Source organism: Gymnodraco acuticeps, unplaced genomic scaffold (genome assembly GCF_902827175.1).
Source record: "Gymnodraco acuticeps unplaced genomic scaffold, fGymAcu1.1, whole genome shotgun sequence".
Taxonomy (NCBI): domain Eukaryota; kingdom Metazoa; phylum Chordata; class Actinopteri; order Perciformes; family Bathydraconidae; genus Gymnodraco; species Gymnodraco acuticeps.
The window spans coordinates 332171-404259 of record NW_022990300.1 but is presented as its reverse complement, the minus strand read 5'-3'; the positions used below and the strand labels follow the sequence as shown (position 1 = coordinate 404259).

Genomic DNA, 72089 nt, shown 5'->3' with positions numbered 1-72089 from the left:
TTCTCCATACATATGGTGGACTTCCTTCTTTGTTCTCCTGCAGTCAACTCCTTGGTTTTAGAGGTTTTAAGGACTAGGTGTGTCCTAATGCCACTCAGATTATTCCCTTGACTAGATAGATTATTCTCAAGTCACTCTCCATCTTCTATAGTGCAACCACTATCCTGCTACAAGATCCTCCTGAGATGTAGAAGCAGGCTCTTTTCAGCGTACTCAAAGAAAGGTTCCACCGAGATTTGAACTCGATCACTGGATTCAAAGTCCAGAGTGCCTAACCATTACACCATGGAACCACATGAAATGTGCACGCTGTATTTCAAATAAATTGTATCTGTACACAGAGACTCACACACAAAACTAACTCATCTCTCTGCCGCTTCACCTTCAACTGCAAAACTGCCACCAGTATGCGCCAAGGTCATAGTTGGTTGAAACAACAAGAACAATATCCTTTGAAATGAGTAGAGAGGCAATTTTGTGCTCAACAGACCACACCTCTCCTATACCTGGCCCAAGATGTGTTGTTTTGGCTCCTCGAGTTACTCAAAGGGCTCTTCCAAAATCTCGACATTTTCCCCAGCCAGGGTCAGTAGACGAGTGAATGTTGAAGCTTTGCAAGACAACTGTTGTTTGATGATTACCTTCCGCATCAATACACAGGCTGAACAATTTAAGCTTGTATGCATACCTCCATAGCTCAGTTGGAAGATTGGAGGACTGTTGGTTGTTAATCGCAGCAACGTTTGCATCGGCTACACTTTAGCACTTGTGATTACGGGTGCATCGTCCTATGTAAATATGGCCTTGTGAACAGGGTTAAAATGGAAAGAGAGAATCTGCTGATCCAAAGCATTTACAATTAGGAGAGGATGGTTTAGATCCATCGACCTCTGGGTTATGGGCCCAGCACGCTTCCCGCTGCGCCACTCTACTGGATGTTTAGCACTCCAAGGCTGGCCAAAATACTGTACTCATTGTCGGCAGTTTTCTATTTTCAACCTTGACAAAGGCAGCGCATACCAGATCCAATCGTTCTTCTTTACCTTTTGCAATAGAGGCCCTTCAAAAAAATAAAATTCCAGGTGGTTTTCCTTTTATGTTCATTGTGTCTGAGGCACTGACTGTCTGTTGAGTAAGCATGTACCTAATCAAAGCAAGATTCCACCGAGATTTGAACTCGGATCGCTGGATTCAGATTCCAAAGTGCTAACCATTACACCATGGAACCACACACAATGTCCGCACAATCTATCGTTTTATGTGGGAGTTGTTTTGAATTAAACGGCCGTGAAATTCAGTAAGTAAAGAGAGTTCCCTGACCGGGAATCGAACCCGGGCCGCGGTGGTGAGAGCGCCGAATCCTAGCACTAGACCACCAGGGAATGCTGTATCTGTATGTGAAGCTTGTGAAACGGAATGCATGGAATGTATGACAGCTGGCAGCTGGAGAGTAGTGCAAACCAACACACTCTCACTCCCTAAGCGTCCAGGAGCGACGTTTGGTCAGTGTCCGTGGCGTCCAGTTGTGACGCTCCTAGGCTCCTTCAGCGTAATAAAGGGACTTAAATAGCTTTCAACTGATTGCAATGTATTCCCATCTGCGGCGGGATTTGACGCTCATGGAAGCACGGCATTCGTTTGTGTCGACTGCCCTTAAAGGCAATGTGAGCGTCCATTCCCATTGGATAACGGAGAATTGTACACCCGGAAGTTAGTATTCCTCTTACTGTCGATTGATTTTACAGTGATATCTGCACTACTCATTGACTAAAAAACACCAGATTATCCTTGTTAATTACACAACATTGATTGGTTTAAATTGTGTGCAATGCTTTTGTATTTTTCCCCTTCGATTCGGAGAAACAAATGTTTTTTCTGAGTAAAGGATGGCAGAAGACACTACACTACCCAGAATCCCCAGCTATCATTTGGACTACACCATGTGCTCTGTTTGACAAACCCGTGATAGTCCTTAAGCTCTGTGATTGGAGAGTGTGCTCCGAGGGTTACGCCGATTCTCGAACAGCACTTGAAATGGGATGGAACCATGCACGGCAGACTGTCCAAAACTGGATTTGAACGGGTCCACCGCGTCCCCCCCCTCCCCCACCCCATCCCCAGAACTACACATGCTGGCTATTCTGTTTCGCAACATGTTCTCTATCTATGGCACGTCTCTACTGGGAGTTGTAGTTTTAAAGCATGTTATTGAATTTCATTATTTTTATTATTAGATATTAATAGGATCCCTATAAAGTATATTCATTACTCGTTATTCTCTACTAATAGTTCATTAAAGACTGTATATAATGACTATTTTTCACATCCCTTTCAAGATTTTCTAAGGTTTATTGACATATCATATAGGCCTACACAACTATGGTGTAGTTCTGCATTGAATGAAAAACTTGGGTCGCAGGTTCCTCAATAGTGCATTACAAGACATCTATCAATATTTGTACATACCTCCAGCAATGTTAACTATGTTGAAGCACTTATTTTAACTGATATTATACATAATGTATTATACTCAGGGCTGCACATAACTGGTGCGCAGGTGCGCATGCGCACCTCCGCCAAAAAAAGAGCACCGGGTCATTTGAAACAAAGCGCATTTGCGTACCAACATTGAGAGAGGGAGAGAGGGAGAGAGAGAATGGAGAAGAGAAAAGAGAAAATAGAGGAGAGAGGAGAGATGAGAGAGAGAAGAGAGAGAGAGAAGAGAGAGAAAGAAAGATATTTGCGAGTTGCATATGAACCATGATATGAACTCAGGGCCGGCCCGTAGCACTAGCTAGATGTTCGCCTAGGGCGCCAGATCAGGGGAGTCGCTACGCTGGCAGTTCTGGGAGGGAAAAAAACATTTTGACCGTTGGGGCTCATCCTAATTTTCGGCCTTGATGTAACAATATTCATAATTAAGTAAATGTATCACCCTTTTCACCCCGGTTACACGTTTCATTTGCCCTGTACGATGGACGCTGTAAGTGATGAAAATGGGGGATGTTGGCTTATCTGGCGCCCGCAGCTCACAGCCAAAATGCGAGGGAGAGAGGGAGGGTGCACCGGTACCAGCGCTGTTGTTATTAGAATCTGGTGCTAGCTGCTCTAACGGATATAAGAAGAAGATGTTTCTACAATAATGTGGACGGAGAGTCCTCTCCAGTCAGACTGAGAGGCTGATACTACAGCTCAGTGAGGTAAGGACTCTTAGTCTAAGTTCAAACGGTTTGGTCACAATTTATGTAAACACATATTTCCAAGGCACTCCTTTATAATTATTGGGATAAACAGGTTTCAAATCATTCCAATGTATAAGACAGTAACCAAAAATATCCTTTAAAACTGGAGAGATAAAAAAAAAATGCATAAATAAATAAATGTTAAGGTAAAATAAGATATGAATGAACAACACAAATAAAATAAGTTACATTCATTTGTTATTGGCTATAGGTTATTGGTTATGTTCACATACTTATTTGATTACATCCACTTGTCTAAGATGACAACAGAGACTTTCGACCCAAACCCAGCTGTTGACTTGCAAGCATCTAATCGCAGACTCAACCAGAGAGAAAGAAGTAGGCCTACATCATCAGCTACCATGTCTGACAGAGAGGAAGACAGTGAGGAGAACAGTCAGGAGGGTAGTGATGACAGCTTGTAGGATTACTGGTCGTGCTAATGTTGTCTTGTGTTCACCTCTGCATGTGTGTTCTGTGTTCACCTCTGCATGTGTGTTCAGTGCCGTGTGTCTGGCAAATAAAGTCAAGACCCCCTCAAAAGTTACGGTTTATTTCATTTTAAGGATGAGCACCAAGCAACATCTCCAGGTGCTCCTTTGAGAACCAGGGCAAAAAAGTTATGTGCACCCCTGATTATACTCTTATAAGATGTATGTAGATATTTCATCTCCGGCCTTGTCAGGTATTGAACAATCAATAAATAAAGAACACAGAATTGTTAAATATAAAACACAGAATTTGTGTGATTATACTAAATGATTTACAAATAAACACCACTGCATATTTACAACTGTTACACATGCTGATGTAACGCAAATGTTCCAACTTGGGATCAATAAAGTATATCTTATTTTAAGCTGATCGATGGCTACTGCCATATTTGCTAAATTTGCCTCTGAACCTTGACAAGTGCATGTTTCAGGCTTATCAATTAATGTAATGTAATGTTATCAATTAACAACAGGGGTCACAAACATAAGACCAGCTGTTAAATAAAGCTCTTCTGACCTTAGCTGGCATGTGTGTATATATATTAATGCTGCCCATTATGGGCACAAGCAATTTTCACCCATTTATTAATTATATGTTTTAAATTTGAGTGTTTCCTATCCCCTAAACCTCCAGGGATGTACACAGTTTAATACTGGCAACTTCTTATTATGGGAAATACGAAAACGTCTTTTAACCACTAGGTGTCCCTTTATATCAGCTGTGCACCTTTATGGTGTAAATACAGCCTATCTACCAATTGGATCAAATATAAAAGTCAGCCGAATTAGTGTTGATACTGCAAGGAGACGTATTGTGTGAAAATAAATGTAAGATGTTGTTTAATGGCTGATATATTTATGATCCACGTCACGTTTTCAGTTCCTCATGTTTGTCTATAAGTCTTCTCATCAGGGCTCTATAAATACAGAACTACGGCATATATGTAATATTTAATGCAGCCGAACCGTGTATTACAATGCCGTTATGTGATGACTTTCAAAGAGAAAAGCAAGCACACTCGGAATAAAGTATTATTTTATTTTTTTTAAAGTTTTCGGTCTGTTTCCGGTATTTGTTAATGACGATGTGCTGTGAGATGTGAGACTGAAATTGCACAGGAGAAAATAACGTAGGCTATCTTTAGATGCGGATTTTGTTAAACTAATATGTTTGCGCTGTGGACCAACACTATACATTGACGGGGAAGGGGCTAGCAATAAAGATAACACCATTAAACAGTTACACAACATAACAGAAATAATATCGATAGCAGCGTCCCGAGCAACCACCTTGGTAACAATGAAAACGTCGCAATTTCCTGAAGTAATCTTCGTAATAACTAGCAAACTAAAGATCCTGTACATCCACTGCACACATAATCTGAAATAACAACTCATATTTCTCGCATCAAATGACATCAAAACGCATTTCAATGGCCAAACTAACTTTAAAATTGGCATTTTCCACCGAGAATAAAACGAAGTTCGGCCATGTTTTCTTTTTCTGCAGGGAGAAATTTGAAGATCACGTGACATAGACGCCAGCCATTGGAATGAATAGTGAAAAAAACGGGGTTTGTCAAACAGAGCACATGGTGTAGTCCAAACGATAGCTGGGGATTCTGGGTAGTGTAGTGTCTTCTGCCATCCTTTACTCCGAAAAAATATTTTTTTCTCCGACTCGAAGGGGAAAAATACAAAAGCATTGCACACAATTTAAACCAATCAATGTTGCCCATAACCCAGAGGTCGATGGATCGAAACCATCCTCTGCTAATTGTAAATGCTTTGGATCAGCAGATTCTCTCTTTCCATTTTAACCCTGTTCACAAGGCCATATTTACATAGGACGATGCACCCGTAATCACAAGTGCTAAAGTGTAGCCGATGCAAACGTCGCTGCGATTAACAACCTACAGTCCTCCAATCTTCCAACTGAGCTATGGAGGTGTGCAGACAAGCTTAAATAGTTCAGCCTGTGTATTGATGCGGAAGGTAATCATCAAACAACAGTTGTCTTGCAAAGCTTCAACATTCACTCGTCTACTGACCCTGGCTGGGGAAAATGTCAAGATTTGGGAAGAGCCCTTGAGTAACTCGAGGAGCCAAAACAACACATCTTGGGCCGCAGCCAGGTATAGGAGAGGTGTGGTCTGTTGAGCACAAAATTGCCTCTCTGCTCATTTCAAAGGATATTGTTCTGTTTGTTTCAACCAACTATGACCTTGGTGCATACTGGTGCAGTTTGCAGTTGAAGGTGAAGCAGCAGAGAGATGAGTTAGTTTCGTGTGTGAGTCTCTGTGTAAAGATACAATTTCTTTGAATACAGCGTGCACATTTCATGTGGTTCCATGGTGTAATGGTTAGCACTCTGGACTTTGAATCCAGTGATCCGAGTTCAAATCTCGGTGGAACCTTTCTTTGAGTACGCTGAAAAGAGCCTGCTTCTACATCTCAGGAGGATCTTGTAGCAGGATAGTGGTTGCACTATAGAAGATGGAGAGTGACTTGAGAATAAGTCTATCTAGTCAAGGGAATAATCTGAGTGGCGTGAGGACAACAACCTGGTCCTTAAAACCTCTAAAACCAAGGAGTTGACTGCAGGAGAACAAAGAAAGAAGTCCACCATATGTATGGAGAAATGGAAGGCTTGGAGAACTTCAAGTTTCTTGAAGTCAATATGTCAAAACATCTTACAAGGATCTCAAACACATCACACCGGGTTAAAAAGGCCCAGCAAAGACTCTACTTCCCCGAGAAACTAAAACAAGCCAGGCTCCCAGAGAAACTTTGTGAAGAAACAAGGGGATGAGTGGTAACTTGCTCACTCTGCACTTTACCTCCACACTACATTACTGTTAAGAGGTAGATATTGAACTCTACTGGAGCTGTTTGCACTACTCTCCAGCTGCCAGCTGTCATACATTCCATGCATTCCGTTTCACAAGCTTCACATACAGATACAGCATTCCCTGGTGGTCTAGTGGCTAGGATTTGGCGCTCTCACCGCCGCGGCCCGGGTTCGATTCCCGGTCAGGGAACACTCTTTATTTACTGAATTTCACGGCCGTTTCATTCAAAACAACTCCCACATAAAACGATAGATTGTGTGGACATTGTGTGTGGTTCCATGGTATAATGGTTAGCACTTTGGACTCTGAATCCAGCGATCAGAGTTCAAATCTCGGTGGAACCTTGCTTTGATTAGGTACATGCTTACTCAACAGACTATCGTCAGTGCCTCAGACACAATGAACGTAAAAGGAAAACCACCTGGAATTTTATTTTTTAAGGCCCTCTATTGCAAAAGGTAAAGAAGAACGATTGGATCTGGTATGCGCTGCCTTTGTCAAGGTTGAAAATTGAAACGGCCGAGAATGAGTACAGTACATTTTTGCCAGCCTTGGAGTGCTAAACATCCAGCAGAGTGGCGCAGCGGAAGCGTGCTGGTCCCATAACCCAGAGGTCGATGGATCGAAACCATCCTCTGCTAATTGTAAATGCTTTGGATCAGCAGATTCTCTCTTTCCATTTTAACCCTGTTCACAAGGCCATATTTACATAGGACGATGCACCCGTAATCACAAGGCAACATTTCAAGGCAACAGGCTGCACAAGATTTTTAAGTTTTGAGGCCAACTAACATTTGTAAGTTTCTGTTTTCAATCGAGTCAACTAATGATATGTTGTCGAGATAACTCATTCAAATGTTATACAACTTCAAGTTTGGAGTTCTGCATACTAAACATTTTAAATATTTAAATATTAAATATTTAAATATTATATTTAAATACCCAGCTAGCGGGCAACGTTCTCACAACTTTGGCTAACGTTACCTATTGGTTCTAATAAGGTTTTAAAGAAAGGATCTAAGGATGTGTTTTGAACGTTGTTGGGTAACACATTAAAGATGTTCTTTATAAAACATTCCCTCAATGTTACATGATAACAAATGAAGAACATTCTCCAAGAAACATTGTGAAAATGTTTTCAGGGTGTTATTCTTTTTTTATAAAACGTTCCTGTTATGGCAAATATTAACACGGCCATGGTCAACGTCAGATTTATTTCTGGAGCGCTTTAAAAAACAAACTTGTTGCATTTGTTTGAAAAGGATGTTTTAAATAAAATCTGATGTCACCATCGACCAAAACGTTTTAAGAATAGTGGGGCATAATGTTCTAACAATTGTATCAAAAACATTTTAAGAAGGTGTTATGGAAATCTAAAAACCCCAATACTGTAGAGTACAAGTCAGAAAACAAATAAATGGTGAATCAGACACAGTTGTCTTTCTGGTGATGTTTATTCGAGGCCTCAAACAAACATCAGATACAATAAAATATAGACACAGGTCTCACAGAGTATAGGATAGTCTGCGCGAGTGTGCGCAGTTTAATATAATAGCAAAGCAATATAAAGGGAGAGTAAAAAGGTGGGGAGGAGAAGAAATCTTCACACGGTCACATTGTTATTAGACACCTGGCCTTGAGCTGTAGAAGTTCTCGTGTGACTTTGTATGAGTCAACTCAGTAGCCAAAACAGCTCTGTGGCCTTGAAGTAGAGAAGATAGAGGAAAACAGCAAAGTAACCAAATGAGAAGCATTTGGTTACTTTGAACATATAAGGATATAATAAAATGTCCACTACATTCCCCACTTTTGATCATACTTGATCAATAAAAACAAATGACAGGATAGACTGATATAACACATCAATGAATACACTCCATCGCTGGTTTAAGTAAACACATCACAAATATATCATAGAAAACTGGCTGTTTTTGTGGAGGACAGACTCCAATATAATGTAAGCAGAAGAGGAGAGTACACTCGATTCACATGATTATATTGATTATATTGTAGTGTCGGAATCAGACTCTTCTGATAAGAGCTGGTCTATCTCACTGTGGCGCAAAGGATTGTCTTGTAATGGAATAGCAGTATACTGAACGAAAGCTGAGGATACCATGCTGGAAACGCACTTCTTCAGTATTGGGATAATCAAACAGACATATAATATGACACAGGTCAAGAGCAAATTGGTGCTGCATGAGCATATTCTAGAGGCTATTATGAATGGGGCATGACCTGGAATCCTTGCGTTGTCTCGTAAGTGAGGTTCTCTAGCCGAACGTGTAAGGTATCTATGTTATGGGCATTGTTTACTGTACCCCACCATGGAAACAAGCCACCAAAGAATTTAGCTCCAGTGGACGTCAGCTCTCTTTTTACCTTGTGGTGGTCGGGGTGTTGGAACTCTGGGTAATGATGTGTCGTGTACATTAAGGACATGAGGACTGTGACTGCTGGATTCAAATCCACTAGAGTGCATGTACCTATCCAAAGGGGAGCCAGAACTTGATAGAGCAGGTAATGCTACGTTAGAAAGGATTCTTCCAGGGGCACCGAATATGCAATACGAGATATTGTAAACACCGTAACTGCACTGTGCTATCTTCCCCATCCCTTAGAGTAATGTTACCAATCCCTGTCTTGACCAGCCCCTCTGCCCGTGTGTTCGCCCTGCTCTCCCCATGTACTTCTTAGATATCTCGATTTTGGCTGACATGCTGTGTGCTGACCATGGATACATAAAATATAGGACTAGTCCTAACACAACTATCATGTCAAGTATGCAGAGGAACCATTTTGTGATTGTCCAGGCTCTCCGGTAGTATCAACATTGCTCACGGTTGCGTTGTCGTTTTCCCAGGCGAGCCGTCATCACGAGGTGGGAATGCTTCATGGGGTGTGTGTGTGTATTCCTTCGGTCGATTTTGTGACACGGACAGTCAGACTCCGCACACCGGTAACACAAACGAGGAACCAGAGAGCATATGGAACTGCTCAGCTGGCACTCGCTTGTGACACCTTGTGTGTAGTGTGTTTTGGTGTATGTAGTGCAAGTGTGGTGCAAGTTGGTGATTAGGACACATCACTTGTTGTCATCTACTTCTGTTGGTGATTAGGACACATCACTTGTTGTCTTCTACTTCTGTTGGTGATTAGGACACATCACTTGTTGTCATCTACTTCTGTTGGTGATTAGGACACATCACTTGTTGTCATCTACTTTTGTTGGTGACTAGGACACATCACTTGTTGTCTTCTACTTCTGTTGGTGATTAGGACACATCACTTGTTGTCTTCTACTTCTGTCGTTTCTCCTTTCCTGTGACTACGACCTTGCAGTGGCTGGCGTGGACCCACGTAGCTCTCTCTCGGCGACCTTGACCGCTGTCTGGTTGACCAGACGCAGGTAGGGGCCAACGATTGGATTTCCAGCTCTTTCTCCGGAAATCCTTGACCAGCACGAAGTCGCCGGGTTGGAGATGGTTAAGAGGACCAGTGGCAGTCGCTAAAGTGGATGACAGGTTAACATACAACATAGCAACATAGCATCCTCACACAAAGTTGTGGAGGGAAGAGGACATCCTGGAGCCTTGAGTCCAATCTGTGGAGGAGCCCCAAAAAGGATTTCAAATGGCTGAGTTGGCTCCATGTTCGTTCACACATCCGCATGTACATCAGCACAATGGGCAGAGCTTGTGTCCATAACAGACCTGTCTCTGCACAGCATTTTGCTAGTTTGTTTTTGATTGTGCCGTTCCCTCTTTAGTAAAATGTGAACCGTTGTTCTAATTTAAGATGTTCTCTGATGGGCTAAACTCAATGAAATCCAGAATTAGGTGCTCAAATGAATTTTGCATAATGCAACTTAGGCATGCTTCACCCCCCTTGTGAACCACTCCTGATTTATAGCCTCTAACATCCCCCCTTTTTACACATTGTCCAACCCATGTGTCAAAAACAGTCCCAGCAGCCTTCCACCGAGCCTTCTCAACTGGTGTAGCTAGCTGCTGAAGTGACGACATGTTGTCAGTGAAGGAGGAGACAGGGATTCTAACAAATGAGTGTAAGGTGCGTGAGGTGCGAGAGGAATCAGACTCTTCCTTTGCGGCTGAATCAGCAGATAAATTAGCAGACCCAATTTCTTAGGGAAACTGGGTTTGTACTGCTTGCAGAAATTGTCTACACTTCCAAATAGCCACAAAATCGTGCACTACCCCAAAAACATAGCGTGAGTCAGTGTAAATAGTCACGGTTTTGCCTTCTGCAAACGTGCAGGCTTCAGTTAGTGCGATGAGCTCTGCTGCTTGTGCTGAGACATGGGATTGGTCCGGAACGGAGTACAGCAGAATCTGAAACAACAGGAAAACACCCCACCCGATTAGTGCCCCCTTGGTCGCGAGAGGCAGACCCATCAACATACAAAATGAGGTCAGCCTTGGTCAGAGGAACGTCTTTTAAGTCCGGTCTAGGTGTGCACACAGTCGTGTTCGTCACCTTCAGGCAAAGGTCAATAAGAGGTTTCTTACACCTTTTCCAAAGTCAAATTCAAACACTTTTCAAGCATCTTACAGCTGTTGTAAATTACATATTTATATGCACATACTCAAGTGAGTATTTCCCTACCTCACATTAACTCAGATGTTCTTTATGCTATAAACAACCAAATGTGTGTTTCGTGATAGCATTCTACACGAGGATGAAAAATTGAAGAAAAGAAAACTAAGTTTAATATTAATATCAAAATCAGTGATCTGTACATATAAAAACCCAATTCAAGCGACCTTTCACCTCCACTTAATTAAATGCACTGGTTGCAAGATAAAAAATGTGAGTTAATTGATTTTAGATAAACAGTTTAAGTTGCAACTTAATTGTGTCATTTGAACTCTGATTTCTGCGTTAATTGACTTCACCCTAAATTCAAGTTGAGGTATTGTAATGCAATTGGCTTGATAACTTCATTGTTCTACACCTTGAGTTAAGGTCTTGTCATTCAAATACAACTTGAAATTCAAACTCTCCTGATTGAAACATCATGTGTTGAAATAAACAACTGCAGTTCAAAAATAAAAAGTGAATTGCCTAATATTTTTGTTGTGGAATCAATTAATTTCTTTCTTTAAAGGCAAAAACATGAATAAGCTAAAAGGAAAACCCGATTGAATACAATATTATTTGGAGCAACTTAATTTACAAATGGCTGTCCACTTAAAAACATCTGTTCATGTTCAACATGTGGTAATTAAGTATACACAACTTAAGATTACATTTAAATCATACGGTAAACCAAGTTGGAACGTTTGGAGTAATCAACTTAAAAACTTGTGTTTATGCTATCAATTATTAAGTAAGTGGTAATTGAAAACACCTGATTGTAGAGGAAACGCCTTTTCCCCTAACTCAAATAACTTTGTTGCTTTAACAAAATGTCATTAGAAGTTGTCTTAACTCAATAACCATCGATGCAACCTATTGCCTTGATTTTCTTTGTTAAGCCAAGCATTTGTTTTTAGAGTGTCCGTAGACTGGGTTTGTAGACTGGGCCTCCCATATAACCTGGCTGAGCTGATATAAAAACAATCAGCCAAATAACTTCTCAAAACATAATTGATTACTATTTTTTAAGTACTTTTAGGTTGGCAGTAAACATAAGTCAGAGGTACCTGGTGTACTTTTCCTTCACTACATGTATTTAATACCTTTAGTTACTTTACAGATCTGGATGAATGATGTGAAATCTAATCAAGTGTTGAATCAGACTTTAGTTCCACCTGGAGTAAATCCACCAGCTACCCTGCAGTATACAAAGTCATTCAAACTAGCTGCACCTTCACCAGCTTTGAGAACACTTTCATGATCAATCATTATAAAACATATCATATATATTATTCTGAAATGGACCAATCTACACAACGACTACTTTTACTGTCGCTACTTTCACTATATTTTGATGAGAATACTTTTCTACTTTCACTTGAGGAACATTTTGAATGCAGGACTTTTACTGTAACAGAGTATTCCTACACTCTGGTACTTCTACTTTTATTCAAGTACAAGATCTGAGTACTTCTACTTTTACTCAAGTACAAGATCTGAGTACTTTAGTCTGAATTTCTAGCTACAAAATCACGCAGCGCTGCATACAAAATAACCTCACAATGGTAACAAGTGGAAAATAATATTTACAAATGTGTACAATGATTTGTAGGTAATTTTGACTACTCAAAACACCTGACTTATACAAAGGAAGACTGTGTTCATTCTACAATTACATGGGATTAAAGTAACATGTAGTTTTACTTGTATACTATTTCCATTTTGTATAAAAGACCGTTTGTTTTCATCTGTTTTAGAATAAACAAAGTATTGGCTTCAGAATACCAAACTTGTTTCGGCAAATTCAGATGATAAATACAACTTTGAAACTTGTAACGGCATAATTACAAGCAGAGAACGGAGTAATGTAACATCACAACAAGCATAACAACAGCCGTGTGTTATGAACACTGCTGTGGGTGCGCAAATCATGAGGTCATCAAACTGGCCTTGTATGAGAGCGATGCCTTTAGAAACTTGGAGAGAGACCAACCTTGTACACAATGCCTGGTTGTACACAGTAGCCTTGACACAAACGTGTGAATCTGTAAGGTTTACCCTTATATTCAAATGTGAACAAAATTGACTGTCTTTGTGTACAGGAACACTGAAAAATGCATTTGAGAGATCTTATTACAGTAAAAAAATGCTGCAGAGGCTGGAACTTTTGAAAGAATCAGATAAGGACTTGGGATGAGCGTGCATAGCTGTATAGCATTTACAGCTGTAAATCCTGGACAAATCTCCACTCGTCAGGAGGTTTTGTCTCTGATCTTTTTGACAGGAAACACTGGAGTGCGTACCGGAATCGTTACACGGAATAATGACCCCTTGTTTAAACAGAGAGGTAAACACTGACCGAATGCCATCAACAACTTCACGTTTCAATGGGTACGGGGGGTTGATTTGAACGGAACGTGGACATTAAACATACGTCATATCTGTGAGCTGCCCAGAGTGAGTATGGCCCATCTGAAAGCGCGGCAGGAAGCTCAGAGATATGAGAATTACCCCATCATCCTCAACCAACAGCAATGTGCGTAGACCGGCTACGTTTGTGCACATTTTCATCTTATACATGTCACCTGACATATAGTACATAACATATTCTGTGTGTGTAGATGTCCAATCAGTGACTGACTCCAAATCTTTAACGATTGGATCCAAATCCCTCTATCTATCAGTGGGCCCCCTGGCTAGTGAAATGTGTGGACCGCCCCTGGGATTTGACACAGTTTGTATTGTGTGGGTGTGAGTGCAACAGGAACCAGCGCTGCGCAGCGAAACCCCAAGCTTAGTTTTAAGCATGAGCTCCTCATTCACACATTCTAACAGAAAAACTCATCATAGCATTTACACAGATTAACAACATTAACAACGTTAGCACGTATAATGCAAATGAGAAGCCTCCATGAACACAGCAGGTGGAAAAACACGTTGATCAGTCAAACGCAACAACGCCTGAGAATCAGGATATGTCAGCAGCCATTTAATACACATTCACACAGTTCTTTATCATCAAAAGTTTTTGAACCATCGTAGGAGATGGCTGCCGGACTTTAAACCCCTCATTTGTGGAATAAATGAGACCTAAACCGAACCGGAGTTTCAGATCTCTGCCCAGTAAATGTATTAGGCAGACGGAGGATAAAAGAAACTGTTTTTTTACTGATGTGGGAAATGGATTGACTATCATCACCGTTATCTCCACTCTGAAGTGATACAAAAACTTCTCCTTTACAGTCACCCCAGCCGCTCCCATTGAGTGCATTAGTTAATGAGTGCATACATCTACCACTAAATTTGCAATCAGGCAAATCTACCCTTTTTACTATAGAACATCAACACCCATGATAGCTAAAGTAAGTGTGGGACATTTCTCAAATGCTGTTTCTCTGTCATATTTCAAATACGTACCATGCATGTCATGTGTGTGTATTCACTTCCCTGGTTCGATGATGCTGGCTGAATTTCCATCTCGCTCGATCGGGTCCCCTCCTCCCCATCTGGTGTAGGTCAGTCTGATTGTGAATGACATCCTTGCTGTCCCCCTCTCTGCCTCCACTCGCCAGTGTTCTGTGAGCAGTCCCATAATCCAATGTTCAACACTGCCATACTTGAAACATCTTTCTCAAATGAAGGTCTTGCTTCTCGTCTTCTGCCTCGGAAAACCTCTTCTGCCTCTCCCTCGGTATTGTGACCGGCCAGCATTCTGCGTAGCTTGCGCTGTGTCTGTGAGTCCGTTGAGAAAGGCATTACTGAGGTGTGTTGCCCAAACACTTGCTTGGGCTTGGGTTTGTTTATCCCGCTGTTGTCCCCATCTACTTGGGGCTGATGGGGGTGGCGAGCTTGGAGTTGACTGCATGGCTGGGGCCGGATTGCCAGGGTTGTACCCCGGGGAAGGGAAAGGATACCCAGTCGAGGAGAGGTCATTCAGGCCTGTAATGGAAGAACACAGAGATGTCTGGGGTTTACATGGTTTTGGAAATAATTTATTTTCCTTCTTTTCTTCACATTCATCTTCAACCTTAATATTTTCTTTAATGCCCAATGCCAACTGCCTTCTTTCACGGCATTCTGCTTAATCCTCCCAGTATTTATTATAAACACTTTCTGTGAGTGTCCAGTTTTCTATATAAGTCTTTTACTTTAACTTTATTTGTATTTCTACTTCTTTCTTGAAGAATACATTTATTCTTTAGTTTCTTGATTTTTTATTTACTCAAAAACCTCCCTTTGGAAATCCGAACATTTCCGTCCATATATTTAATTTAGACAGACTGTTTTCACCATATTTTACTCTCATGACGTCTACAATCGGGCCCTCAGGAGGGTGTACAAGCCCCCTACTTTGCCTTGCTCCCATGACAAAATCACCATTTGTTTCACAGTACAAATCGTGCAAAAAACTAATCGTAAACCCACTTTCTACGACGGGATAAACCCTATGTGATGTTTGTTTCACAGTACAACTCACGTAAAAAACTAATCGTAAACCCACTATCTACGACGGGATAACCCCTATGTGATGTTTGTTTCACAGTACAACTCACGTAAAATACTAATCGTAAACCCACTTTCTACGACGGGATAAACCCTATGTGATGTTTGTTTCACAGTACAACTCACGTAAAAAACTAATCGTAAACCCACTATCTACGACGGGATAACCCCTATGTGATGTTTGTTTCACAGTACAACTCACGTAAAAAACTAATCGTAAACCCACTATCTACGACGGGATAACCCCTATGTGATGTTTGTTTCACAGTACAACTCACGTAAAAAACTAATCGTAAACCCACTATCTACGACGGGATAACCCCTATGTGATGTTTGTTTCACAGTACAACTCACGTAAAAAACTAATCGTAAACCCACTTTCTACGACGGGATAAACCCTATGTGATGTTTGTTTCACAGTACAACTCACGTAAAAAACTAATCGTAAACCCACTATCTACGACGGGATAACCCCTATCTTCGAGCAGCCCCTTTCATAAACGTCATGGAGTTTTAATTACGTTTAACTTTAAACAATTTAGACATTGTACATCTCACCCAGTATTGGAAAGCCTTTCTAAGTCCGTTTGGTCTCGTGAAGTCAATCAGTTCCACCCCCGCCGCTGGTCCTCTCGTCCCGTACTGTTTTTGTCGCGGGGTAGAGGGAATCCGAGGATCCTGTAGCTACCAACCAGCATCCGGAGGTGTTCCCAATCGAACTTGCAGAGACCCTGCTCGCAGCGCCAATTGTTATGGAAATCTAAAAACCCCAATACTGTAGAGTACAAGTCAGAAAACAAATAAATGGTGAATCCAACAGAGTTGTCTTTCTGGTGATGTTTATTCGAGGCCTCAAACAAACATCAGATACAATAAAATATAGACACAGGTCTCACAGAGTATAGGATAGTCTGCGTGAGTGTGCGCAGTTTAATATAATAGCAAAGCAATATAAAGGGAGAGTAAAAAGGTGGGGAGGAGAAGAAATCTTCACACGGTCACATTGTTATTAGACACCTGGCCTTGAGCTGTAGAAGTTCTCGTGTGACTTTGTGTGAGTCAATTCAGTAGCCAAAACAGCTCTGTGGCCTTGAAGTAGAGAAGATAGAGGAAAACAGCAAAGTAACCAAATGAGAAGCATTTGGTTACTTTGAACATATCAGGATATAATAAAATTTCCACTACAAAGGTTATCAACAAACATTTTAAAAACGTTTTTAGAGAACGTTATCCTACCTTTCAGAATAACGTTCTGGGAACCAAAAGGAAACTTCCCGCTGAAAACATTCCTAGAACAATGAATCTAACATTCTCAGAATGTTTTTAGAACCAAAAATGTCTAGCTGGGTATGAGCTCTATGAACCCCTCCAATCCGGCTTCAGACTTCATCACAGCACGGAGACCGCCCTCATCAAGATCATCAACGATCTCCTCATTGCTGCTGACTCTGGCCGCCTCAGCATCCTCATGGACCTCTCTGCAGCGTTTGACACTATCTCCCACACCATCCTCCTCAACGACCTTTCTGACATCCTAGGTGTCACTGCCCTCTCCCGGTTCGCATCCTACCTCCACAACAGGGAACAGTTTGTTACCATCAATGGCTCGAATTCCCCTCCAGCCCCAGTCAATCATGGCGTCCCCCAAGGCTCTGTGCTTGGCCCCCTCCTGTTCACTATTTACATGGTACCCCTCGGCCAGATCATCTGCCATTACGGACTCAACTTCCACTGCTATGCTGATGATACCCAAATCTATCTCAGCACTACAGCTTCTTGGAGGGCTCCACCAGCTTGTGTTTTTTAAACGTAGCTGCGTCATAATGAGGCTGGAGGTGTTTGTCACAATAAGAGGCCAAACACTGCAGACAGGATTTACAGGCTCTCAGTTTTTTTTGTGAGTAGAAATACAGGAATTCTGCTCCCACCTAAGGCCAACGTTGCAATATTACAACATTTCCCTAAAAACTTACCAAAACGTAAAAAATGTGAAAACTTTTTCATTTCTGCTCCATAGGCTCCCTCCAACAACATCTGAAGGGTTTTTCTATATATGAGCTTTACAGGGTTAAAGCTCATCCCATAATGTTTGATTGACAGCTGATATCTGTGCAGTGAAGACATGAACAATCAGCTCTCATCAACAATGAAGGACACACAATGAGTTTAAGAAGTACTAGAGTTCCTCAAATGACTTCAGGCTATTTCAGTTTACACAACTCAGCTGTGGTTCCATAACCATAAAGCAAAACTAGTAGTGGTGGTCTAATGGATAGTGAGGTGGGCTGAACATCGGAAGGTTTTGAGTTCAAATCCCGCCAGGAACACCACCACTAGTGTGCCCTTGAGTAAGGCACTTAGCCCTTAGTTACTCCAGGGAGAATGTCCCGGTAATCGGTAATTGTAAGTCGCTTTGGATAAAAGCGTCAGCTAAATGAAATGTAATGTAATGTAACTCCAGCATGTAGTGGCTGAGTGAATGTGGTCTGGACTCTGTGGAGGAGAGTCATGGTTTCAGAGATGCTGTAGAAGGACATAATACCTACTCTGTGATCCAGGTGCACTCCTACTCTCAATAGGTGAATACTCATGTTTTACTTCTACACATTGATATCTGATTTTTAAAACATCACAGACAGAAAGGTATATCCGTCATTTAATGGCAACCTATTGAAATTCTGAATCCATAGGTGTGTCTCCCATCACCCACATCCCCTGACTATTCTCTCAACTTAGTATTTACATTATTATATTCAAAGAAAATCAGTAATATCTTTAAAAACTACAAGTCTTTTTCTATCAGCTGTGCACCGTTATGGTGTAAATATATCCTATCTACCAATTGGATCAAATATAAAAGTCAGCCGAATTAGTGTTGATACTGCAAGGAGACGTATACTGTGAAAATAAATGTAAGATGTTGTTTAATTGTTGATATATTTATGATCCACGTCACATATACAGTTTCGGTGGCAGTTCTTCAAGTTTGTCCAGAATTCTTCTCATCAGGGCTCTATAAATAAAGAACTACAGCAGATGTGTAATATGTAATGCAGCCAAACCGTGTATTACAATGCCGTTATGTGATGAATTCCAAAGAGAAAAGCAAGCACACTCGGAATAAAGTATTATTTTGATTATTTGAGATGTTTTCGGATTTCACATTGCATAAACACCATATCCCAACGTGCATTGTGGCTAACACATCCAGTGGCGGTTCCAATTTGACTGGGGGGGCCACTTGGGGGCCAGTTATTTTCTGAGAGGGGCACAATAAATACAGGACGAAAAAGAGAACTAGACAGTATGAAGTAATTGCGCATAAGAAAACAATGCAATACAGTTATTGGTATTTGTTTCAGTACACTTATTTATTTCAGATAGATCTTATAGTTATTACTGTTAGCTTCAGCTTAAGTTATGGTGCAATTTTTGCACTAACACCATATTTATATAAAAATAAAGGCAATGAACAGTTACATCTCTACTTTACATAAGGGTGTCTGCACAATCTCACATTACAGCAACAAAATCCTGCGGTTTTTTGCAAACCGAGTACCAGAAAATATACATTTAAAAAAAAACCTTTTCATAGTTAGGGGGGCCACAGGGGGGTCAGAGGTCAGTGTTAGGGGGGCACTGGCCCCCCCTGCCCCCCCTATAACCGCCCCTGAACACATCCAATCAGCGAGCTGAGGATCTTTCCTACGTCTGTTTCCGGTATTGTTCCTGTAATGAGAGTTCTATTTCATATAAGGCTTCGCCCTCTAAGGCTATCGCTATTGGGTAATCCCACTGCACGTGTGCAGCACTGACAGACTTAATCCACGCCCAGCTATGACGTGGGCCCCACCTTCGGCCTCCCTTCCGTATAAATAGGAAGTAGGCCCGTCCAACTGCTACCACTTTTCTTCAGCACTCCGTAGTAGCAGAAGCACTGTAGCAGGCACATTAGAAAACAAAGATTCCTCCCGTAAAACGCTTTGTTTCTAGTGGAAAGATGGAGATGGGGCAGGTAAGTCAGGGCCGCGTCCGGAATTGCCTTTCATGTGGGACGGGCTATATAATGAGTTTTGACAAACACTCACAGTGTGAGTCCTGCTTGGGGATAGAGCAGGCGAGAGCTGCTCTAGCCCTACAGGTGTCTTGCTCGTTATGTGCCCGGCTCCCTCTGGCCCTCAGACAGCAGAGAGCGGACGCTCTCGCTGCCGCTGAGGTCGAGGATGACTGGATAATTCAGGAGGATTACTCCGTGGACGAGTCCCTAGATTTCCTGGGTCCGAGTGGAGGGCACGAGTCGGATGACTACGCCCCCTCCATTCATGGATCACCAGGTGGTTCCCCCATCATCTCCCTCCTCCGGACGGAGGAGGCAGAGCTGGGGCCCGGTCTAGGTCCGGCACACGGACCAGTGGTCTCTTTTTCCGCCACCACGGCTCTGCCGTCGATTGGCGGAATTCTCCAGGAGCTTCCGGGAATTATCGCTAAGGCAGCCGCCTGGCGAGATCTCCTCGTTCCCCCAGCTCAGGTGAGCACGTATTCGGATGACATGTTCTCCCAGGATCAGAGGACACGTGTTCTCCCAGGATCAGAGGGTCAAGAGTGATCCGATCTGGCCACGCTTTCCGCCCATCCGGAAAGACCAGGAGGGAGTGGCAGCGAACCCCATGGCATTGAGGGCTCCTATATCCACGTACACTCCCCTTACACGGGTAGAGGGATTAACGGATAAAGGGTTTCCGACCGTGCCTCCGCTGGAGCCGAACCTCACAAAGTTTTTTGGAGCTAAGCAGGCCAGCACGGTTGCCGGACGGCGACCCATGTTGACTGCCTCCAGGGATCAGTTTGTCGCCCGACAGACCGACAAGATGCATCAGTGTGCTTTCCAGGCGTCAGCGGCGGCAAACAATATTGCGTTGCTGGCAAATTCCATGGTGCGTATATCTGAGCAGTCCGACACCATGTCCTCAGTGGAGGCTGAGGAGATCGGTAAGGTATGGAGCAGGTTCGGGAGAGCGGAGGTGGATCTGTTCGCTGCACGCGAGAACGCGCAGTGTGCCCTCTGGTTCTCCATGAGAACGCAGGACCACCCCCCCCTGGGCGTGGACGCGTTCGCACACAGGCCGTGGCCCAAGGGGTTGTTATACGCTTTCCCACCAGTCCCTCTGATTCCTCGGTTCCTGGACCGAGTGCAGGAGGAGAGACTGACAGCAATTTTAATAGCACCGGAACGCACGGGAGCCTCCTGGGTTCCATGCCTACGGCGGATGCTGTCAGGGAGACCGTGGGAAATACCGTGGCGCAGGGACGCTCTCTCCCAGGTGGAAGGAGCGATCAGCAGTCACCCAGTATTGGGCCAACGTTTGTGGGCATGGCCCCTGAACGGGAACATTTAGAGGGGCTGGGCCTCTCTAAAAAAGTTATCAGTACCATTCAGGGTTCAAGAGCGGCGTCCACCACGGCATCCTACACAATCAAATGGACAGCGTTCCAGCGCTGGTGTGTAGGGAAAAGCCTTGACCCCGTCAGGTGCCCCCTGTCTCACATACTGTCATTTCTCCAGACATTACTGGACAGAAAATTGGCTTATAGCACGATAAAAACGTACGCGGCTGCCATATCATCTTGCCACGAAGGGTTTGGTGTCAGCACGGTGTTTAGTCACCCTCTGACAACACGGTTTCTACGGGGAGTACAGAGACTCAGACCGGTGTCACGCACTTTGGCGCCTCAATGGGATTTGGCGTTGGTGTTATGCGCACTAAGTAAAGCTCCATTCGAACCTTTAGATCAGGTTCCCCTAAAGTTTTTGTCAGCCAAAGTGGCTCTGCTCTTGGCGCTGACATCAGCAAAAAGGGTGAGTGAATTGTCTGCTCTATCTGTGGCTCCGTCATGTATACGAATACAAGGAGATGGTAGCTCAGCTGTTGTGCGCCCTAACCCGGCTTTTATGCCAAAGGTGATCACAAGCTCTTTTAGATCGAGAGTGATCACTTTGGATGGTTTCTTCCCTCCTCCTCACACATCGGAGGAAGAAGCCACATCTCATCTCCTATGTCCCGTACGTGCGCTGTCATGCTATATTGCACGCACAGCCACGTTGCGCAGGTCCCAGCGCCTGTTTGTGCATTACAGAGAGCGCTCAATAGGGCAGCCTCTGTCGGCACAGCGCCTGTCACACTGGTTGTGTGAAGCTGTGTCACAGGCGTATGTTTCCTCTGGGTTGGATCCCCCAGAAAACATCAAAGCGCACAGCACCAGAGGAATTTCAACCTCTAGGGCGTTGCACGGAGGAATGACGGTAGAAGACATTTGCAATGCTGCATCGTGGTCTTCCCCCTGTTCTTTTATTCGTTTTTATTTGAGGGATGTCTCCCAATCATCTCTGACACATTCAGTACTGAGTGTTCTGTCAGATTGAGTAAATGTCAGGGAAGGTGATTTCTCTCTCTCAAGCTTTACAACAGAAACACCAAAATAAAAATAAATCAATATTCAACAAATATTTAGAGCAAAGTTTATATTTCAATGTAGAGAAATATGAGTTGAGGTTAACAGAAATGCTCCTGAGCAGTGACAGCCTCCATGGCTAAACAGACACAGGAAGGAGCGCCGCCTAAAGAAATTCCAACATCTACAGAACAACTCATGAGAAGATGTTAAAGCACATCCCATAATGTTTGATTGACAGCTGGTCTCTGTGCAGTGAAGACATGAACAATCAGCTCTCAGCAACAATGATGGACACAATGAGTTTAAGAAGTAGAAGAGTTCCTCAAATGACTTCAGGCTATTTCAGTTTACACAACTCAGCTGTGGTTCCACCATAAACCAAAACTCCAGCATGTAGCGGCTGAGTGAATGTGGTCTGGACTCTTTGGAGGAGAGTCATGGTTTCAGAGATGTTGTAGAAGGACAGAATACCTGCTCTGTGATCCAAGTACACTCCTACTCTGGAGGACCGAGGACCTGAGACGGGTGTGTTGATACGGTTGTAACTAAATGAATAACTGTTTTGTTTACACTCTAACGCCCAGGATTTGTCATTGTATCCAAATAAACATTCATACCCATCCCCTGCTCTGCTGATATTCTTGTATGAGACTGCTACACCAACTGCTCTCCCTGTACACTCCACCTCCCAGTAACAACGTCCAGTCAGACTCTCTCTACTCAGGACCTGAGGCCAATCAGTGAACCTGTCTGGGTGACTAGAATAAGACTGTTGTTGTTCCATGAGTGTTGCTTTTCTGCTCCCCTCAGATAATACCAGCAGCGTGTGTGCTGTGTTTGGATCCAGAGTGACCTCCTGTGAATATTCTAAGAACCCAGCTCTGGTGGTGGGCTCTGCTGATGACAGTAAAACATCCACTTCAGTCGATGAGACGTTTGTCCATTCCTCTCTCAGGACGTCCTGTAGTTTGTCTCTGACTGCTGACAGGGCCGCGGTCAAGTCCTCAAAGTAGCTCAGAAGATGGATGTTGATGCTGGAGGAGTGTGTAGCTTCACTGAGGGCTGGCAGTGAGGGGTAGCTGTGCAGAAACTGGTTGTGATCCTCTGTGTGAGACAGCAGCTTCAGCTCAGCGTCTCTCCTCTTCAGCTCAGAGATCTCCTGCTTCAGCTTCTTCTGAAGCTCTTTGGCTCGACTCACTTCTCTCTTCTGCTGGGATCTGACCTGCTGCTTCACATCAGAGCTTCTCTTCTGCATGAGACGGTTCAGCTCAGTGAACATCTTCTCACTGTCCTCCACTGCTTTATCAGCAGAGCCATTGACGGCCTTCACCTCCTGCTGAAGCAGCTTCACCTCCTTCTCTCCGTCCTTGATTCTCTGCTGGATGTTTAGTCGACTCCCCTCCAGCTCTCTCTGCCTCTCAGTCCTCTCTGCTGCAGCTGACACTGTGTCGTGGCCTTTGTGTTCGTCCACAGAGCAGAGATAACCGATACACTGCTGATCAGTGCGGCAGAACATCTTCATCACCTCGTCGTGACGAGAGCAGATGTTCTCCTGGAGCTTCTTGGAGGGCTCCACCAGCTTGTGTTTTTTAAACGTAGCTGCGTCAAAGTGAGGCTGGAGGTGTTTGTCACAATAAGAGGCCAGACACTGCAGACAGGACTTACAGGCTCTGAGTTTTCTCCCAGTGCAGACATCACAGGCCACATCTTCAGCTCCAGCATAGCAGTGATCAGCAGGATCTTCTCCAAGTCCAGTCTTCTTCAGCTTCTCCACTAAATCTGCTAACAAGGTGTTCTTCAGCAGGACAGGCCTCGGTGTGAAGATCCTTCTACACTGAGGGCAGCTGTGGACTTTCTTCCTATCCTCTCCATCCCAGTGGTGTTTGATACAGTCCATGCAGTAGTTGTGTCCACAGGGAATAGTTACCGGATCCTTCATTAGATCCAGACAGATGGAACAAGACATGGTTTCCCGGTCCAGCTGAACTCCTTTCTGCACTATCTCACCTCTCAGTGATAGTTACGGACTGCAGACAGAAGGTAAAATATCCACTTTCTCTGAACAGAAACAATCTCTGACAGACAACAAATCTCCTCTCCTCCTGCTTTTGCTCGCTCAATGAGGAATGAGGAATGAGGAAACAGCTTTCTCTTTTAACATGTTGCCAACCTTTGAAGGGGAGGGAACATTCAAATGCCTTGATAGGGTGTAGCTCAGTGTGTTTGGGAGCAGGAATCAAGGGGAACAGGTTTAACTGCTTTCAACAAAGCTTTGTGTGAGAGGCAGGGTGTGTTTGCAAAACACATGCAAATGAAGGGAAATCTACACCAACCTGACGAAACATGTGCAGGGTTTACTAAAAGATGTTCACATTTTTTTCAGAAAATAATAAACAATATGAATTCATTATTATTTTCTTAATCCTAAAAATAAATTTAAAATGAAAATATCTTGTTTCAGAAAAATAATTTAGAGATAGATTTTAGATTAAAAAAACATAAGACTGAGATGTTTTCCTCTTAGCTCTTTTATCAACACGAACAACCCCAACAATTTATTTTGTACAGACACTTAAAGGTGGCACTCATCTCACATCTTCAAAATATAAACCCCATTTATTACAAACTCAACCTGCTAGCTTTTCTTTTGATGTGTGTGGTTTCCTTCTTCAAAATGTCATTTGTGCATTCAACACATTGAGACTTAGACACAAATAAAAGACCTTTAGAATAAAATATCTACAATGAAAGAAGCTCTGGTGCTTTCTCTCTCTCGTGCTTTACAAGAGAAACAACAACATACAAATACATCAATATCAATATTCAACAAATATTTAGAGCAACGTTTACATTTCAATGCAGAGAAATATGAGTTGAGGTTAACAGAAATGCTCCTGAGCAGTGACAGCCTCCATGGCTAAACAGACACAGGAAGGAGTGCCGCCTAAAGAAACTCCAACATCTACAGAACAACTCATGAGAAGATGTTAACCCTGTAAGGTACTGTTGTTATTTTACAACATGACTTTAAGCTACCCTAAAAAAGTCAGTAAATGTATTTGTTTTTTTAAAGACTACGTTTACATGGTCAAAAGGTCCTTTTGTTCAGCCTCACAATGCTATTGGGTAGTACATGTGTTTATAGGTCCTGCCCTCTGGAGCATACACTCACACAACTTCTGAATCTTCAAACGAGCAACATCTCTTTGTTTTATTGGACTGGATTTGTGAGATTCAAGTAAATAAAATGCCTCAAGTGTTTTTTGTGTGATTATTACAATGTCTAGAACATGTACATATGTAGTTATTGTGGAATACATTCATCAAATTAGATTTTGAGCAACTTATGTCTTTGTTGTAATATTACAACACAGGGTCAGTGTGGTAGTCAAAATAATATAAGCACCTGTCATGGAGATTACCCTTCTTATATGTTCACATATATAAATAAAACACTTATAGAAATATAATGTCTTTGATAATTCAATATAACTAAGTTCTAAATGTGTCCTCTGTTAAGATTTTTGAATTAAGACCAGAATTGAATAAATTAATACATTATTTCTGATAAAAGTATGTGAAATTATATCTGTAGCAATATGTTAAACTCTACTTGTATCTTATCAGTTAATTACCTACAAAAATACATTTAACTCTGGTTCTTGCAGAAACAGTTTCTGAAATGTTTTGGGACACTTGGATGTATCCCTTTTAGTATGATAATCAGCCTGTTAGCATTAGCCAGACAGCATTGTGTGACTTGTTGAACTGGTTTATCTGCATGTTTGGGTGTAGGTATTCCTTTTATTATGATAATAGGCAGGATTGTGTGACTTGTTGAACTGGTTTACCTGCATGTGTGGGTGTAGGTATTCCTTTTATTATGATAAGGCTAAGCCAGGTAGTATCGTGTGACTCAAGTGTACAATGTAAATAGGATTCAGATACTTGTTGCATCGGGACACCTGGAAGGGGGTGCTGCATGCATTCCTTTTAGTATGATAATAGGCTAAGCCAGACACACTGAACACTTGTCCCACCACCCTATTGTTATAGCACAATGTTTAATACAGCGTATTTATGATATTCATTAGAGATCACATGGTATTCCATATGATGTGTGTTACTGAGTTGGGTCAAACACGTTAGAGAGACAATGGTCGTTCTGAATCATCGATAGATGTATTCATTTTAAGTGAGCTGACACCGAGGTTAGAGGAAGTTCAGAGAAGGCCTTAGGTTATAAAAACAGTTAACCTTTGTTAGTTAACTAATCCTAAGGATGAGATGATGACGTTTAAACATATACAAGTATAGCTTTCAGAGATATAAACATGTGACATTTGTGTGGTAGGCTGCATGATAAAATGTGTGTAAGTTAAAAATGCTTAGGACCAGCACCGATGATGACATCAAGGAGCCTGTTGAATGCTTCTGACAGAAACAGTTTCTGAAATGTTTTGGGACACTTGGATGTATCCCTTTTAGCATGATAATTAGCCTATTATCATTAGCCAGACACCATTGTGTGACTTGTTGAACTGGTTTAGCTTCAACTGCAAGATGTGTTGTTTTGGCTCCTCGAGTTACTCAAAGGGCTCTTCCCAAATCTTGACATTTTCCACAGCCAGGGTCAGTAGACGAGTGAATGTTGAAGCTTTGCAAGACAACTGTTGTTTGATGCTTACCTTTTTAACCCGGTATGATGTGTTGGAGATCCTTGTAAGATGTTTTGACATATTGACTTCAAGAAACTTGAAGTTCTCCAAGCCTTCCATTTCTCCATACATATGGTCGACTTCCTTCTTTGTTCTCCTGCAGTCAACTCCTTGGTTTTAGAGGTTTTAAGGACCAGGTTGTTGTCCTAACGCCACTCAGATTATTCTCTTGACTAGATAGACTTATTCTCAAGTCACTCTCCATCTTCTATAGTGCAACCACTATCCTGCTACAAGATCCTCCTGAGATGTAGAAGTAGGCTCTTTTCAGCGTACTCAAAGAAAGGTTCCACCGAGATTTGAACTCGGATCACTGGATTCAAAGTCCAGAGTGCTAACCATTACACCATGGAACCAAATGAAATGTGCACGCTGTATTCAAAGAAATTGCATCTGTACACAGAGACTCACACACAAAACTAACTCATCTCTCTGCCGCTTCACCTTCAACTGCAAACTGCACCAGTATGCGCCAAGGTCATAGTTGGTTGAAACAAACAGAACAATATCCTTTGAAATGAGTAGAGAGGCAATTTTGTGCTCAACAGACCACACCTCTCCTATACCTGGCTGCGGCCCAAGATGTGTTGTTTTGGCTCCTCGAGTTACTCAAAGGGCTCTTCCCAAATCTTGACATTTTCCCCAGCCAGGGTCAGTAGACGAGTGAATGTTGAAGCTTTACAAGACAACTGTTGTTTGATGATTACCTTCCGCATCAATACACAGGCTGAACAATTTAAGCTTGTCTGCACACCTCCATTGCTCAGTTGGAATATTGGAGGACTGTAGGTTGTTAATCGCAGCAACATTTGCATCGGCTACTTTAGCACTTGTGATTACGGGTGCATCATCCTATGTAAATATGGCCTTGTGAACAGGGTTAAAATGGAAAGATAGAATCTGCTGATCCAAAGCATTTACAATTAGCAGAGGATGGTTTCGATCCATCGACCTCTGGGTTATGGACCCAGCACGCTTCCGCTGCGCCACTCTGCTGGATGTTTAGCACTCCAAGGCTGGCAAAAATGTACTGTACTCATTGTCGGCAGTTTCTATTTTCAACCTTGACAAAGGCAGCGCATACCAGATCCAATCGTTCTTCTTTACCTTTTGCAATAGAGGCCCTTAAAAAATAAAATTCCAGGTGGTTTTCCTTTTATGTTCATTGTGTCTGAGGCACTGACGATAGTCTGTTGAGTAAGCATGTACCTAATCAAAGCAAGGTTCCACCGAGATTTGAACTGGGATCGCTGGATTCAGAGTCCAAAGTGCTAACCATTACACCATGGAACCACACACAATGTGCGCACAATCTATCGTTTTATGTGGGAGTTGTTTTGAATGAAACGGCCATGAAATTCAGTAAGTAAAGAGTGTTCGCTGACCGGGAATCGAACCCGGGCCGCGGCGGTGAGAGCGCCGAATCCTAGCCACTAGACCACCAGGGAATGCTGTATCTGTATGTGAAGCTTGTGAAACGGAATGCATGGAATGTATGACAGCTGGCAGCTGGAGAGTAGTGCAAACAGCTCCAGTAGAGTTCAATATCTAGCTCTTAACAGTAATGTAATGTGGAGGTAAAGGGCAGAGTGAGCAAGTTACCACTCATCCCCTTGTTTCTTCACAAAGTTTCTCTGAGAGCCTGGCTTGTTTTAGTTTCTCTGGGAAGTAGAGTCTTTGCTGGGCCTTTTTAACCCGGTATGATGTGTTGGAGATCCTTGTAAGATGTTTTGACATATTGACTTCAAGAAACTTGAAGTTCTCCAAGCCTTCCATTTCTCCATACATATGGTGGACTTCCTTCTTTGTTCTCCTGCAGTCAACTCCTTGGTTTTAGAGGTTTTAAGGACCAGGTTGTTGTCCTCACGCCACTCAGATTATTCCCTTGACTATATAGACTTATTCTCAAGTCACTCTCCATCTTCTATAGTGCAACCACGATCCTGCTACAAGATCCTCCTGAGATGTAGAAGCAGGCTCTTTTCAGCGTACTCAAAGAAAGGTTCCACCGCGATTTGAACTCGGATCACTGGATTCAAAGTCCAGAGTGCTAACCATTACACCATGGAACCACATGAAATGTGCACACTGTATTCAAAGAAATTGTATCTGTACACAGAGACTCACACACGAAACTAACTCATCTCTCTGCCGCTTCACCTTCAACTGCAAACTGCACCAGTATGCGCCAAGGTCATAGTTGGTTGAAACAAACAGAACAATATCCTTTGAAATGAGTAGAGAGGCAATTTTGTGCTCAACAGACCACACCTCTCCTATACCTGGCTGCGGCCCAAGATGTGTTGTTTTGGCTCCTCAAGTTACTCAAAGGGCTCTTCCCAAATCTTGACATTTTCCCCAGCCAGGGTCAGTAGACGAGTGAATGTTGAAGCTTTACAAGACAACTGTTGTTTGATGATTACCTTCCGCATCAATACACAGGCTGAACAATTTAAGCTTGTCTGCACACCTCCATTGCTCAGTTGGAAGATTGGAGGACTGTAGGTTGTTAATCGCAGCAACGTTTGCATCGGCTACACTTTAGCTCTTGTGATTACGGGTGCATCATCCTATGTAAATATGGCCTCGTGAACAGGGTTAAAATGGAAAGAGAGAATCTGCTGATCCAAAGCATTTACAATTAGCAGAGGATGGTTTCGATCCATCGACCTCTGGGTTATGGGCACAGCACGGTTCCGCTGCGCCACTCTGCTGGATGTTTAGCACTCCAAGGCTGGCAAAAATGTACTGTACTCATTGTCGGCAGTTTCTATTTTCAACCTTGACAAAGGCAGCGCATACCAGATCCAATCGTTCTTCTTTACCTTTTGCAATAGAGGCCCTTAAAAAATAAAATTCCAGGTGGTGTTCCTTTTATGTTCATTGTGTCTGAGGCACTGACGATAGTCTGTTGAGTAAGCATGTACCTAATCAAAGCAAGGTTCCACCGAGATTTGAACTCCGATCGCTGGATTCAGAGTCCAAAGTGCTAACCATTACACCATGGAACCACACATAATGTGCGCACAATCTATCGTTTTATGTGGGAGTTGTTTTGAATGAAACGGCCGTGAAATTCAGTAAGTAAAGAGTGTTCGCTGACCGGGAATCGAACCCGGGCCGCGGTGGTGAGAGCGCCGAATCCTAGCCACTAGACCACCAGGGAATGCTGTATCTGTATGTGAAGCTTGTGAAACGGAATGCATGGAATGTATGACAGCTGGCAGCTGGAGAGTAGTGAAAACAGCTCCAGTAGAGTTCAATATCTAGCTCTTAACAGTAATGTAATGTGGAGGTAAAGGGCAGAGTGAGCAAGTTACCACTCATCCCCTTGTTTGTTCATAAAGTTTCTCTGAGAGCCTGGCTTGTTTTAGTTTCTCTGGGAAGTAGAGTCTTTGCTGGGCCTTTTTAACCCGGTATGATGTGTTGGAGATCCTTGTAAGATGTTTTGACATATTGACTTCAAGAAACTTGAAGTTCTCCAAGCCTTCCATTTCTCCATACATATGGTGGACTTCCTTCTTTGTTCTCCTGCAGTCAACTCCTTGGTTTTAGAGGTTTTAAGGACTAGGTTGTTGTCCTAATGCCACTCAGATTATTCCCTTGACTATATAGACTTATTCTCAAGTCACTCTCCATCTTCTATAGTGCAACCACGATCCTGCTACAAGATCCTCCTGAGATGTAGAAGCAGGCTCTTTTCAGCGTACTCAAAGAAAGGTTCCACCGCTATTTGAACTCGGATCACTGGATTCAAAGTCCAGAGTGCTAACCATTACACCATGGAACCACATGAAATGTGCACACTGTATTCAAAGAAATTGTATCTGTACACAGAGACTCACACACGAAACTAACTCATCTCTCTGCCGCTTCACCTTCAACTGCAAACTGCACCAGTATGCGCCAAGGTCATAGTTGGTTGAAACAAACAGAACAATATCCTTTGAAATGAGTAGAGAGGCAATTTTGTGCTCAACAGACCACACCTCTCCTATACCTGGCTGCGGCCCAAGATGTGTTGTTTTGGCTCCTCGAATTACTCAAAGGGCTCTTCCCAAATCTTGACATTTTCCCCAGCCAGGGTCAGTAGACGAGTGAATGTTGAAGCTTTGCAAGACAACTGCCTCAGATTGTGCCGACATTGTGTGTGGTTCCATGGTGTAATGGTTAGCACTTTGGACTCTGAATCCAGCGATCCGAGTTCAAATCTCGGTGGAACCTTGCTTTAATTAGGTACATGCTTACTCAACAGACTATCGTCAGTGCCTCATACACAATGAACGTAAAAGGAAAACCACCTGGAATTTTATTTTTTAAGGGCCTCTATTGCAAAAGGTAAAGAAGAACGATTGGATCTGGTATGCGCTGCCTTTGTCAAGGTTGAAAATTGAAACGGCCGAGAATGAGTACAGTACATTTTTGCCAGCCTTGGAGTGCTAAACATCCAGCAGAGTGGCGCAGCGGAAGCGTGCTGGGCCCATAACCCAGAGGTCGATGGATCGAAACCATCCTCTGCTAATTGTAAATGCTTTGGATCAGCAGATTCTCTCTTTCCATTTTAACCCTGTTCACAAGGCCATATTTACATAGGACGATGCACCCGTAATCACAAGGCAACATTTCAAGGCAACAGGCTGCACAAGATTTTTAAGTTTTGAGGCCAACTAACATTTGTAAGTTTCTGTTTTCAATCGAGTCAACTAATGATATGTTGTCGAGATAACTCATTCAAATGTTATACAACTTCAAGTTTGGAGTTCTGCATACTAAACATTTTAAATATTTAAATATTAAATATTTAAATATTATATTTAAATACCCAGCTAGCGGGCAACGTTCTCACAACTTTGGCTAACGTTACCTATTGGTTCTAATAAGGTTTTAAAGAAAGGATCTAAGGATGTGTTTTGAACGTTGTTGGGTAACACATTAAAGATGTTCTTTATAAAACATTCCCTCAATGTTACATGATAACAAATTAAGAACATTCTCCAAGAAACATTCTGAAAATGTTTTCAGGGTGTTATTCTTTTTTTATAAAACGTTCCTGTTATGGCAAATATTAACACGGTCATGGTCAACGTCAGATTTATTTCTGGAGCGCTTTAAAAAACAAACTTGTTGCATTTGTTTGAAAAGGATGTTTTAAATAAAATCTAATGTCCCCATCGACCAAAACGTTTTAAGAATAGTGGGGCATAATGTTCTAACAATTGTATCAAAAACATTTTAAGAAGGTTATCACCAAACATTTTAAGAACGTTTTTAGAGAACGTTATCCTACCTTTCAGAATAACGTTCTGGGAACCAAAAGGAAACTTCCCGCTGAAAACATTCCAAGAACAATGAATGTAACATTCTCAGAATGTTTTTAGAACCAAAAATGTCTAGCTGGGTATGAGCTCTATGAACCCCTCCAATCCGGCTTCAGACTTCATCACAGCACGGAGACTGCCCTCATCAAGATCATCAACGATCTCCTCATTGCTGCTGACTCTGGCCGCCTCAGCATCCTCATCCTCCTGGACCTCTCTGCAGCGTTTGACACCATCTCCCACACCATCCTCCTCAATGACCTTTCTGACATCCTAGGTGTCACTGCCCTCTCCTGGTTCGCATCCTACCTCCACAACAGGGAACAGTTTGTTACCATCAATGGCTCGAATTCCCCTCCAGCCCCAGTCAATCATGGCGTCCCCCAAGGCTCTGTGCTTGGCCCCCTCCTGTTCACTATTTACATGGTACCCCTCAGCCAGATCATCTGCCATTACGGATTCAACTTCCACTGCTATGCTGATGATACCCAAATCTATCTCAGCACTACAGCTTCTTGGAGGGCTCCACCAGCTTGTGTTTTTTAAACGTAGCTGCGTCATAATGAGGCTGGAGGTGTTTGTCACAATAAGAGGCCAAACACTGCAGACAGGATTTACAGGCTCTCAGTTTTTTTTGTGAGTAGAAATACAGGAATTCTGCTCCCACCTAAGGCCAACGTTGCAATATTACAAATTGTCCCTAAAAACTTACCAAAACGTAAAAAATGTGAAAACTTTTTCATTTCTGCTCCATAGGCTCCCTACAACAACATCTGAAGGGTTTTTCTATATATGGCAGCGGCGCCGGATTCATTTCAGAAGTGGGGGGGGGGCAACAAGTGCGTGTGTCTGTGACATAGCCTACTTGCCAACCCTCCCGATTTTCGCGGGAGACTCCCGTTTTCCTCCCGGGGTCATATTTATCCCGCATTTCTCCCGATTTCTGACTAAATCTGATTTGTTTCATTCTAACATAACGAACCAAATGTTACTGTTTCCACTCGGACTTCAATACAGCTACACCAGTTTGGTTTCCATGGTAACGTGTCTCTTTAGTAGCGCGAGCAAATGAAAGTCTGAGAGGGTCTTCAGGAGGAAGATAGTCAGAGAAAACAGAACAAGAATGGACAACTCAACCCTCTGCTCACTCCTTTCCTGTACATTAAACTATACAGACCAGCCCACATATGACAGCGCAGTTGCTCATTCCATCTCTTCTTTTTTCCTGCTACGCTCTTATTTGACAAGCTGAATGTTGACTGGTGTTTGACTGAAGTAAGCTCTGTGAAAAGTTCCAGTTATTAACTCGGTATTTACAAAGCTGTCATCTCCACATTTGGAGAAAGTTACAAGCCGTTTGACAGCAGTACATCTGCATATTTCACAGAAGGCTCGTTTAGTGGTTTTGCAAATAAATAACCACTCTCTGTTTTTGTACCATTCTGCATTGAAGTACCTTCTCTTTGCCCAAATAAGCTTTTATTGGCCCGTCACAATGTCCCGACAACAAACCTCCATGCAGTCGGAACCAGCCTGTTTCGGTTCAACGATGCCGGCGGCGGCGGTTTTGACAGCCTCTGCGGCCGCAGAGCTGCTGCTGGGGTTCATCTGGCTGCGCTGGTTCTATGGTTGAAGGACCAGGCTCCGGAGCTGGTTCTATGGTTGAAGGACCAGGCTCCGGAGTTGTGGATGTCAGGGATGTGACATTCAAGTTGTTGAATTTCAGCTTAGTTTGACTGTATTTTGTTTTCTTATGCGCCGGTTCTTCTGACATGTTTGCAAGTTTATCTATCTAGGTTAACGGCTGACACACACTGAACAACGTAACACATAACGTAAACAACGTAAACAACGTAACAAATAAACACATAGCTTTGTTATTGGTTGTAATGTACATGGATACATTTGAATGGTGTGACAATGTCCTATTTGATTGGATTAAAATGTACATATTCTTCCTGTTATGTCTGCCTGCTGTATTTTACCTAATGCAAAGTGACCTGCTCCATCGAAATCAGTCGCATTGATCCGAAGACACATTTTGAGTTGTATACACTGTTGGAAAGAGGAGATTCCTAGCTTTCTAATGATATCAGGATTGTTTTTGTACTATATTAAGCAAAATATGTCACATTATATAATGACTGTCACCGAGTCATCATTTTGAGAAAAAGGCCTTTAAAGTTTCCTCTTCTCTGGATCGATCTGATTGATTATTGGCGGAGCAAATGATCAAAGTAGTACGGAGGGAAGATATTTTCGTTTGGATTACTGGTCTGGGGGGAGCTCGCGAGTGTGTGCGTGTATACCACGTGTGTGTGTTTGTGTATTTTTGCGTTTGTTTCCCGGGGAAAACTTTCAGGAGAAACACCGGCTGTTGTTATGCCTGCTGTGACGTTAAGTTACTCCGTTCTCCGCTTGTAATTATGCCGAAGCTTCAAAGTTGTTTTTATCATATGAATTTGCCGAAACAAGTTTAATATTCTGAAAGCCAAGACTTTGTTTATTTGAAATCAGATGAAAACAAACTGTAACGGACCCTGCGGTGTTATCTATGATTACTATTTGCCTTACATTCATAATGTCAGCGGAGGGAGGGGGAGCGGCGCTGTGGAAGAGCAGAGTGGCGAGTGAGAGGCGAGCTGTGTTCTTCCCTTTACAAGCTTAAAAAATGCCTGTAGCTAATGAGATTGAATATAACAATCAACAATAACAAAATATACACAGCTAGATCAGATGGCGTTCTTTTTAGATGCGACTTTAGCTGCTGCGAAAATGTGGAGCAGGGCCGTAAAGTGGGGGGGCCAATGGCCCCCTGGCCCCCCCGCTTCCGGCGCCCTTGATATATGGGCTTTACAGGGTTAAAGCTCATCCCATAATGTTTGATTGACAGCTGATCTCTGTGCAGTGAAGACATGAACAATCAGCTCTCAGCAACAATGAAGGACACATAATGAGTTTAAGAAGTACTAGAGTTCCTCAAATGACTTCAGGCTATTTCAGTTTACACAACTCAGCTGTGGTTCCATAACCATAAAGCAAAACTAGTAGTGGTGGTCTAATGGATAGTGAGGTGGGCTGAACATCGGAAGGCTGTGAGTTCAAATCCCGCCAGGAACACCACCACTAGTGTGCCCTTGAGTAAGGCACTTAGCCCTTAGTTACTCCAGGGAGAATGTCCCGGTAATCGGTAATTGTAAGTCGCTTTGGATAAAAGCGTCAGCTAAATGAAATGTAATGTAATGTAACTCCAGCATGTAGCGGCTGAGTGAATGTGTCTGGTCTCTATGGAGGAGAGTCATGGTTTCAGAGATGCTGTAGAAGGACATAATACCTGCTCTGTGATCCAGGTGCACTCCTACTCTCAATAGGTAAATACTCATGTTTTACTTCTAAACATTGATATCTGATTTTTAAAACATCACAGACAGAAAGGTATATCCGTCATTTAATGGCAACCTATTGCAATTCTGAATCCATAGGTGTGTCTCCGATCATCCACATCCCCTGACTATTCTCTCAACTTAGTATTTACATTCTTATATTCAAAGAAAATCAGTAATATCTTTAAAAACTACAAGTCTTTTTCTATCAGCTGTGCACCGTTATGGTGTAAATATAACCTATCTACCAATTGGATCAAATATAAAAGTCAGCCGAATTAGTGTTGATACTGCAAGGAGACGTATACTGTGAAAATAAATGTAAGATGTTGTTTAATTGTTGATATATTTATGATCCACGTCACATATACAGTTTCAGCGGCAGTTCTTCAAGCTTGTCCAGAATTCTTCTCATCAGGGCTCTATAAATAAAGAACTACAGCAGATGTGTAATATGTAATGCAGCCAAACCGTGTATTACAATGCCGTTATGTGATGAATTCCAAAGAGAAAAGCAAGCACACTCGGAATAAAGTATTATTTTGATTATTTGAGATGTTTTCGGATTTCACATTGCATAAACACCATATCCCAACGTGCATTGCGGCTAACACATCCAATCAGCGAGCTGAGGATCTTTCCTACGTCTGTTTCCGGTATTGTTCCTGTAATGAGAGTTCACATTTGTGCTACATTGAAGGGTGGAATTGACTACACATTGTCAGAAACATAAATTGCTTCAGATATAACTCGAATTCCCCCCCAGCCTCAGTCAATCATGGTGTCCCCCAAGGCTTTATGCTTGGCCCCCTCTTGTTCACCATTTACATGGTACCCCTCGGCCAGATCATCTGCCATCACGGACTCAACTTCCACTGCTATGCTGATGATACCCAAATCTATCTCAGCACTACAGCTTCTTGGAGGGCTCCACCAGCTTGTGTTTTTTAAACGCAGCTGCGTCATAATGAGGCTGGAGGTGTTTGTCACAATAAGAGGCCAACCACACCAGACAGGACACATCTTCAGCTCCAGCATAGCAGTGATCAGCAGGAGCTTCTTCAACTCTTCTGTTTCTCCGCTAAATCTGCTAACGTGATGCTTTTTCAGCTCTGGTTTCAATGTCATCCCGGTTTTACGGTCTAAAAAGTGTTGAAGCAGTTTTGTATCACTCTCTGAAGAACAAGAAGAATTGTATTTTACCTTTTATTACTTTAAACTCAATGATTAAGTTTCAGATGTGCAAACTACGGTGGCCGGCAGGTGCAATCTCGCCACAACGGCCCAAAGACTTACATTAGGAGTAACGTGCTGCAGCTTCAATAACAATGAAACATATTAACAGCAATGTGCCAAAACAAATGCAAATGAAGAGTCATCTCCACCAACCTGACGAAACATGTGCAGGGTTTACTCAAAGATGTTCACATGTTTTTCTGAAAATAAATGAAAATCTGAATTTAATATTATTTTCCTAACAATAAATTAAAAAAATGCGAATAACATAATTTAGAGATATTTAAAAAATAAAATAAAAACACAACACTGACATTTTCATCAGAGCTATTTTATTATCAAGAAAAACCCCAACATTTTATTTTGTACAGACACGTAAATGTGGCACTCATCTCACATCTTGAAAATAGAAACACAATTTATTGCAAACTCAACCTGCTGGCTTTTCTTTTTATGTGTGTTATTTCCTTCTTCAAAATGTCCTTTATGCATTCAACACATTGAGACTTAGTAAAAAATGTAATACATTTAGAATAAAATATCTACAATGAAAGAAGCTCTGGTGCTTTCTCTCTCTCATGCTTTACAACAGAAACAACAAAATACAAATTAATCAATATCGATATTCAACAAATATTTGGAGCAAAGTTTACATTTCAATGCAGAGAAATATCAGTTGAGGTTAACAGAAATGCTCCTGAGCAGTGACAGCCTCCATGGCTAAACAGACACAGGAAGGAGCGCCGCCTAAAGAAACTCCAACATCTACAGAACAACTCATGAGAAGATGCTAAAGCACATCCCATAATGTTTGATTGACAGCTGGTCTCTGTGCAGTGAAGACATGAACAATCAGCTCTCAGCAACAATGATGGACACAATGAGTTTAAGAAGTAGAAGAGTTCCTCAAATGACTTCAGGCTATTTCAGTTTACACAACTCAGCTGTGGTTCCACCATAAACCAAAACTCCAGCATGTAGCGGCTGAGTGAATGTGGTCTGGACTATGTGGAGGAGAGTCATGGTTTCAGAGATGCTGTAGAAGGACAGAATACCTGCTCTGTGATCCAAGTACACTCCTACTCTGGAGGACAGAGGACTTGAGACGGGAGTTTTGATACGGTTGTAACTAAATGAATAACTGTTATCTCACATCTTGAAAATATAAACCCCATTTATTACAAACTCAACCTGCTAGCTTTTCTTTTGATGTGTGTGGTTTCCTTCTTCAAAATGTCATTTGTGCATTCAACACATTGAGACTTAGACACAAATAAAATACCTTTAGAATAAAATATCTACAATAAAAGAAGCTCTGGTGCTTTCTCTCTCTCGTGCTTTACAAGAGAAACAACAACATACAAATACATCAATATCGATATTCAACAAATATTTAGAGCAAAGTTTACATTTCCATGCAGAGAAATATGAGTTGAGGTTAACAGAAATGCTCCTGAGCAGTGACAGCCTCCATGGCTAAACAGACACAGGAAGGAGCGCCGCCTAAAGAAACTCCAACATCTACAGAACAACTCATGAGAAGATGTTAACCCTGTAAGGTACTGTTGTTATTTTACAACATGACTTTAAGCTACCCTAAAAAAGTCAGTAAATGTATTTGTTTTTTTAACACTAGAACCGCCAGAGGTCGCTGTATACCTAAAACCGCCAACGGGTAAAATGTACCCGCTATTGATTTTCAAGGTACAATGTTCTTTTATTTATCATACAGAACAGTGAGTTTTGATCGCACAGGGATGAAATTGATACCAATATAATCTGTGGACTCTCAGCTCTTCATTTGATATCGTTTGTGCAGATAGCATGAAGTATAACATATAGCTAAGAGTGCTGATTTAAACGCTTGGTGTTAGACTTGTGTTTTGTTTAGGTACAAATCTCTCTATAACTATCTATCGATCCATCTGTAATGTTCTGTTCTATGGACATATAATTGTTTACATAAACAGAAGACACGGACTACTTCTCTCATTCCGAGTGTCCATCTTTATTCAACTGGCACGTAACCTGCACACATGCATTACGTCCTCAACGTGAGCTCAGTCATCCAAGATCTTGTATTCTCCAAGATGTTACACTATCTATAACTATCTATCTGTCTATTTCTCTCTCTATTCATCTATCAATATATCTATCTATCTATCTATCTATCTCTCAATCTCTCAATCTATCTCTCTATCTATCTATCTATCTATCTATAAGGAACCGCAGTAGATAAAAGGCGTTGCTATAACAACACGTTATGTTTACGCTGCATTTTCTATGAGGTAAATATTACCCGCTGGCGGATATAGGTATAATGGCTTTTTTTTGGCGATTTTTTCAATCTGACTTCATATTGACAATTGTTAACAACTGAGGGTGCTACATAACGCACTTTCAGGAAAAGTCACGGACTGGGAGACTTTAATATGTTATTGAAAAAAAGTTACATACAATCTAAAAACAGCTGCGGGTAAAATGTACCCATTGGCGGTTCTAGTGTTAAAGACTACGTTTACATGGTCAAAAGGTCCTTTTGTTCAGCCTCACAATGCTATTGGGTAGTACATGTGTTTATAGGTCCTGCCCTCTGGAGCATACACTCACACAACTTCCGAATCTTCAAACGAGCAACATCTCTTTGTTTTATTGGACTGGATTTGTGAGATTCAAGTAAATAAAATGCCTCAAGTGTTTTTTGTGTGATTATTACAATGTCTAGAACATGTACATATGTAGTTATTGTGGAATACATTCATCAAATTTGATTTTGAGCAACTTATGTCTTTGTTGTAATATTACAACACTGGGTCAGTGTGGTAGTCAAAATAATATAAGCACCTGTCATGGAGATTACCCTTCTTATATGTTCACATATAGAAATAAAACACTAATAGAAATATAATGTCTTTGATAATTCACTATAACTAAGTTCTAAATGTGTCCTCTGTTAAGATTTTGAATTAAGACCAGAATTGTGAAATTATATCTGTAGCAATATGTTAAACTCTACTTGTATCTTATCAGTTAATTACTTACAAAAATACATTTAACTCTGGTTCTTGCAGGAACAGTTTCTGAAATGTTTTGGGACACTTGGATGTATCCCTTTTAGTATGATAATCAGCCTGTTAGCATTAGCCAGACAGCATTGTGTGAGGAGGTGAGGACCCCCCTAGAGGAGGTGAGGACCCTCCTAGAGGAGGTGAGGACCCTCCTAGAGGAGGTGAGGTCCGCTCCCCACTTGTAAAAATAGCACTTTACCCCTGCCTATATGCCGTGAGCTGATTATCGAGCCTTCATTGTAACAGTCGCGAGTGCACTGTGTGTGTGTGCGTGGGGAGTGTTGTAGTAGAAAATTCAACTGTAGCGCTGGTGCATTAATGGGAAACCCTAAATGTTTGAGCACTCTCTATGAAACGTCAAGCTACCCCACAGCACCCCCTAGAGAAAATCTCTGGCGCCGCCACTGCTTACGCTCTACAAATACTCACACTAAATACACGCTAAACACAAGTCAATCAATATAAACTCATCTTTAGTAGAGGACCTGGGTTAGATATGTATGCACTTAATTTAGGAGAGAATATCTCAATTGTTCTAGACTAATATGACCCCACTGAATAACTTGGGATCTGTGCCAAAATCTCTATCCGGGACGAAAAGCCCCAAAATTACCACGCCCTTTTTTAAATGACCACGCCCCTTTTCATCGGAAGTGCTACTTCCGATATAGCTGTATCTTCTAAACCGTTTGAGCTACAGATTTTCTGAGGTGCTCAAAATGTTCAGAATGGCCATATCTAGGGGGGGGGGGGTATTATACATTTCTAATTTGATATTTTACAAGAACATTCGGTCCACTTATTACCATACACCTACCCAAGTACTGGAAATTGAGTTATCCTCTCATGAATTATGTGCATACATGCCTATCTTAACTTAGGTCTTCTACTAATTAATATAACCATTGAATTATAAACTAACAAGACTGCTTTTGAGGTCCTCAAAATGTTCATATTTTACTAGAAATGGCTAAAAACCGTTAATAGGTCAACTTACATACAACTACCTATACACACTGGAATGGCCATTATATTTATTAATTTAAACTTTCTGGACTTAGAGCAAAGTTAGAACATTTGTGTCATGTAGAGAGCTTAAATAAATTACCCAACAGCCAACAATACTTATTTAACACCACATTAGTACTGTTTATGTGTCACGTAAACCAGGGTGAGGAACATGAAGAGTAAGACAACAGAGTCCAGGTCCCCGTATGAGGATGATGAGCAGTGCTCATTAAGTGATAGGGCTTTTACAACAATCACCTCCCTTGCATTTGCAGTACTTGCAACACTTGATCCCAGCTACCCTGCAGGGACACCCATTCTTGCGAGCACACTTGCCACATGTGCAGGGATCTGGCAGGCCTTCGGGTTTTGAGATCACAAACTCAGGGACTAATGAACTACCCAATCTTACAAAACCATAATTCTCGGCATTCATAATCGAGGTGGCGTCTCTAAATGGGGCTTGGACCCACAGCTCATCTGCAGTCCAAACCTATATCCTGTCAGCTCCTGCGCCAGCTCAGTTGCAACCTGTTGGACAGGTGAAACTCGCAGGGACTCTACCAAGGCCTCTATAGAACTGTTGGTACAAAGTACCATCTGGGATATTCGTTTGTTACTTGGGTATGTAAAACAGACGGCGTCTCCATACATCTCGATGATCAGCTGCTTTACAGTTCTGTTTGACACTATTCCAGCTGAACCTTCATTTAGCCTGTCTCTGATGGAAGTCAGACTGTGTGCTGACCTACTAAAGTCAATCCCAAGGGCTAAAAATCTAGCCTTGAAGGAGTTGTCTCCGGCTGTTACCGACTCCTCCATTTCGAGGTTTTTCAGTATTTCCTCAATTTTAGCATGATATTTATTGAAATAGACTTTACAACATTGGTCGTGATATCGGATATCAGCCGCAAAAACATCATCTAGCTTACACATTGCCGCTGTTTCAGTGTACACATGGTCCTTGAACAACATGGCCGCATTTAGTAGTTTTTGGGCCATGGGCCTTTCACAGATTCTGAACAATGTGTGTATTTTCTTCTGTTTAAATGTCTTGCAATCCGAACCACAAAAGATACAGACATTTGTAGTTACACTGGACTTAAATCGCTTGCTGTGTCGCTCAGATGTATCATTAATAGGCCCCTGCTGAGATGGTTCTGATTGTTCTATTGGTTGTGTTATGCTGTCAGTCTTAGCCATATCCCTTTGAAAACTTCTGTAGCAAGATGAGGTGTGGTATTTCATGATACCCTGCTCTTGCACGGTCAGTCGAAGAACCCTAGCAGCTCGAGTGTCATTACTCTCTGTTTGTTTGGCAAGCGAAACAATATAACCCCTGCCGATTTCACCACTAGAGAGGTACTCAGATCGGTTCTTCTTCTGGCATAGGATGCACTCCTCGAGATCGATCGGCTTGATCGGCTTAGGTGTAGCAGAAGGAGCAGCGAGCGGTACCACATCCTGAAAATAAAAGAAACATGTTTAAAATTATCGATGGCATGGGTTATCAGTATCACCATACAATATACTACTTGGCATACCCACAGAAAGAAGAGGTAGTTAAATAAAAAAATTAAAGCTTGTCTTACCATTTCGCTGTACTTCAGTGAGATATTATCTCTGTTAAACTGGATGGATAAGTATTTCTCTCATACTCTCTCCAGCTTTTAGCACTGGTGCTATGAATAAACAAAAAGCAGTTAGTTTTATATAATTCAATGGTTATATTAATTAGTAGAATACCTAAGTTAAGATAGGCATGTATGCACATAATTCATGAGAGGATAACTCAATTTCCAGTACTTGGGTAGTTGTATGGTAATAAGTGGACCGAATGTTCTCATAAAATATCAAATTAGAAATGTCTAATACCCCCCTCCCCCTAGATATGGCCATTCTGAACATTTTGAGCACCTCAGAAAATCTGTAGCTCAAACGGTTTAGAAGATACAGCTATATCGGAAGTAGCACTTCCGATGAAAAGGGGCGTGGTCATTTAAAAAAGGGCGTGGTAATTTTGGGGCTTTTCGTCCCGGATAGAGATTTTGGCACACATCCTAAGTTGTTCAGTGGGGTCATATTAGTCTAGATCAATTGAGATATTCTCTCCTAAATTAAGTGCATACATATCTAACCCAGGTCCTAGACTACTTGTGATTTTCATGGCTTTATCCTAGCCAGGTCCAGCCCTCGGCATAGGCAGTATAGGCGAATGCTAGGGGCGCATCAACCCATAGAGGGCGCCAAAAAAAAAAAGGTTAGAAATTAAAAATATATGTTTTTTTTTTATTTCATAACACAATTTCCCGATTATGGATCAAGAAAGTACATCTTATTATCTTACACTAACAGAACTACGCCTATATTGCGTACAGCGCCCATAAACTATGGCACACACCACCCCCAAAAAATCAAGTTGAACTGCCCCAGCCCCAGTAAAAATCAGAGGTTTATGTGAAATTGTTCTTTTTTTGAAATAATGGTTTTAGTGTACAATTATAGGTTTTCATTTTGTATTTGTGTTAATTTAAAATAAATCAAACTCCCAAAAAACGTAGCCTATACAGATTCTGTGTGCTTTTTTTAGAGTCGGCGAGGTCCTGATAATTTATTCCGGTAAATTCTCTGACCTACTAATTGACCTGACCGAAGTTATTGAGTCTATGTAAGTTTACTGCTTGGCTCAGATCCACCAACGTCAGCAAGATCTCACCTCTATTAACTCCCCGAAGAACCAGGTTCAATTAACTGCTGTTTCAATTCAGACAACTCTTTTTTAATCTGTTTAAGGGATCCCGAAGGATTTTGATATCAGTAAATGGAGTGTGCTCCTACCTAAGTGTGTGTGTGGCAGGGTGCAGTCTTACCTTTTAAGCAGGAGAGGAGAGCACAGGTTGTCTTTTAAGTTATCCCAGTCCAAAAAGGTGGGATCAGTTTATTTGAAGAAAAATAGGTCCAAACTAATACAGGGTTTTTACCTTCTCTCTTTACAACATTATAATCATACTAAAAAAAATGGTGCTGTGATCATGTTCAAATATGAAACTTTAATTCACAGTCTTACATTTATTACCAAAATGTTTAATTTCAACTGCCCAATTCAGTTGTGACATTTTAAAATTATCCCGATAGAATTTAGAGGTATTTCCTCATAAAAAGACCGGTGACAATAAAAAGCGCATTCAACTTTTCATTCACCAAATCAATTCTCATCAGTTTCATACCTTTTTTCCGACACAGACGGCGGGTATAACATTCAAAAACCCGTTCCTATCCGCAATTAATTCGGAGGAAGATTCCTCACAGGTGGCGGGTCTAATATTCATACACTTTTTCCGACACAGACGGCGGAATAACATTCAAAAACCCATTCCTGTCCGCATTAATTCGGAGGAAGATCCTCACAGGTGGCGGTTATAATACTCACAAACACATCTCTCATCAAATCATTCCACTCAGCCAACAACCAAGAAATTCGAGAGATATTTACCAAGTGTGAGAGGACCTTACCGAGAGCTATTAACCCAGCTCTGAAGGACAAAGCCTACCGGGAGAGAGTTTACCAGGGGAAACCCCCCTCTCTCTCTCGCTCTCTCAAAAAACCAGTCTCTTTATGCTCAAAAAACCGGATCGAAACCCCAAAAAACAAACACCTCCTCCACACCCAATTTGTGGAAAACTGGGCATGGCCTCTAATGTACAGGGCTGGACATGACCCGACATGTTCCATAGCTTATGGCATAAGACACACCTTCCCATGTTTGTGTAAAAAGGACATGACCCCTGTAGGATTTGAAAAATATTATTCTCGTTTATGACATAACCACCTTTTTGAGGCCTCTAATGTGTTTCTCCTTAAGCCAGGAGCCCCCCTCCCTGTGAACTGCTGTCAGAGGAGAGGGAGAAAACGGCCTACTCTCTTATCAGAGACACCAATAACTCTTTATAGGCTGTACACTCAACTTAACAAACCACTTGGTTTTGTTTATGCTGTAACTATAGAAAAACCTAAAATATGAAGCATTTTCATTGTGGGTTATACAAGAATATAATTGATTATATTTGATTATAACTAACTTTCGTTGTAAGTATTAAACATACTATGAAAACTCTCAACAGCTTTTATTAAGATTGGAATTTACTGTGTAAGCGGCCGCGGGGGGGGAGAGCTTTAGAGAGCTCTCTACTGAAAGACTGAGCGGCTCTGATAACCTCAGCTCAGTGAGGTAAAGGCACACCTTTATATGATCATTATAGTTATAAAAAAATATTTAGCGCCAGCTGAAATCTTGCCTAGGGCAGCAAATTGGTCTGGGCCGGCCCTGATCCTAGCTAACACCAGTGAGTGAATGACAATGTTTACAAATTGACAGCTGTATTTACGTTGCTCGTTGTAACGGCAAATGTGAACTCAGCTTTTTGCAAACAATGCGTCTTGTGATAACCTGTAACTATGACGAACATTTGATGACATTAAATAACTTTAAATAACTTTTACCTTGCAGAGATCTTCTCGGAACAGAACCAGCTTACTCCTCCGATGTTGGAAGAAAATATGGTGGACTCCTCCCCAGGCTTGGAATTTCGTCATTTTAGGGGCAAGGCCATTTGGCCTTCCCGTTCACATTTTTTTCAAGGGCACAAAGGCCACATGACAGGGCACAAAGGCCGTTTGGTTAAATTACGCTGGTCAATCAACATGACTGAAAAGTGTAGCACTAACGTCAACACCAGTCGTTTTACAAATGGCTGAATAGCAATAGTGTTTCTTTAACGTATACGTTAAGTTCAGCCATAAACCACATAAGTCAGTCATGTATTATATCAAAACCGCTTAGCAAGAAAAATACTAGATTCAAAGGTGACAGCTATCTGCTAGCTTATAGAAGCAACACTAGATGTAGACCCCTTGAAGGGAAGACGTTAGCACTATCCAAACTAGCTAGCTATCGCTAGTTTTCATGACAAAATGTAACGAGTCGACTTTAAATAGGCTAATACAATGGTAATTACCTATCAATAGTACTTTCTATAAACACGTAAATGTTAAGTCCTTTCAAATACTACCACATACTTCAGTTAAATCATATCAAAACAGCTTGGTCCGCTTGCTTACCTGTGCTTGTCTTGCTCCCGCGGCTGAGGAGCAGGCTGTCGGGCCCCTACAGGCATTTCTGACGGAACAATCACAGCAGAGCAATCGCTCTGATCCACAGACACGGGACTATCCTACTGCGCGCATTAATATGACTTTACTAGCGTTGTTTACACTGGAACTTTTGACAGGGGCACCAAGGCCACTTTGGCCGTGAATTGCATTTTTTTTCACAGGGCATCACGGCCAAAGTGCGGGGCAACGACGGCCATGGCCGTCGTGAAATTCCCACCCTGCTCCCCCCCCCCCCCCCCCCCCCCCTCTTTGTTTAAAAAAGAAAAGCTTCAACATTTTCAAATAAAGATTTTTTGCGATTTGTTCTGCTTTTCATCTTGTCCGTTAAAATGCCATATTGTTGGAGTTAAATTACGAAACTATTAAAAGTAGGGTTTCGAGTCCGACCATTTTGATTTGTGAATAAAATATTTGTCAATAATAAGAAGCTGAGTAATCGGCTGCAGAGCAAGCTGCTGACGTAAGTGCTCAGTGGGCGGAGTTACAGAGATAAACATAACTTTTTTCTTATTTCTTAACATGATTGAGACTTAAAGAACGCACACCCCTCAAGATTAAAATAGTTCTACATGATTGATTGATGTTTCGATGAGAAACATGAATACATTCTGTCTCATATATTAACTGCATATTTGCAAATTGAACAACCCCACTTTCCCCTTTTTTCTGTGTACTAATATAGCGCTTTCTTACAGTGAAAGCGCTAAGGTTTTGTCGGCTATTTTTTTATTTATTTATTCTTAATTTATTTATTCTTAATTAACAACAAATTCCAACACATATTCTTTAAGTGAGGGGGAGAAGGAGACAGGGGGTGGCACCAACCTAATAACCTAGTGTGTCTAACAAGGTTTTACCCACGAAATGTTGAGGGTACCCCAAATGTACCCATATCCTCAACCTCCCACCACACACACATTTAACAATAAACATAAACTGTAATGAAGGATTCACAGAAGAATCACCAAATCTAACAAAATCAGAGATGCTTTGGAGTCAGTAGCAGGTCAGAGAGATAAAAGGCAACCTTGGATTGCTTCCTTTATTACTGCTAAGGGTGAGGGGATCCAATCAGCAGGCAGTCTGAGGTGACAAGCAGGTACTGATCAGCTGTTGATTACCTGGAGTGAAGAAAGGGGAAGAAGAGAAAAGAGAGCCGGAGGGAAAAACAAAACCCAGCCTGCCTGTTTCGTAACCGACAGTGACCCCTGAACCTTGACGACAACAAATCTCCACTTTCCCCAAGACTGGCTGTCAGTCTCATGCTTTCCGCCTCAGTTATAAACACACACACACACCCTCAGAGCTCTCCCAGACACATTCAAGTGACAGGTAGAGGACACATCAGAAAGAATAAATGATGAAAAAGATGACTTCTGAAGGAACTGAGTGTCCCCAGCGATGCAAAAACACCTCCAAGAAAAGGAAAAACCCAAACTCCAGCATGTAGCGGCTGAGTGAATGTGGTCTGGACTCTGTGGAGGAGAGTCATGGTTTCAGAGATGCTGTAGAAGGACAGAATACCTGCTCTGTGATCCAGGTACAATCCTACTCTGGAGGACAGAGGACTTGAGACGGGAGTGTTGATATTGTTGTAATAAAATGTATAACTGTTTCATTTACACTCTAACGCCCAAGATTCGTAATTGAATGCAAATCTACATTCATTACCCCCACCTGCTCTGCTGATATTCTTGTATGCGACTGCTACATGAACTCTTCCCCCTCTCCGCTCCACCTCCCAGTAACAACGTCCAGTCAGACTCTCTCTACTCAGGACCTGAGCCCAATCAGTGAATCTGTCTGGGTGACTTGAATAAGACTGTTGTTGATAGATGTATGTTGCTTTTCTGCTCCCCTCAGATAATAGCAGCTGTGTTTGCTGTGTTTGGATCCAGAGTGACCTCCTGTGAATATGTTAAGAACCCAGCTCTGGTGGTGGGTTCTGCTGCTGGCAGTAAAACATCCACTTCAGTCGATTAGACGTTTGTCCATTCCTCTCTCAGGACGTCCTGCAGTTTGTCTCTGACTGCTGACAGGGCCTCCGTCACGTCCTCAAAGTAGCTCAGAGGACGGATGTTGATGCTGGAGGAGTGTGTAGCTTCACTGAGGGCTGGCAGTGAGGGGTAGCTGTGCAGAAACTGGTTGTGATCCTCTGTGTGAGAGAGCAGCTTCAGCTCAGCGTCTCTCCTCTTCAGCTCAGAGATCTCCTGCTCCAGCTTCTTTTGAAGCTCTTTGACTCGACTCACTTCTCTCTTCTGCTGGGATCTGACCTGCTGCTTCACATCAGAGCTTCTCTTCTCCATGAGACGGATCAGCTCAGTGAACGTCTTCTCACTGTCCTCCACTGCTTTATCAGCAGAGCCATTGACGGCCTTCACCTCCTGCTGAAGCAGCTTCACCTCCTTCTCTCCGTCCTGGATTCTCTGCTGGATGTTTAGTCGACTCCCCTCCAGCTCTCTCTGCCTCTCAGTCCTCTCTGCTGCAGCTGACACTGTGTCGTGGCCTTTGTGTTCGTCCACAGAGCAGAGATAACAGATACTCTGCTGATCAGTGCGGCAGAACATCTTCATCACCTCGTCGTGACGAGAGCAGATGTTCTCCTGGAGCTTCTTGGAGGGCTCCACCAGCTTGTGTTTCTTTAATGGAGCTGCGTCAAAGTGAGGCTGGAGGTGTTTGTCACAATAAGAGGCCAGACACTGCAGACAGGACTTACAGGCTCTCAGTTTTCTCCCAGTGCAGACATCACAGGCCACATCTTCAGCTCCAGCATAGCCGTGATCAGCAGGATCTTCTTCAAGTCCAGTCTTCTTCAGCTTCTCCACTAAATCTGCTAACATGGTGTTCTTCAGCAGGACAGGCCTCGGTGTGAAGCTCCTTCTGCACTGAGGGCAGCTGTGGACTTTCTTCCTATCCTCTCCATCCCAGTGGTGTTTGATACAGTCCATGCAGTAGTTGTGTCCACAGGGAATAGTTACCGGATCCTTCATTAGATCCAGACAGATGGAACAAGACATGGTTTCCTGGTCCAGCTGAACTCCTTTCTGCACCATCTCACCTCTCAGTGATAGTTACGGACTGCAGACAGAAGGTAAAATATCCACTTTCTCTGAACAGAAACAATCTCTGACAGACAACAAATCTCCTCTCCTCCTGCTTTTGCTCGCTCAATGAGGAATGAGGAATGAGGAAACAGCTTTCTCTTTTAACATGTTGCTTGTTACAACCTGTGAAGGGGCGGGAACATTGAAATACCTTGATTGGGTGTAGCTCAGTGTGTTTGGGAGCAGGAAGAAAGGGGAACGGGTTTAAGCTGCAGTAACGGCCCGTCCACACAGCGGCGTGCGTCGAAGCTTCCAACGCTTCTGCCCATTCACTTTGAATGGGGTGACGTCACTTTTAGCCGAAATGCATTTTGGGAAGCAACGTGGAGCGTTGCTGGCGTAGCTGGCGTCAAAAGTTGAGCAATGTTCAACTTTTGACGCCTCGACGGAGGCGTCAGCCAATGAAATCCCGTTTATTCAAATCTGCCAGTACAATCGCATAGCCAATCAAACCGCGTGTATGCTGGGAGAGACTACGCAGGTCATTTCCTCATATTCAAAAAAATTGAGGGGAAATTCATTGTAGCGGTAGTGAATCACCCGGTGCTGTATGATCAGTCTCTGTTCATCTACCGGGATACAAACCGGAGGAGCGAGGTATGGAGGGAGGAGGCAGAGACAGTGGGTGAAACTGGTAGGTTTTCGCCTGTTTGGGGATTTTATATCCAGTTTACTTCGTTTTAACATTGCTATTGTATTGTATGTCGGGGGCGGGAGATTCATGTGATTGGTTGTTGGTCGTGTTGCTCGCAAAAAATCCCCAAGCTTCAGATACGCCCACCTCCAAGCGTCAACGCACGCTGCTGTGTGGACGCTCCGTGAGAGCATTTAGACATAAAGCTATGACAAATCATCCATTATCTTCAGATCTCCAAGTAAAGTTAAGGTCCTTTCCAACGAAGAATAAAAACGATGTGTACCTGTGTGTGTGTGTGTGTGTGTGTGTGTGTGTGTGTGTGTGTGTGTGTGTGTGTGTGTGTGTGTGTGTGTGTGTGTGTGTGTGTGTGTGTGTGTGTGTGTGTGTGTGTGTGTTTGCCTCTTTATTTAAAACGTGTTGACATTTACAACATCAGGAAGATACGTCCCCAGCTGACTCAGAAAGCGACTCAGGTTCTGGTCCAGGCTCTCGTCATCTCACGCCTAGACTACTGCAACTCCCTCCTGGCTGGTCTACCTGCATGTGCCATCCGACCTCTGCAGCTCATCCAGAATGCAGCGGCTCGTCTGGTCTTCAACCTTCCTAAATTCTCCCACACCACGCCGCTCCTCCGCTCCCTTCACTGGCTTCCGGTAACTGCTAGAATCCACTTCAAGACACTGGTACTTGCTTACCATGCTGCGAATGGATCTGGCCCTTCCTACATCCAGGACATGGTTAAACCGTACACCCCAGCGCGTGCACTACGCTCTGCATCAGCCAAACGACTCGCTGCGAGGGGGACCCAAGTTCCCATCGGCAAAAACACGTGGGTTTGCTGTCCTGGCTCCAAGATGGTGGAATGAGCTCCCCATTGACATCAGGATGGCAGATAGCTTGCACATCTTCCGGCGCAAACTGAAAACTCATCTCTTTCGACTCCACTTCGAGCGTTAGAACTATTAACGAAGCACTTTTATACTAATAAAGGACTGGCTTACCTAAAGCCAGTTGAGTAGCACTTGAAATGTTTGGCTCTATGAAACCTGATGTACTTATATGATTCTGTTTTCTTCAAGGTTGTGTCTTCCTGGTCGAATGTACTTATTGTAAGTCGCTTTGGATAAAAGCGTCAGCTAAATGCAATGTAATGTAATGTAATTTGGGGTGAGATTCGTTAATGCAACTATAAACAGGGGTTACCGGTTTCTGTGGTTCCTGATGCGGTAACTCCCACATGACGTGAATACAGCAAAACAGATACCACATTCAAACTCAGCATCAGAGATTGAGCTTATAATGAAGAAACACATGATATAAAAGCGTTCTGCTTCTTTATTTTCTCTCCCTCCTCGTCTCTGATGTCCTTTCCACATCGTCGGGGTCGCTCAGCCTGGAGGTGGCCGACTGGATGTTCAGTCATCTCTCAGAAGACGAGCTGAGTTGATCCGAACTGACAGAGCGACTTGAGGCGAAAACGCCGCTAATTGGGAGCGAGAAGGCGCGTTTGGCCCGAAATCTGTGTTGGGGAGATGACTGAGCATTTGGCTTCATGCTGGTTGCTGTGTTTGCAGTTTGGACGGAAACTGAGGCTTACAGCAGTTTCTTTATCAGCCAATAATACTTAAAACAAAGATGGGAGGACGATACAATCCAGAAAACATTTGACCTATTAGGTAATCCACTGAGCTGCGACTAACACTTTCTGCAAACACACTAGCTCTAAGTAGGTTGTGTCCTCAATTCAACAGTTTGATCGCTTCAATTAGAAATGTTATAGAAGGAGTTTTTCTCAGGTTTGATCAGATAAATGTTCAACTGACTTCAAGACCCAGAACATTTCTAGGTTTCTTAGTCCTACTTTCCTCTTTTTCGTAGCATGTAACGATGCAAAACACTGCTTCACATCATCAAGATTGCATAAAAGTGTTTTATTTGTTTACATTTTGAATAAACCTTAAATGCAGTATCAAAACTTAATTGTGAATATGGAAAAAACATAATTTAAAGTATTTTTTCTTGGCTGAACTGAGCCTCAGACTGAATATTTTATCATGTGGAAGCCACACTCATACCCAGATGCATCAAAGACCGTATGCACACAGTTAGCTAGCAGCTATTTACAGTGTTGGATTGGATAATCAGTTTTGTAAGCTAAAATGTGATGAATGAACCAGCAGAGCTACAGTAAACAGCTTCTGACCAGGATACTGAATGATTTTGATGATCCCATAAAAAAAGTGCTGTTCGGAAGCCAAGAGTAAAGGTGTTTACAACTCCAAAATTGTACGATCTTTGTTAATTTCATAAAAAAACATCTACTTTCTGCAACATTTGGCAAGGTGTGTAACGTTTGAAATGCTCTGTGAATCGTTTTACCCACTCTCCTCACATCTCTTCTTCTTCTTTGGTTGTTTGAGAACGATCGCCTCTGTCATGGATGTGACAGACAGACGGAGTGAAGCCAGGGAACAGACAGGAGAGGTGTGACTGAATCAATCTGTCAGGATAGATCGTCTTAGAGTTTCTCAGAGCTGACTTCTACTCTTCCTGCACCTCATCACATCGAGTCTTTACTTATCTCTCTTTTTGTGACGCTGGATTGAATTTAAAGTGTTCGTAAAGTGCTGTCTTTCGTCTTTGGGTCGGCAACCCACAACCTTTGGGTCGGCAACCCGCGGCTCTTTAAGCCCTCTACTCTGGGTCCCTTGAGCTTAGACAAAAAATAAGAAGGAAATAAAATAAAAATATTTGTAGGACTATTTATATTTTGTTGCACGGTTGAAAATGTTTCGTATCTTGTATTTTGTGGTGATAGCCTACTGTGACACATAACATTTAAAAAGAAAACGGTTTTAATTAGGTCAACTAAAATATGCGTCACATCCTATGGTCACATCCTGCTACGGAGAATAACCTGACCCCCGGCTCGATGAGCGAACTATGGATAAATCAAAGAAAATAAAAGTATGGGAGGAACACAGGGTTTAATTCTGCGTGGTTAGTTATATGCTTTCACAGCAAACGATGCTGGCTTACCGGTATGTTTGATATGTGGAGAGAAGTTATCAAAGGTGCTGCAGCCTTTACGTATTGGAGGAAAAACACGGAAGAGGAAGACAGCTGACGATCTTCAGTCATAATTCAATCATACCTCATTCACACCAACGCAACTCCGGTTCAAGCTCCGTGCTAGAGCTTTTCAGATTCAGAGTCCGACTGGTAATGCGTCGTTGCGTCATGACGTAACCGTTTGCGTGCCTGCTTCATAAAGCCAAACCGTGCGGATGAAATCAGTTACATTCATTTCTTATGGCTCTATCTGCAGCTTTTCCGGAGTCATTTCTGTGGTTTAGTTATATTCTTATAAAAAAGTGTACTTGTGTCAATAAAGGTTTTTTTAAAACACAACTGCTTCCGAGGTCGGTCTTATTTCTTAAGGTGGACTGAACCATGAGCCCACCTGGGTATGTGAAACAACACAAACTACCATTGATCTCATTCTGACCTCTGACAGGTCCAGGATCTCCAGTAAAGGGGTTATAGCATGCGGTTTAAGTGATCATTATATGATATTCTGTACCCGCAAAAAGCTAAAACAAAGGGCCGGCTGTCACAAAACAGTCATATCTAGAGACCTCAAAAACTACTCTAGCGAGGCCTTTAACCTAGAACTGGAGAGCCTGGACTGGTCAGATGAGCTCAGTGGTACACAAGTTGAAGAAACATGGCTTGGTTTCAAAAACAAATTCTCTGCAATATTCAATGATTTGGCCCCCCTAAGAACAACCAGGGTAAAAAATCGCGCTGAGCCGTGGATGCACTCCGGCATACTGACCGCCATGAAAACCAGAGACAAAAAATGCTCTGAGTTTCATAAAAGTCAGTCAATGCTTTCCAAAAGCACGAGCAGTGAACTTCAGGCCCACGTGACTGAACTCAAAATGGAAAGAAACAGACTAAGAAATGACGTAAGCTCCATGATCAAAACTGCCAAAAAGAATTTCATCAATGTCAAAACTGAGGAAAACAAAAATAAACCCCGTGAACTTTGGAAATTACTCAATAACCAGCTTGGCTGCAGTAAAAAACTCAAAACGAGATTTTCGAACTTAAACATAAAGACAGATAACAGGCTCATCACAGACAAACTGGATGTGGCCAAGTACTTGAACATTTTTTTCACAAACATAGCCACAACTCTTGTAAATAAATTACCCTCCCACTCAGGGCTTTTTGGAGTAGATCACATCATGACCTACTACAAAAACCTAGGGGTACGCAAAGATGATTTCAGTCTAGCAAGGGTAACAACAGCAGAGGTACTCATTAAACTGAGCGCCCTCCAACCTAACAAGGCCACTGGCCACGACAATATCCCCTCCAAATTCCTCAGAGACACAGCAGCCGCCATCTCACCAGTCATAGCTCACATAATTAACCTCTCCATAAAACAGGGGAAAGTACCCAAAGACTTCAAAATTGCAAGAGTAACCCCCTGCACAAAAGGGCAGCAAATTGGACCCAGGCAACTACCGCCCTGTTTCTATACTTACCTCCATCTCGAAAGTCATGGAAAAAATAGTATATGAACAGGTCGAAAAGTACCTCGCGGAAAATAAACTAATCTATGAATTTCAATCTGGCTTTAGAACATCCCACTCCACTGACACATGCCTTCTTTATTTGAGCGACCACATCAAACAAGAGGTGGACGAGGGCAAGTACTGCTGGACCCCCCCCATCTATGTATATACTCGCATTTTAGACTCTGTTACTAACTGTATATCTGTAGACTTGGTATGTCTTAAATGTCCGGTTAGGATGTATTAGAACGAAATCTAAAATGAAAATTGTAAATAAGCAATCTGTATGTAAAAAACCACCTGTATGTAAATTGTAAATAAGCCATCTGTTTGTCTTATATGTCTTAAATGATATGATGAATTGGAAATGGGGGACCCTGATGTAAACAAGATGAAAGTCTTTCTCTGGTCTGCATCCCCTTAACAATTGTATGTTTTGAGCTGTACTGTACTGTACCCAATATACAAGCTGTTAATAAACTGTTCAATCAATCAATCAAGTGTGGAGTAACGTTGCATCTTTCATTTAAATGAACTGTAACCTTCACCCAGGTATGTAACAGCTGTTCTCAAATGAACACCTGAAGTAAAGTTTAATATTTATAGTTTTATAGATTTATAATGAATAATAATGAGAGGTGATCAACGTGAATGCTCAGGTTCCACCTTAACACGCAGACACGTTGCTTCACCATGAGCAGAAACCTTTATACAGTCTATGGCAGAAACACTGAAACTCTGAAACTCTTAAGTTTCTCCATCGTTGTGTACAAACTGGATAAAACGCGGGCTTTTTGTTGTTGTTCAGGAGTTGATCTGTCTCTGCCCCTGCCCCCGCCTCGACGTAAGCGTGACGTATGTGGTGCTTTTGCTCTGGCCGGACAATTTTTTGGTGCTTGAAACGAACCGGATTCCGGAGCTAAGAGGCTGCTCCGCTGCGGTGTGAAGAGGAAAACCCGGTGATTTTCAAGCTCCAGCTCCGAACCGGCCCTGAAACACCGTTGGTGTGAATGAGGTATATCACAACTGGACCTTCTGTAGACACACACACGACACACCCCCCGCCGCCGCCCTGTCCCTGATACAAACATCTAAACCATGAGACAACACAAGGTCCAGTGTGTGTCCCTTCTCATGTGTCGGGCCATTAACCGACTGTGTAAGATTAAAAGAGTCAATGAGATTCATAAAATCTTTGACGAGCGGTCGGGAATCACAGCACACATGAATATTAAAATCGCCAATAATTAAAAATCGATCAAAGTTCAAGATAACCCCCGCTACAAAGTCTGAGAATTCCTGAATAAAATCCTCACACACACACACACACGGTCATTGGGATCAACTTAGGGTAACGTTTCTTGCTCAAGGACACTGCAAGGGCTGGTATCGAACCAAAAACGTTCCAATTGAATGACGACTGAAGTACCTCACCTCAGCCATAGCTGCCAATAAAACATACATCAAGCTCTGTGTTGTAATGCATGGCTTTAATACATGGATGTGTTCTCTGCATAGAACAAATGGGATTTGTAATTCCCTCAGACTGGAGGAATATACGTTATTGTGGCACAGTCCTTAGTCCCTTGTGGTTAAGGTCAGTGCATCTGCTTTGATATTTTTCAGCTGTTGTGGCACTTTTAGGTCACGTCTGTGTCATTTCACGTGTTCATACATGAATAGGTTTAGTGTACGAGCAGCTTAGCATGAAGAGGAGGCAGATATCAGCACTTAGCTCAGCATTAAACTCAGGGGAAATACAACCCTCTCAGGAGGCGGTTTAACTGTTTTCATGCTGCAGGGGGTTTGATTAGTTGCACTAGTGTTTGGTGATCTGATGAAGATCTAATTGACTGTCTTTTCCTGCTAACTCAGGTTGCCTCTGGGCTTAAGGGGCTTACGTTTATGATCCCAGCATGCATCGAAGAAAGGTTCATACAACAGAGAGATCTTTCAGGAGTCTTTTTGAAAGAAGATGTGTTGTAGGCAATTTTTTTTAAATTAGATAATGGATCATTTGCATGTGTAAACATGCTATTTCAGAAACTTGTAATACAAAAACCAATCGTCTTAATGTAAGTAATTAACTGGAGAAATGTCTTGCTGATATATTTAAGTTAAAACAATTACCCTTGTTAGAGCCACAAAGTTATTATTTCAATTCATAATTTGATAAATGATTTAATGATGGAAAATGATTTATATTGCCATGGTGAATATGTTTTGATGAAATTATTGTTAATTTTATATCGTAAATCTGATCTGTTTCCTTGTACCTTCCGGTGTGTATTTAAGTGAGGTAATTGTGGACAGCCGGCGTGCTCGGAGACCTGATGAGAGGAACAGTTTTTCGACCGCAAATTGCAGACAGAGATTGGTGTTGCAAATTGGACTGCACACAAAGTAGGCCTATAGTTTAGTTTATATAGGAAAGCATATCGCCGAAATACTGTTTAAAGATTTGTTATTTTTGAGACTATTTAAGTCAATACTTTTTTGTTAATAAATTGTTTTTTTTACTGAAAACCTTCGGCTGCTTATTGTTTTGGATTGCGTGTCGTCAACCCCGCTCTATAGTGGCAAGAGGAAACCCTTGATGCCATTACAACAAGTCGAAAAACTCCGTAAGGAAGAGAAACACACCGTTTGGATCACCGGAAAAGAGGGACAGGCCGGAGCGGACAGACTGGGCCGGTCGTGAGTAAATAAAGGGAATACATCCGTGTACGCATTGATTGGAATGTCGGACGTGTTAATGTCTAAAAGGAAATCATAACGGCGATGCACACATTGGAGGAGGAATGTAAATACCTGTGGATCGTCTGTGAAAGAATGTGATTCAATTTGTTTGTGCAACAAAGGAAGCCAGGAGGCGTGCTCTGTGAGACTCATTAAAGGAGCGCAACGTCTTTTACGCACGGCCTAAAAACAAACAAATAAATAATGTCGAACGATCCCAGGACTTCTGCTGACGCAGAAACATTGTTAAAATCACTCAAAGCCTCCCGCAGTGGGACATTAGGAGCATGCACAAGGGAAATGAACGAAATGAAGGCCTTGCTTGTGGAGGATGGGAATGTGGAACATGTGAATGAAGCTTTGGAAATGTTCAAACAAAATATAAATGACTTGTGCAGTGTTCATGGATCCGTACAGCAGCTTTTATCAGAGGAAGAGAGAGAGGAGGATCATGTGGACTGGTTTGAGCCAAAAATGACACATTTTGAATATTGTATGAAAGATGTGGATGTGTGGAAAAGAGAAAAAATTGCACAATCAAAGATTCATCCCCATGACAGCATCTCTAATGTTTCACACAAGTCAAGGAGCTCAAAAACCTCTTCAGTCTCCTCAGCATGTAGAAGAGCGTCTGCTGAAAAGGCTGCCCTGCTAGCCAGAGCAGCTGGATTAAAGGACAAATATGCACTGCTATTACAACAAGCAACACTAAAAGCTGAACTGGAACAAAAACTGGAACAAATGGAACTGGATACAGAAATTGCAGCATCTGCTGCTAAAATAAAGGTTCTGCAAAGCATTGACGTGGAGGAAAAAATTGATGATCAAATTCAAGATGGAATGAATGCTTATCTGGAGGAAAGCAAAGAACAAAGCACAGACACTTTGGATCCTGAAACCTCAGCCATGGAGTTCATGCCATTGGGTGCAGTGCCTAAAACACCACTTCAGAGGACTGTCATTAATTTTCGCAACCCACAATACAGTTTAGACCTTTCAAAATACCCACAATGCATAGCTCCACCCAACGCCATGAAACCCATGATAACCTTGACACTGTTATACAGAGACAGAGAGATATTGCTGACCTCATCATTATGCAGCAGAAACTTACCTTGTTACCAACAATGGAGATAAAAGTGTTTGATGGTGATCCACTTGAATATCAGTCCTTTATTACATTACATTACATTACATTGCATTTAGCTGACGCTTTTATCCAAAGCGACTTACAATAAGTACATTCGACCAGGAAGACACAACCTTGAAGAAAACAGAATCATATAAGTACATCAGGTTTCATAGAGCCAAACATTTCAAGTGCTACTCAACTGGCTTTAGATAAGCCAGTCCTTTATTAGTATATAAGTGCTTCGTTAATAGTTCTAACGTTCTAAGTGGAGTCGAAAGAGATGAGTTTTCAGTTTGCGCCGGAAGATGTGCAAGCTATCTGCCGTCCTGATGTCAATGGGGAGCTCATTCCACCATCTTGGAGCCAGGATAGCAAACCCACGTGTTTTCGCCGATGGGAACTTGGGTCCCCCTCGCAGCGAGGGCGCAATGAGTCGTTTGGCTGATGCAGAGCGTAGTGCACGCGCTGGGGTGTACGGTTTAACCATGTCCTGGATGTAGGAAGGGCCAGATCCATTCGCAGCATGGTAAGCAAGTACCAGTGTCTTGAAGTGGATTCTAGCAGTTACCGGAAGCCAGTGAAGGGAGCGGAGGAGCGGAGTGGTGTGGGAGAATTTAGGAAGGTTGAAGACCAGACGAGCCGCTGCATTCTGGGTGAGCTGCAGAGGTCGGATGGCACATGCAGGTAGACCAGCCAGGAGGGGGTTGCAGTAGTCTAGGCGTGAGATGACTAGAGCCTGGACCAGAACCTGAGTCGCTTTCTGAGTCAGCTGGGGACGTATCTTCCTGATGTTGTAAAGCGTGTATCTGCAGCAGCGGGTTGTAGCAGCGATGTTTGCAGTGAAGGACAGGTTGTTATCTAGGGTCACACCCAGATTCCTTGCAGTCTGAGTCGGGGAAACAACTGAGGTGCCGATGTTGATTGTTAGGTCAAGAGTGGGACAATCTTTTCCCGGGAGGAAGAGCAGCTCAGTCTTTATGCAAGCTTTCGAACACCTTATTGAGGATAAAACAGCTAGCAGTCATGACAGGCTCTACTTTCTCGACCAGTACACTTCCGGCCAGCCCAAAGATCTCGTTCGCAGCTGTCTGCATATGGATACCCAAAGACGTTACACAGAAGCCAAACAGCTATTAAAGGAGCACTTTGGGGACAAGATCAAAGTAACCAGCGCTTATTTGGAAAAGGCAATGAACTGGACATCAATTAGACTGGATGATGGCAAAGCGCTTCAGGCATATGCAATGTATTTAAGAGGATGCTGCAATGCTATGCAAGATTTAAAGTACATGGATGAACTAGATATTCCTTCCAATCTAAGATCAATAATATCTAAACTCCCTTACAAACTGTGAGAAAAATGGCGGACAGTGGCTTATGATATATTACAGAGAACAAAGGAGAGAGCTAGATTTCGTGACCTTGTGGAGCTCATGGAAAAACAAGCTAAAATACTCCTGGACCCATTATTTGGGGATATACAGGATCGCCATATCTCTAGCCCAAGGATGGCCACTAGGAGCCAACCCATGAGCCACAGAACACCTAAAAGTAGAGGCAGCAGCTTCGCCACCATCATCGCAGCAGCATGTGATCAGGAGAGCAGCGCCGCACCATCAAACACAGAGCAGTGTGGCACCTTCAAACAGCCACAAGGGGGCAGTCCTGCCTCTTTTTGCTACTTTTGTAAAGGCAAGCACGTAATGACTGATTGCCATCAGTTCAAACATCAGCCACACAAGAAAAAGGTTGACTTTTTGAAGATAAATGGTTATTGTTTTGGATGTTTGATGAGGGGTCATATGAGCAGGAACTGTAGGAAAAGGCTGACATGTCAAAAGTGTGAAAAGAGTCACCCAACAATACTTCACATTGACAGTCCACTTCTACAAAAGCCTCCCCCTACTGAAACAAAAGGAGCTTGGGTCAACAGTGCACTTGTCTCGGCTGGTGAAGCTACTGGGGCCGGTAGGGATTGTGCCCTAGCCATAGTGCCTGTTCGAGTCAAGGTTCACAAAGGAGATAAGTTTATCTCAACCTATGCTTTTCTTGATCCCGGCAGTTCAGCGTCATTCTGCACAGAGAATCTAATGAGACAGCTGAATCCCAAAGCACGAAAAACGACAGTCGTTCTACGAACAATGGGTCAGGAACGACTTGTAAAGAGTTACGAACTGAAAGGATTGGAGATAGGACATTTAGATGGCAGTACTTACATTGACCTACCTCAGGTGTACACACAGAGTAAGATTCCTGTCTCAAAAGAAAATGTACCTACCCAAAAGGATCTGGAAAGATGGCCTTATCTAAGTGACATACAGCTGAAAGAAATTGATGCTGACATAGAGCTTCTAATAGGAGTTGATGTTCCTAAGGCAATGGAACCTTGGGAGATAATAAGAAGTCAAGGAAATGGACCATATGCAGTCAGGACAGTGTTTGGATGGGTGGCCAATGGACCACTCAACGCTTCTACTGCTGTGGAATCCGGACCTATGGTCACAATGGTCGACAGAATATCAGTAGCCAACCTGAATGATCTCCTCATCACACAATACAATCAGGACTTCTCGGAAAAAGATTATGAAGAGAAGAAGGAAATGTCAGGTGAAGACAAAAGGTTCATGGAGATAGCATCAAGCTCAGTAGAACTCAAGGATGGACACTATCACCTACCCTTGCCTTTTCGAAAAAAGGACATAGTTATGCCTGACAACTACAAAATGGTAAAACAACGTACTCTAAATCTCCTAAAGAGGTTTAAGAGGGATGCAGAATATGCCATGGAATACAAAACATTCATGGAGGATGTGTTAAAAAGGGGTTATGCAGAGAGAGTGCCACCAGAACAGCTTAACAGGAATGATGGACAGATATGGTACATACCTCACCACGGTGTTTACCATCAACAAAAGCGCAAACTTAGAGTTGTGTTTGACTGCACTGCATCATGCAAAGGCACATCTCTTAACAAGGAACTTCTCCAAGGTCCAGACCTGGTGAACACTCTCATTGGAGTTCTGCTTAGATTCCGCCAAGAACAAATTGCTTTCATGGGGGACATTGAGGCAATGTTCTATCAAGTGCAAGTCCAGAGAGAGCACAAAGACTTCCTTAGGTTTCTGTGGTGGCCAGATGGAGACACTGAAAATTCATTGGAGGCATATAGAATGAAGGTCCACCTCTTTGGCGCTGTGTCCTCACCTAGCATTGCTAACTATGCTCTCAGACAAGTGGCAGAAGACAACAGCTTCAAGTACGACGAAGAGGTAACTGAAACAATCAATTCCAACTTTTACGTTGATGATTGCCTCAAATCAGTGGCCACAGTTGAACAAGCTATTAAGCTTATCAGAGACCTCAGAGATGCATGCGCCAAAGGAGGTTTCTCATTGACCAAATGGGTCTGTAACAACCGTGAAGTGCTTGCAAGTATACCTGAGCATCACAGAGCAAAGCTATTCAAGGATCTGGACTTTGACAGGGAAAACCTGCCAATTGAAAGAGCACTTGGAATGAAATGGGATACAGAGAAAGACTCCTTCATATTCAAAGTCAATATCAAAAACAGAGCTCTTACCAGGAGAGGGATCCTCTCTACAGTCAGTTCCATCTACGACCCATTAGGATTCCTCTCCCCATTTATCCTTAAAGCCAGGCAGATCCTCCAAGAGCTATGCAGGATAAAGTGTGGATGGGATGAAATCATCCCAGAAGAATACTCAAAACAATGGCAGAAATGGATCACAGAGTTGGAACAGCTTAGCAGATTTCAAGTACACAGGTGTATGAAACCTGAGAATTTTGGACCAATCTGGACTGCAGAGCTTTATCACTTCTGTGACGCAAGCGAAAAAGGTTACGGCACCACCAGCTATCTTCGCTTTACAAACAGTATGGGAAGGGTCCATGTTTCATTTATTTTGGGAAAATCCAGAGTGACTCCACTCAAACCGATCACTATTCCCAGATTGGAGCTTACTGCAGCAACACTTGCAGTAAAGGTGGACAGGATGTTGAAAAGGGAGCTTAAAGTGGACCTCAACGACTCAACCTTCTGTCCTCGGATACATCAGTAACCAGACTAAACGATATCACACATTTGTGGCAAACAGAGTTTCAGTGATCAAGGACCTGTCTCAGGAGAAGCAGTGGAGGCATGTGAGCTCCATAGACAACCCTGCCGACGACGCATCCCGTGGGCTGCATGTAGAAGACTTTCTAAAGACATCAAGGTGGATAACAGGACCTAAGTATCTGGAAAAGGAATATTGGCCAAAAACAGCTAAGAACCTGCTAAGAGCCTTATTCCATCAGAGGACCCAGAGTTTAGAAAGGACGTAGCAGTTAACAGTTTGAGTGTCCAGGAAAACAACCCAACCAGCAAACTGTTTGAGTATTACTCATCATGGAGCAGACTGCAGAGAGGGGTTGCTTGGATACTTAAATTAAGGGGAATTCTTCTTCTGCTAAATCAAAGAAGGAAATCTGCAAAGGCTGACCTTGCCCCAGATTGGACTCTTTTGAAATCCTTAAAGGACAAAATGAACAAGCTAAAGTTGACATTTGGATCACAACATCTGTCTGTGGAGGACATTAGAGAAGCTGAAAGGTCAATCTGAGCAAAGACGTCACTTCTCTCAGGAACTTGCACTTTTGGAGAAGGGAAGGCAAGTAAGAGCAAGCAGCTCTATCAGGAAGCTGGACCCAATCTTAGTTGAAGGCATGCTAAGAGTGGGAGGACGAATAAGCAATGCCAATGGATCTGAAGAACCCCATTATCCTGCCCAGAGACTCTACTGTATCTAAACTGATCCTGGGCCACATCCATCAGCAGATTGGACACTCGGGGAGAAGCCACATGCTCTCAAGACTAAATCAAAGATTCTGGTTTCCTCGTGCTAACTCGGCAGCCAGAAAGATAATTAGAGCCTGTGTTTTCTGCCGAAGAATGCTAGCCACAGTTGGAGAGCAGAACATGGCTGACCTCCCAGAGGATCGGGTGTCTCCAGATCTACCACCCTTTACTCATGTGGGTATTGACTTCTTTGGACACCTGGAGGTTAAACGAGGCAGAGCAAATGTAAAACGTTGGGGAGTGATCTTCACCTGCCTTGTGAGTCGTGCCATACATCTGGAAGTTCCGAGCTCATTGGACACTGACTCCTGCATCAATGCTTTGCGCAGATTCATATGTCGCAGAGGGCAGGTGACAAGCATCAGGACCGACAACGGCACAAACTTTGTGGGAGCACAGAAAGAGCTAAGAGCTGCTCTTAAAGACCTGAATCAACACAAGATTCAAAATGCATTACTCAGGGACGGAGTAAAATGGACTTTTAATCCGCCATATGGAGCCCACCATGGTGGAGTTTGGGAGAGGCTCATCAGACCTGTAAAAAAGATTCTGTGTTCCGTTGTAAAAGAACAGAGATTGGATGATGAGACTCTACAGACTGCTTTGTGCGAAGTTGAGAGCATCATGAATGACAGACCATTGACTACAGTTTCAAGTGACCCAAACGATCTTGAACCCCTCACGCCAAATCACCTCCTTCTGCTAAAGACAAAACCGATTATGCCACCTGGACTCTTTCACAAGGAGGACTTGTACTCACGGAGGAGATGGAGACAGGCACAATACCTCGCAGATCTCTTCTGGAGGAGATGGATAAGAGAATATCTCCCAATCATGCAACAGCGAGTGAAATGGCACAACCCCAAACGGAACCTTCGCCCCAATGATCTCGTCGTCATCGTGGATAACACTGCACCAAGAAATTCCTGGCAACTGGGCCGGGTGATAAAGACACTGTCAGGGTCGAAAGGGCTTGTCCGAAGTGTCTTGGTGAAAACCAAGGGTAGCACCTTACAGCGACCAATTGACAAGCTCTGTCTGCTCCTGGAAGCAGTTGATTGAACACAAGGTGTCATTACATTGCATTTAGCTGACGCTTTTGTCCAAAGCGACTTACAATAAGTACATTCGACCAGGAAGACACAACCTTGAAGAAAACAGAATCATATAAGTATATCAGGTTTCATAGAGCCAAACATTTCAAGTGCTACTCAACTGGCTTTAGGTAATCCAGTCCTTTATTAGTATAAAAGTGCTTCGTTAATCGTTCTAACGCTCGAAGTGGAGTCGAAAGAGATGAGTTTTCAGTTTGCGCCGGAAGATGTGCAAGCTATCTGCTGTCCTGATGTCAATGGGGAGCTCATTCCACCATCTTGGAGCCAGGATAGCAAACCCACGTGTTTTCGCCGATGGGAACTTGGGTCCCCCTCGCAGCGAGGGCGCAACGAGTCGTTTGGCTGATGCAGAGCGTAGTGCACGCGCTGGGGTGTACGGTTTAACCATGTCCTGGATGTAGGAAGGGCCAGATCCATTCGCAGCACGGTAAGCAAGTACCAGTGTCTTGAAGTGGATTCTAGCAGTTACCGGAAGCCAGTGAAGGGAGCGGAGGAGCGGAGTGGTGTGGGAGAATTTAGGAAGGTTGAAGACCAGACGAGCCGCTGCATTCTGGGTGAGCTGCAGAGGTCGGATGGCACATGCAGGTAGACCAGCCAGGAGGGAGTTGCAGTAGTCTAGGCGTGAGATGACGAGAGCCTGGACCAGAACCTGAGTCGCTTTCTGAGTCAGCTGGGGACGTATCTTCCTGATGTTGTAAAGCGTGTATCTGCAGCAGCGGGTTTGTAGCAGCGATGTTTGCAGTGAAGGACAGGTTGTTATCTAGGGTCACACCCAGATTCCTTGCAGTCTGAGTCAGGGAAACAACTGAGGTGCCGATGTTGATTGTCAGCAGACATCCACTGAGAGATGTCAGCCAGACAAGCAGAGATGCGCGTGACGACCTGGGTCTCTGAGCGGGGAAAGGACAGAATTAATTGGGTGTCGTCAGCGTAGCAGTGGTAAGAAAAACCATGCGGGCTAATGACTGATCCGAGCGAGTTTGTGTACACGGAGAAGAGGAGGGGACCAAGAACAGAGCCCTGAGGGACTCCCGTAGTTAATTGACAAGGGTCGGACTCAGACCCTCTCCAAGTCACCCTGTAGGTACGGTCTTTCAGGTATGAGGTGAGGAGGGAAAGTGCAGAGCCTGAAACTCCAAGTTTTTGGAGAGTGCGAAGGAGGATCTGATGATTCACCGTGTCGAATGCAGCAGACAGGTCCAACAGGATGATGACAGAGGAGAGGGATGCAGTTTTGGCAGTGTGCAGTTCCTCCGTGACAGCAATGAGAGCAGTTTCTGTGGAGTGACCTGCCTTGAAACCAGACTGGTGCGGATCCAGAAGGTTGTTCTGATTGAGATAACAGGAGAGTTGTTTAAAGACAGCGCGTTCAAGTGATTTAGACAGGAACGGGAGGAGAGAGACAGGCCTGTAGTTTATAACATCAGACGGGTTGAGAGTGGGTTTCTTTAGGAGAGGGTTTACTCTTGCCTCCTTGAGACTGTTTGGAAAGTGACCAGAAGTTAGAGAAGTGTTGATGAAATGGGTGAGAAACGGTAGAATATCAGGAGCGATAGTCTGAAGGAGGTTTGAAGGGATAGGGTCCAGAGGACAGGTGGTAGGGCGGGCAGAGGTAATGAGGGTAAGAACCTCACTTGGAGAGAGAGGGGAAAAGGAGGTTAGTGTGTTGGTGGAAGGAAGGTCTGGTGACCCAGCGGTGAGTAAAGGTGAGTCAGAAAAAGAAGAGCGAATATCATTAACCTTTTTTTCAAAGTGGGTAACAAAGTCGCTTGACAGAAGTGAGGAGGGGGGAGGAGCTTTTGGAGGGTCCAAGAGGGTGGAGAAGATGGAAAATAGTTTTTTAGGATTGGAATAGGAAGATTGGATCTTATCTTGAAAGAAAGTGCTTTTTGCCTGAGAGATCGAAGCAGAGAAAGAGGAGAGGAGAGCTTGATAGGTTAGGAGGTAGTCACGGTGTTTGGATTTCCACCATTTCCGCTCTGCTGCCCTAAGGACGGTTCTATTAGCACGCAGTGCATCATTTAGCCAGGGAGCCGGAGGGGACTGACGAGCCTGCCGAGATGTCAGAGGACAGAGCGAGTCCAGAGTGGATGAGAGAGTAGAGAGGAGAGTTTCTGCAGCAGAGTTTGGAGGCAGTAGTTGGAACGAATCGGAGGAAGGGAGGGCTGAGAGCACCGACGAGGCAAAGGTAGAGGGAGAGAGGGAGCGAAGGTTACGGCGGACAAGTGTAGGATGGGAAGAGATTAGTTTGTTATGTTTGGAAAGGGGTAGAGAGAATGAAATGAAGAAGTGATCGGATGTGTGGAGCGGGTTTACAGAGAGGTTAGAAGTAGCGCAGTTCCTTGAGAATATGAGATCAAGGACATTGCCAGCTTTATGAGTCGGTGGGGACGGAGAGAGTGAGAAAGCAAAGGCGGTTAACAGAGATGTTAGTTCGTCTATCTTCCCCATCTGGAGGTTGAAGTCTCCGAGAAGTACAGCGGGAGGGCCGGTTTCAGGGATGTGTGAGAGGAGATGATCTAATTCCTCCAAGAAGTCCCCCAAGGCGCCTGGTGGACGGTAGAGAACAACAATGGTTAACTGTATAGGATGGGTTACTGTGACGGCATGGAACTCAAAGGTGGAAGGAGTAAACTTAGGTAGCTTGAAGAGGGAAAAGCTCCATTTGGGAGAGAGCAGGAGACCAGTGCCACCTCCTCTGCCAGTGGGTCTGGGTGTATGGGAGAAGGAATATGCAGTGGAGAGAGCTGCTGGGGTGGATGTGTTGGATGGAGTAATCCAGGTCTCAGTGAGAGCAACGAAATCCAGAGACTGCAGGGAGGCGTAGCCAGAGATGAAGTCAGCCTTAGGAACAGCTGACTGGCAGTTCCACAGGCCACCTGAAACTAGATGTTGGATCTCAGTGGAGCACGTGGGATAGACGAGAGCAGGCCGGTTATATCGATTACGAGATACACGGGGCCAGTGATAATTGCGAGAAGACACATGAACAGGAATGGAGAAAATACACATGATTATAGCATGAGGGGCTAAACAACAAAATTAAAAATTAAAAACACCAACGATACTTAGCTCAATCAAAGTAGGATTTGCCTCCCTCGTGACTCCTGTAGGACTCTAATGTCTTTGTCAGTCTTACTCCCGTAGGACTCTAATGTCTTTGTCAGTCTTAGCCTGTCTGCCGCTGAAGCTGACGCTCCAGGAAAGAGCTACCCGAAATGGACGCCTGATTGCTCAGTTCTCACAGCTGAAGTTAATTAGTTAACTATCTACAGCTGATGGGCGACAATAGACTGGCCCTGCCTATGTTAATAATGCAGGCTTGAGTGCTGAGAGCTGTAAAGCAGGTTTCGCCTGAGCAGATCTGAGATTTAAAATCTCTCAAAAGCGATTTAGCCGTTTAAGCTACAGTAACAATTATACAGAGTCGAATAAATGAAACCGAGAAGTCTAATTAAACAAGAATATAACTTACAGTGGTTGCTGCGTCAATAGGTAATGTTGTCACCGGGTCCAGATGCTGTCATGTGCTAGTAACCTCTGACACCCAGTATCACACACACACCCCTTTTCCTCTTGAACTCATGCAAACACACCAAACACAAACATTGGACTATGAACTATGACAATGATTGTATATTGATGACAGTTACATTTTGAGTAACTGCTTGTTTTTTGGCTCTATTATAATGTATTAATTGTGTTGCTACTGCGTCAACAATTAGGGGCCGGTATGTTAGAGCCGCAACGTTATTATTTAGATTCATAATTTGATAAATGATTTAATGATGGAAAATGATTTATATTGCCATGGTGAATATGTTTTGATGAAATGATTGTTAATTTTATATCGTAAATCTGATCTGTTTCCTTGTACCTTCCGGTGTGTATTTAAGTGAGGTAATTGTGGACAGCCGGCGTGCTCGGAGACCTGATGAGACGGGGAGCGGAACAGTTTTTCGACCGCAAATTGCAGACAGAGAATGGTGTTGCAAATTGGACTGCACACAAAGTATAGTTTAGTTTATATAGGAAAGCATATCGCCGAAATACTGTTTAAAGATTTGTTATTTTTGAGACTATTTAAGTCAATACTTTTTTGTTAATAAATTACATTTTTTTGACTGAAAACCTTCGGCTGCTTATTGTTTTGGATTGCGTGTCGTCAACCCCGCTCTATAGTGGCAAGAGGAAACCCTTGATGCCATTACAACCCTATTCACCTTTACTGTCTCGCCTTAACTTAAATATTCTGAAGTTTGAACGTCTGTCTTATACTGATTTAGTCGGAAATAAAAGGCAACGTATCGATCTTCTAGACATGAAACTAAAGGACAATAGTGTGAATATACGTGCATACTTCTCTTGCACATGGTTTGAATACAGGAGTAAAGCTTTTCACAACTACCTTTCCGCAGAGAACAACGCTATAATTTCATAAAAGTGCCCCTGTTTACTTGGGGGAATAACGTAAACATACATACATGTGAAAAGGCCTATAAATACTGTGACAATATCCTTGCCACAATGTAGTTTGAAAGAGGTACAATCACACAGTAAATGCGTACAAAGATAGCCTTTATCAATCATCTACTTCATGACATTCATGGTGTCTTTATACAGATGCACATGTTGATTAAAGACATGATACTCAACATCATATCCATCCATGTTAAATACGAAATCACTCAATAAGCAAACATCTTATGATACACTGAGACTGAGTAGCATGGTATGTTTTAACACTTTCCTTAAGGCTTACAGCTGTATTGATCATAATGTTTCATTTAAGCATGGCAGCTATAAGGAAACGTTTCTGTCTCGCACATTTAGGCATGTTGTTGTTTTGCTTGAGAGGGATTTCTTTAAATGTAGTACCGGGAAAAAATAATTACTTAGAATAAAAGAACTTCAATTTTATACATGCAACACAAAATATCAAGGAGAACGAATTACTTAAAATAAATATTTCTGAGACTAGATAGAACATAATTTCACGTATAAAATAAGTGTGTCATAAAATGTCAAATGTATTTATAAAGTAAGACGTAGCTCCTAAATCAAAGATAGGATAAACCAAACAAACGATGGCACAATTTAGTTTACCAAATGTCTAACAAGAGGGAGTACAGTTTCACACATAATGAACAAGTTCTATTCAGTGATGTGAATATAATGCCTTGATCTGTATGCCTTAAGCCAAGCGTCACCAGATCATTTTGTCTTGTGGCAACGATGAAAAAACAACATATCGGCAAACGAAGCACGCTGTACAAAGCGAGTGTTTCCTCTTTCGTCTTATCATCTCTCAGCAATATTTACACAAGATTCAACAAGAAATTGACAGCCATTTATCAACATGAATAAAGAAGGCAAACATTGAGAATAACATGCAAACTGCTGCATGAATAGAAGCAACATTATGCTCAGTCTCAAGCAGTTCACTATTTATTTTTAAGATCCTCTTTCGTCCAATACGTAAGTAGGTGGCAATGGTTTGGAAACCCAACATCATTGGAGGAGAAGATCCTTCACATGCTTCCCAATGAAACTTCCGTCCTGATCAAATGTGTAAAAATAAACATCCTGGCCTCCAAACCAAGACTCAAGTGACAAATAATATATCACTGATCTCAACTTTCTGGTGGACACTCAAATGTCCCTTTTAATGACATGACGTCTTCAGTGTGAGAACATACGTAGCTTCATTAAAACAGATTAGCACAGTATGAAAACCATCAAAGCACAGATAAAGGGTTTCGGGCATGCACAGCACTTTTCCATTAAAGCACATCATTAAATGTACATTAACAATAATGCGTTATGTCAGAACAGTGTGGGTTCTGAATCAGTACAAAACAACCCTGTTTACCAGTGTCTTCTCCAGAAGCTGACCTGGGTCAAAATGCATATGTGATTCATTCTTTACATTTAAATCAGATTGAATTATCAGATGGGTGGATTTGGCAAATATAGACCATAAAAGACGTTACTAGGGTTAGGGTATAAGTTGTCACCTTTTCCTCTGAGAAATAATACTGTTGCTGATTGACCTAAAAATAGCATGCTGAGAAACCACTGGTTCTTTTTACCAAACACAAGTAGCTAGTTTATTTTATAGCCAAACCTTTTCAGACGTTTGGTTGATGAAGACCTTGATGGATGGACCTAAAGACACGTGTAAGTTCTCTGAAGTCCTTGTACTTTTACCATTTTTCACTTAAACTCGCTGTTTTACAGGAATTTGAGGAAAGACTTATGCTTTCAATAGGAGAACAGTTCCTTTACTTAATGTATGTGGCTTGCAAATTAAAGGACAATATCTCAAATATTAATTTGGGAAAATGTACGCTAACATTCAAAACAGTACTTCCAAGATTTTCCAAGCCGACATCAACCACACACTAACTCAATTTAAAGTCTGCTTACCATGACGATAACAATAGCACGGTTTCTCTAACATATATTTCAGAATAAATATGTAACTGATGCAAATAGGTACACAAGTCAAATTGCGCTACAATACCTACAACACTCACATGCATGATTCCAGGAACAACAGACTTAACAAGAGTTTGCAAGACTCCGTTCTTTCTTGGCTCACACCAACTACTCATACTAAAAACACTGATTAGAAATGGGTCGTTCTTGGCCGCAAACACAAGAGTAACCTCGATGGTTTGGAAATACTTAAGGTCCGCTTAAGATACTGATGGAAGGCTTATACTTGTCACGCTAAAACCAACATCTGCCATGAACCAAAGAGGATGCCGCAACCCTTTGGTTTTCACCTCGACTTTACGCTTAAATCAATTTGTGAAACGGGTCAACCTGAAGACTGTTTTCGATTTTAGTTTTTCTTCTTTTAAGGATCCCTTGGGTTTACACATTACGTAACTGAATAACTGAATTTTAATATAGCAGATATCATTTCCAGGTAATTTACGTTAACGTTCATAAGAGTATTCCCAGATTTTCCTTTTTGGCACAAACCCAATCGAACGTCTGCTTACAATGACGATAAAAATGGCACTGATTCTCTTACATATGTTTCTGAATAAATATGTAACTGATGCAAATACAAGTACACAAGTCAAATTGCCTACATTACCTACATCACGTTCTTTCGAAACTCTCATTGACAACGCAACATTAAAACACTGATTATAAATGGTCTTTCTTGGCAGCAGACACAAGGATACCCTCGTATGATGGTTTAGAAATGCTTTCCGTCCACTTAGGGTACATTTAGAAGGCTGAATCCAAGACCAACATTTGCGATAAAACGATGAGCATGCCACCACTTTGACTTCATACTAAAATTAAATCTGTTAAATCATTCGACCCAGGTCAACCTGAGGACTGTGTTTGATTTTCATTTCTGTTTTTTTAGAGGTCACCTGTTGTGCAAAATCCACTTGTTCATGTCTCTTCTACATCAACATGTGTCCCCTCTTCTTCATGTCTCTTCTACATCAACATGTGTCCCCTCTTCTTCATGTCTCTTCTACATCAACATGTGTCCCCTCTTCTTCATGTCTCTTCTACATCAACATTGTCCCTCTTCTTCTTCATGTCTCTTCTTCATCAACATGTGTCCCCTCTTCTTCATGTCTCTTCTACATCAACATGTGTCCCCTCTTCTTCATGTCTCTTCTACATCAACATGTGTCCCCTCTTCTTCATGTCTCTTCTACATCAACATGTGTCCCCTCTTCTTCATGTCTCTTCTACATCAACATGTGTCCCCTCTTCTTCATGTCTCTTCTACATCAACATGTGTCCCCTCTTCTTCATGTCTCTTCTACATCAACATGTGTCCCCTCTTCTTCATGTCCTCTTCTACATCAACATGTGTCCCCTCTTCTTCA

General features: G+C 42.6%; 1 protein-coding gene, 9 non-coding genes and 1 pseudogene across 10 annotated transcripts; 4 read left to right on the top strand and 7 right to left on the bottom strand.

Annotated features, from left to right (window-relative positions):
* Positions 1 to 221: 221 nt before the first annotated feature.
* On the bottom strand, positions 222 to 293 carry trnaq-uug. The gene has a single exon. It is a non-coding gene; the product is annotated as a tRNA-Gln (tRNA).
* A 5788-nt stretch (positions 294 to 6081) lies between these two features.
* On the top strand, positions 6082 to 6153 carry trnaq-uug. The gene has a single exon. It is a non-coding gene; the product is annotated as a tRNA-Gln (tRNA).
* Positions 6154 to 7157: 1004 nt separating this feature from the next.
* On the top strand, positions 7158 to 7229 carry trnam-cau. The gene has a single exon. It is a non-coding gene; the product is annotated as a tRNA-Met (tRNA).
* A 13688-nt stretch (positions 7230 to 20917) lies between these two features.
* On the bottom strand, positions 20918 to 24365 carry LOC117550271 (tripartite motif-containing protein 16-like). The gene has a single exon (XM_034222648.1). It carries the CDS (start codon positions 24107 to 24109, stop codon positions 22481 to 22483), a length of 1629 nt encoding a protein of 542 aa, XP_034078539.1. The 5' UTR covers positions 24110 to 24365; the 3' UTR covers positions 20918 to 22480.
* Positions 24366 to 27145: 2780 nt separating this feature from the next.
* On the bottom strand, positions 27146 to 27217 carry trnaq-uug. Its single transcript has one exon. It is a non-coding gene; the product is annotated as a tRNA-Gln (tRNA).
* Positions 27218 to 27785: 568 nt separating this feature from the next.
* trnam-cau lies at positions 27786 to 27857 on the bottom strand. The gene has a single exon. It is a non-coding gene; the product is annotated as a tRNA-Met (tRNA).
* A 1004-nt stretch (positions 27858 to 28861) lies between these two features.
* On the bottom strand, positions 28862 to 28933 carry trnaq-uug. Its single transcript has one exon. It is a non-coding gene; the product is annotated as a tRNA-Gln (tRNA).
* A 570-nt stretch (positions 28934 to 29503) lies between these two features.
* trnam-cau lies at positions 29504 to 29575 on the bottom strand. The gene has a single exon. It is a non-coding gene; the product is annotated as a tRNA-Met (tRNA).
* Positions 29576 to 31013: 1438 nt separating this feature from the next.
* Positions 31014 to 31085, top strand: trnaq-cug. Its single transcript has one exon. It is a non-coding gene; the product is annotated as a tRNA-Gln (tRNA).
* A 225-nt stretch (positions 31086 to 31310) lies between these two features.
* On the top strand, positions 31311 to 31382 carry trnam-cau. Its single transcript has one exon. It is a non-coding gene; the product is annotated as a tRNA-Met (tRNA).
* A 15965-nt stretch (positions 31383 to 47347) lies between these two features.
* On the bottom strand, positions 47348 to 49247 carry LOC117550275 (annotated as a pseudogene).
* Positions 49248 to 72089: the final 22842 nt, after the last annotated feature.

Coding starts and splice junctions, on each gene's coding strand:
- LOC117550271 (XM_034222648.1), bottom strand. CDS start 24,109: ATGTCTTGTTCCATCTGTCTGGATCTAATGAAGGATCCGGTAACTATT.